General features: G+C 39.8%; 2 protein-coding genes across 2 annotated transcripts; one reads left to right on the top strand and one right to left on the bottom strand.

The window, feature by feature from the left end:
* Positions 1 to 6,098: 6,098 nt before the first annotated feature.
* On the top strand, positions 6,099 to 8,048 carry LOC104224522 (probable isoaspartyl peptidase/L-asparaginase 2). The gene is made up of 4 exons (XM_009776202.2): positions 6,099 to 6,419; positions 6,841 to 7,074; positions 7,196 to 7,282; positions 7,379 to 8,048. The coding sequence occupies exons 1-4, from the start codon at positions 6,258 to 6,260 to the stop codon at positions 7,874 to 7,876; spliced, it is 981 nt and encodes a 326-aa protein (XP_009774504.1). The 5' UTR covers positions 6,099 to 6,257; the 3' UTR covers positions 7,877 to 8,048.
* Positions 8,049 to 52,570: 44,522 nt separating this feature from the next.
* On the bottom strand, positions 52,571 to 54,132 carry LOC104213948 (probable carbohydrate esterase At4g34215). The gene is made up of 2 exons (XM_009763553.2): positions 53,368 to 54,132; positions 52,571 to 52,914 (listed from the first exon to the last, which is right to left on the bottom strand). The coding sequence occupies exons 1-2, from the start codon at positions 54,022 to 54,024 to the stop codon at positions 52,666 to 52,668; spliced, it is 906 nt and encodes a 301-aa protein (XP_009761855.1). The 5' UTR covers positions 54,025 to 54,132; the 3' UTR covers positions 52,571 to 52,665.
* Between the last annotated feature and the right edge of the window lie 17,957 nt (positions 54,133 to 72,089).

Below are 72,089 nucleotides of genomic sequence, written 5' to 3'. Positions count from 1 at the left end.
ATTGAAAAGCGCAACAATCAAATGAGAAGATTCTTCCCTATTTATAGGGACATAAATGTCCCAAGCGGGAAAACCAAGAGCCGCCAATCAGAAAATGGGAAGGGCACAGGAAACGATACGGTGCCTGGAAAACGTGTGCCATAATGACACATAATAAGCATTCATGATATCGTGAATTGATGTGACGATCCAATTCTGAACTAACGTAATGGTCTAATAAAACTCTTGAAGCGTCACGTCGCTACCTCGCCATAAGGACCTCGTTCCTCGCATAACATGTTCGAATTTCTCCTAATTTTTGAATCAACAGAATCCGTCCATCGAGCTCACCAAGAGGCGACCCCAACGGGCGGAGGGATTAACTGTATGGGTCAAAATCTGACGACAAGTGGATTATCGTTAAAAGGAATGGTAAGGGGTCGACCAAGCCATAGTCGTACCCACTAGGCGTAATAGTAACGAGTATCTCAGCCACTACCGAGATCGAGCCATCAAAAGGCTTGCACGGCAGAACATATATCATAATACTTGAGCGAGTAAGGAAAAGTATAGTCAAGAGAGGGTATGTTGGTTAAAGACCGTTGGATAAAGGGAAAGATCGGTAATATATATATATATATATATATATATATATATATATATATATATATATATATATATATGAGGGAAGAAGGCAAGAAAAGGGAGGTGGCCAAAAGAGAAAAAGGAACAAAAGAATGGGAGGAGACCTCGAACAACAAAGCAAAAACCTAGATTTTGGTTACAAACCTTTGTAATCGTCATTGTTGAATCAATAATGATAGATCTCATAGTTATCAACGATATTCCTTCCTTTCCTTCTTTGCTCTTACAAGTATGGAACAATGTATCAAAGATGTAAGCTTATAATTTACATTTGGTGTCTTTTAACCATCCTAAGAAATGTTATATAAGCTCAGCCTCATTCGATTCTCATATTCAATCAATTTAGATCTAGAGTTAATTCTGCTTGGCTAAGATTTATCCTCCATTTTCTTTATTAATTAGTTTAACCAAGAGCTCAATACTTTTTGGTCAAACAACTACGTTTTGGATGCTACTGAATGAGAAGGAAGTATCCTCAATCTATAGTCCAAAAACCTTTCACTACAAGAAAAGGGACTAGTCAAATATAAAATATTCATAATTTTCTTTTATAAGAAGGAAAACTCATTTATGGTAAATATGTTGCATTTTCCAGCTTCAAGAGATAGGAAAACTAAATATGGTAAAAATAATCAGGATAAACACCTAACAAAAAGTACAAAATATATAATTTAATTTTATTTTGAATTTTTAGAAAGAGAAAATTATGGAGTGCCATATACAAAGAAAGTTCAATTTTTTAGTTTAATCAAAAGAAATGAATGTGGAGCTTGCTGTAAGTAATTAATCAAGAGTTGTTAGGTGAATAATGTAGAACAACAACAATAACATACCTAGTATTATTCTAGATTGTGAGATTTGAAAAGGATAGTGTGTACACAGACTTTACCACTATCTTATGAGGATAGAGAGACCATTTCCAATAGGCCCTCGGCTCAAGGCGACATGACACTATGGTTATAAGAAGAAGAAAAAAGGCTGACTAGGAATTCCGCCTGAGTAGTAGTATATGGAATTTCTCAGATTCCTTACACAATTAAACAGCTGCATGAAGTTATATTTCTTCAAGCAGAAAACTCTATGACTCTAGAAAGCAACAAGACTTGGAAAGCTAACACCAGGTTAATCATCAAATTACAAAGAGAATAATTATGAGTCCACACATGCAAACCTTGGAAGGCCGGGCGAAATGGGAATAGTGAAACATTTATGATGATAAGAGAAAGTATCTGTTTGGTTCTATTACTTCCTCCGTTCTAATTTATGTGAACTTATTTCCTTTTTGTTTCGTTTCAAAAAGAATGAACCATTTCTAAATTTGGAAACAATTTAGCTAAAACTTCCAATTCTACCTTTAATGAGAAGTTTTTATAACCACACAAATACTCTAGGTCCCTTTTTGACTTGTTTAGGACCACAAATTCCAAAAGTCTTTATTTTTTCTTAAACTTCGTGCCTAGTCAAACATATTCACATAAATTGGAATGGAGGAAGTACATAGTTTGTCCTTTTTTTACTAACAAATTGTGACTGTAACAGTAAGTAAGAGTATATATTAATCGAGGTCTTCAGCTTGACACACTCACAGACGCGCAAACACACTCACTCACAAATACAAAAATAACTATGTGTCAATCCCAAACAAGTTAGGCCGACTCTATGAATTCTTACTTTTTCATTTAAAATCAACTCATACTAATCCAGTTCTTCAAGCAAATAAGATGCACTTCCCTTTGAGTGGAGTTGCTTTACTTATTTCTCCATCTAAATAAGAGAAGGGGAGTTGAAATTTATAAACTAATAAATGCTTCCGTTTGTTTCGTTGTTATTACTTATTAGCAACCTAGTTGGCAATATTATTGTGGGTCTTTACGATTGAAATTTGATAAGATTGCTAACTATTGTCAAGATTAATTTCTATTTTCTTTTCCTGAAATTTTTTGAGGACATCCACGAATACCTAATAACAAATTTTCAATTGGAGTGATAAACTTTTCAAAGGATAACGATCAAAACGCCTATAAACAAGATACAAGATATTACATTGTCACTTTGATATAGATGAACAAGTTCACGTAAGATTAGGGATAGATGTGTCGCTGACGTACCACTTATGTCGAATTTTAATTGGATCTCGTAACTGAAATAGTAAAAGACTAATTCTAAGCTCATCCCATTGCCTTCTGATTTGCAGCTTAGTCATCAAGCCTAGCAAATTCAGCCAATTATCATCCTTATCAAATGGTGTATTAGATTTAATGAATTCAACTAGGTACACCCCTTCGCTATTAAATACTAACGGTTACGTATTAAATAATAATTATAATCTTACTCTTTTCATATCTACTGTTCCAATTAATGGCGTATCAAATACACTGATTTTTCTAATAAATAGTAGTAATTTCTATTTGTAATTGATAAATACTTTTATGGTTAAGGTTATTCCATACATTTTTAAATGAGGTTAAAAATCTTAAGACAAATAATAGGTTCGCAAAGAATTTTTTTTTTTTCCAAATGAGTTCTTTAATTAACTATTAATAGATCTTTGGAATCCAGCTTTTACGTGAGGCGCCGCCTATCCTTTATATTTTCCCGGCTGCAAGAAGGAAATCCTACTTTGAATTTGCAAAAAGTGGCCAACTACATACTAATATGCCATTGACCAAGATTAGCACCTTCACTAGTTGCACTTTTGTTTTAAATTATTTTAATCATTTGAGGGAGGGTAATTTAGTGTAAGAGAAAGGGGAAGGAAAGAGGCTAATTGTTTTGCTTCTCATTAATTTTTAACTACACTTTTATGCTAGCGGAACCAAAATTTTCACCGAGGAGAGTTAAATATAAATAAATATTAAAAAATAAAAGAATAAAGAGTGGCTAGGCCCTATTTTCCATCTCCTCCTTTTGTTGGGAGTAGGGATGTACATGGACCGGGTTGGTTCAGTTCTTATCAAAATCAAACCAAATCAACTATATCGGCTTGGATTGGTTCAATTTTGTCGGATTTTTCGGGTTTTGGGTTTCTTGTTACTTACATATTATTTCAATCTTACTTTGTTAAATATTTAATAAGCAAATATCTATTTAGTAAAAATATAAAAAATTGACCAATATTATCGATTAAAATATTTTACGGAAGAATTCTATTAGTAACACATAATAGTTATTTTTTTAGTCGTCTGACAATAATTTTTCGTTGATATACACTTTCAGGTTAACCGAATTTAGTAATTAAACATAAAAATTAATATGATACCTAAATATTATTAACCACTTCACATTCGAAAAAGATATAACAATTTAATAGATCTTAACTTACAATATGAATATAGAAGAACAAAGAGATAGATGCATTTCAGTAACACTTGATAAGAAAGCGATCATACAACCCATTATTTAAGGTTAATTAATATGGAGCACTTCATAGTCTATTAAAATTTATATCCTTCAAGAAAAACCCAAATATTTCTAGATATTTTTTAAAGAAAATTCTATTTAAAATCTTAAAAGTATGTATAAAAATTATATATTTATATGTCGGGTTGGTTCGATTTTTTTACTCAATATCAAACCAAATCAAATCAAACCAAATTGAATTTTTTAATCGATTTGATTTGACTTTTCGGTTTGGTACGATTTTTCGGTTGAGTTTGTACACCCCTGGTTGGGAGCATAGTTGGGAGAGGACGGAATGGAAATCTCAAAATTGCTTTATTGTAATTAAACTTGTAATTCTCATCACAGTTCAAATTTTTTTTTCTTCATATATTTAAATTGAATAAAAAGTAAGAATATAATCAGAGTGATTGTGAGACTACTTAAATCTGAATTTTTGATACATCTGTTTGAACTTAGTCCTTTTGGCCATTAAACAATCCTAATGGGGAAAATTCAAGTGCTCACCAAACAAGATAAATATTATTTTCATCCTAATCTTTTGTACCAATAGAAGTAATTAAGTATCTAAGCATTACAGTTTTATATAGTGTTTCATTTTAAACCGTACTTGGACAGGATATAAAATACTTTATGTTTTCATATCTCGAGATTCAAAAAAAGATTCAATACTTCTTTTAACCCAATCAATATTAGGAATCCAACTGCAAACTGTTGATAGCTTTTTTTAGCAATATCTTACTTAGCGAATCTGCTGGGAGTAGCAGAATGAATACAACCAGATTCTCCGTTTCCAATAAAGATTCTTCATAAAGTAGATACCTTTTTAGGTCATGGCATTTCTATAATGAGGTAAAAATAGAGAATTTCTTAAGTAGAAAATCTTTAATCAATTTCCAGAAAAGCTGTAAAATAGTAAGAACCATTTCTTGATATTCGCTTAGTCCTAGTCACTGAATACAATGTACGCAGAACTCTAACAATAAGAAACACATTTTATAGAAGTATTGAATCTTTTAAAGAAAATTGCAATTGTTCTTGGGTCACACACAACTCCTACCCCCCCCCCCCCCCACCACTTCACAAAAAAAAATCGCATGGAGAGAAAAAATCTAGGTTCCAATTTCCCAGTTCAGAATATTTATCCATTTTATTAAACGTAAAGCTTAATGTTACTTCTGTTGTATTTAAATGAAAGTTGAATTAATTCGTAAATAAGATAAACTTTTTCAAAATTTTGAACCTTTCATTTTTGTAGAATAGGCGAATTCCACAACACTTATGTTCACAATAAATTATTAATTTTTTTAAATTTAGAGTGAGTAATCCTATTTGGTAAAAGTTGGAATGATTATAATTGCATGAGTAATTAATTATAATATGATATTCAACGTAATTGTACTTGTTGATACATAAAACAAGTACTCCCTCCGTTTCATATTAAATGATATAGTTTGACTCGGCACGAAATTTAAGAAAAAAGAAGAAGACTTTTGAAACTTGTGGTCTTAAAAGCGTAAGGGGTAAAAAGTTTGTGGGACCATAACATTTGTGTGTTTATAAAAGCTTCTCATTAAGGGTAAATGGGTAAAATAAAAGAGCTTAAAGTTGAATTATTTTCAAATTTAGAAATGTATCATTTATTTTGGAACAGACTAAAAAGAAAAGTACCTCATTTAATATGAAACGGAGGGAGTATATGTCTACTTTCGTTACATAGAGTTCCTAACTCCTAGTTTTTCAACTGTGCAAGAAACATTCTGGCAAAGACATTCAGGTAATTTACGATTAAAATTGGAACAAAATGAGTCGTAGTCAAAATACCTACACTAGTTTTCCCGGTTTACTTTGAAAAAAAAATATAAAACCCTGCATGTTTTCTCAAGATTTTGTATGTCACGTGAGGTAACGCCCTGGTAATAGGAAATGCACGTGAGGAAAGAAAAAGTAAAAATCGGAATTTGTTGAAACACGCCTTAAGAATCTCGTGAGAAAATACACGTGCGTGACAGCGAGACAAGTGGGGAGCTGTCGGAACCCAAGATAAATTCAACAAAATATGGTTCATTGTAGCATTTCAATTCCGCAAAGGTTAAAAAAAAAAAAAAAAAAAACACAAGAAGAGCCCAACTAGGATTTAGGTGTTATATATAGAAGCGAAGGGAAAGCACCATTTCATAATCACAAAAGCAAAGAGAGAGAGAGATTTTAAGAAAGAAGAGAGGAGTGAAAAAATGGGTGGTTGGGCTATAGCGGTGCACGGCGGCGCTGGTGTGGACCCAAATCTCCCAGCGGAGCGTCAAGAAAAAGCCAAACAACTCCTTACTCGTTGCCTTAACATTGGCATCTCTGCTCTTCGCTCTTCTCTTCCTGCTATTGATGTCGTTGAACTCGTCGTACGTTTTTCTCATTTCTTTTTAAACTTTTCCTAGGGTGAAAAATTGATTTACATTATTACCAGAACAAAAACAATTGATTTACATTTGATTTGATGGCTTCCTTGATTATCGGAGATGAAAATGAAAGAAGATGGGGGGATTGATTTCATGCTTTTCCCCAGAAACAAAGTTTATTAAAGTTGTTACATTTAAGAAAATGGATCTTAGAAAAAGCCCAAAAGCCTTTATTTTTTTGCATGGCATCTTCAGGTTTCTGTGCTGTCTTCTTCTCTTATTGCATGCACCTGATTTATAACTTTGAGGCAGTTATGAATATTAAATTCTCCTTTTGTCTTTTCTCTTTTTCTCTGTTTTTTTTTTCTTTTTGCCTTTTGTTTGTTTAAATAAATTGGCATTTCTGATTCCGGTTATTTCACAGGTGAGAGAACTGGAAACCGATCCGATATTCAACTCAGGCCGTGGATCTGCATTAACCGCGAATGGAACAGTGGAAATGGAGGCGAGCATCATGGACGGCGATGGGAGACGATGCGGCGCCGTCTCGGGTATCACCACCGTGAAAAACCCAATCTCTCTTGCTCGCCTCGTCATGGAAAAGTCACCTCATTCCTACCTGGCTTTCTCCGGCGCTGAAGAATTCGCCAAACAACAGGTAAACTGAAAATAAAACACATTGGCCTAAAAACATTAATCAATCCCAAACCCAATATATGTTTTATCCACGAAACTTTAATATTTAATCTAATTATGAAGTTATAAAAACTCTTTTATAGGGTGTGGAGATGGCGGACAATGATTATTTCATCACCGAAGACAACGTCGGAATGCTGAAACTAGCGAAAGAGGCCAACACCATTCTGGTACGTCACACATTTATACGTTGTTACCTAAAAAATTGTAACGTAAAATGAAAGTTTAACAACCATTTTGATGTTCTATTTATTTTTGTGAAACAGTACGATTACAGAATTCCAGCAGTGGGATTGGAATCCTGCGCGGCGGCTGTGGAGAGCCCAATTCACATGAATGGGCTACCAATAAGCGTATACGCGCCGGAGACAGTTGGATGTGTGGTGGTGGACAGCCAAGGTAGGTGCGCCGCCGCCACATCAACCGGTGGTCTGATGAACAAAATGACCGGTCGTATCGGTGACTCGCCGCTGATTGGTGCTGGGACCTACGCTGGTGAGCGTTGTGGGGTCTCTTGTACTGGTGAAGGAGAGGCCATCATACGTGGAACCCTAGCACGTGACGTGGCAGCTGTTATGGAATACAAGGAATTGGGCCTACAAGATGCAGTGGACTATGTGATTAAGAAAAGACTGGACAAAGGTTTTGCTGGGCTTATTGCTGTGTCGAATAAAGGAGAAGTGGCCTATGGGTTTAATTGTAATGGAATGTTTAGAGGTTGTGCTACTGAAGATGGATTTATGGAAGTTGGTATTTGGGAATAGAGAGATCTTTAATTTAGGGTGGTATTACTTTTATCAAGTAATGAATGAATGAACTTCGATTTGGTTGTTTATGTAGTGATGCTTAATACATCATTTTGCTAATTAGACTAATAATTTTATTTAATTGTATCGGGCATCTTGATTATGGAATGCTTATGTTTTTTCCTCAAAATGTTGTACTTCAGCTTTGAAATGATGGATGCACTGGAGTTATTATGTTATATATGTAAATGGAGCTTTTGTCTAAGGAACTTCATAGTGCTGAAATATTGTTACTCCCTTCTGTCCATAATAAGTGACCAATTTACCTTGAGCACATCCATTAAGGAAATACTAAATTCTAAACAAAAATAATTAGTGTGAAAACTACCTTTAATTAAATGTTGTAGCATAATTTAATGTGAGGAAAAAGACTTTTTAGGGATACGTACATAAGAGTAATTTTAGAAAAACAAATTTAATTTTTTCTTGATTATATAAGCGGCCACTTATTTTGGACCAAAATAAAAAGGCAAATTAATCACTTATTATGTACCGGAGGAAGCATTGTATGGTAGTATAATTTTAGATTAACGGAAAATTAGAAAATAGTTCAACCAACTTAAAGATTTTTATAGTTGAATTTCTTTTTTTTTCAAGAATTTTATCAAACAGGTGGCTGATGTGAAGACTGCCTCATAACCATTTTAATTAGTCCTTTTCTCTAAACTTAAAATTCAATAATGATCTGCGATCTTTCTTTAAAGTACACATTAATTAGGCTTCTTTCGCCCCCCCCCCCCCGGGCCCCGGCCCCCCAACTCAATAGCATTTCTGAATTTCCCACCTTGGTCGTAGTACAACGCAAAGTTAATATAATTCACTTCATGTCAAAATTGAATCTCGGTCCCACATCACCATAACATCACAAAATGAAAAATCCTCTCCTTGTTTATTGGTTAGCTAAAGGTCTCTACTGATCGACAGAAAAAAAATGAAACTCATTGTACAAACAGTTATCATGATAAGTTAATGCGTTTATGGTTTTGATGATTTGTCAAACTTTAGGGACGAATCAGATAGGAACTTGACACAATCAGTTTTTTTTGCGCTTATTGTGACATGCCTAGTTTTGGTCTAACTCTCAAGGAAACCAGTTAAGAGAATTGCAACGGGAATAGATAGGATCAGTTCCTCAGGTCGTCGTACAAGTCAACTCTACAATTGTAAAATCTATTGCACTGTATCAACTGGCAGCAATATAACAACACAGTTGCAACCAAAAATGGCCTTGAATTTTCTCTCATGCTCTCACATATATAAACAATATGATACAAGATTTTGACCTAATACTATTATGATCCGGATTTTCACTCTCGGGAATCGTGATGGCGCCTACTCGTGAAAGCTTGGCAAGCCGCGCATTATAGATTCACTAACTCTTTCATTTAACCCTTTTTAACAATTTAATCAACATGCGTTCAACAATGAAATACTAACAATAATTAGAGACACACAGAAGACATAATTGTGATAACTTAGCCAAAAACCAGTACGACAATACCAACATACATCACAACCCGGAATTCGGTGTCATAATATCACGAACCATCTACGAATACTACATACAAATATATGGAAAGAAAGGTACAATCTGTCTCTGAAGTAAATGGAAATAGAATACATATAAAGATAGAAGAGAACGTCGGGCCTGCGGACGCTTGCAGGACTATCTCGGGATCTCTGACTGGACTGAAGGCAGCCACCCAAAGCTACGGTCCAAAAGCTGTCGCTCCGTGATCTGCACATAGTGCAGAGTGTAGTATCAGCACAACCGATCCCATGTGCTGGTAGTGTCTGGCCTAACCCCGGCGAAGTAGTGACGAGGCTAAGACCAGACTACCAAATAAACCTGTGCAGTTATATAATATACATCGGGAAAATAAAACAGAAATAAACAAGTAAAGATGGGATGAAGAACATGTTGCGGGGGAATATCATTACCAGCAGTAATTTATGAGAAAGGCATAAGGGCAATCTAGAATTTACAGCGAAACAATAAGGAACTCGTAACCAATCCATAAACACTTTGTATTCTCAATTATTGCGGCACGCAACCCGATCCCAAAACATAATAACACTGTTGCGGCATGTAACCCGATCCATATTGTTTATTACTGTTGCGGCGTGCAACCCGATCCAATTATATTATTGTTGCGGAACCCGATCCAATTATATCATTATTGTGGCGTGCAACCCGATCTAAGCATAATATTATTGCGGTGTGCAACCTGATCCCAAAACACAATATTGTTGCGGCGTGCAACCCGATTCCAAAACATAATATTGTTGCAGCGTGCAACCCGATCCAAATATAATATTGTTGCAGCGTGCAACCCGATCCAAAAATATAATACTGTTGCGGCGTGCAGCCCAATCCAAATATAATATTGTTGCGGCGTACAATCCGATCCAAATATAATATTGTTGCGGCGCGCAACCTGATCCACATATACAGTTCAACACCAATCATAACAAGAGTCCCGACAAGGGATCAATAAAGAAACAACACTATCCCGACAATAGAATCGATAGTATAAGTAAATATGTCCCGACAAGGGAAAATCAGCTATAACCAAACTTGTTCCAACATCTAACTACCTCATCTAGCACCAATACTCAATCATAAGAAATTTCCACGAGAATAATCATAATCCTTGCTCAACACAGAGAATTAACAACTTAGGTATTTGTAGTATTTATTAAGAACAAAACAATTTCACTTTAAGACTCACGGTCATGCTTAACACCAACATATAGATACTCGTCACCATGCCTATACGTCGTACTCAACAAGTGATGTGTAGCAAATAGGACACAACTCCTAATCCATCAAGCTAAGGTTAGACCAAAAACTTACCTCGATGCCACGTACATAATTCAAGTCTCAACTATCGCTTTACCTCTTGATTCCACCACCAATTCGCTCGTATCTAGCCATAAGTTGCTTAATTACATCAGTAAATGCTCATTGAATCAATTCTAATGTATGAAAATAAGTTTTCCAAAGTTTTGCCCAAAATGTCAAAAATCGCCCTCGGGCCCACATGGTCAAAACCCGATTACCCATTCCCCCACGAACCCAAATATATAATTTATTTTGAAATCGGACCTCAAATTGAGGTTCAAATCCCCAAAATTTGAAAAACCTAGGTTTTACCCAAAACACCCAATTTTCCCCATGAAAATCATTGATTTTGAGTTGAAATTATGTGAAAAGATGTTAAAGATTGAAGAAACTAGTTAGAAATCACTTACAATCGATTTGGAGAAGAAGTTGTCTTTGAAAATTCGCCCTAGAGTGTTTTGGTTTTGAAAGAGTGTGAAAAATGGTTGAAATGCGTCTAAGTTATGAATTTACAGGTTACAGGTGTCGCAATTGCAACCAACTGCGAACCCAAACTTCTGCTAAGCTCGCATTTGCAAGCCATGCTTCGCAAATGCGAGGCCTGCAGGCCTGCAATATAGCAGCTGGAGCCTGCAATCTCTCAAGTCCAAAATCCACTACGTGGCCTATCCAAAACTCACTCGAGTCGTCGGGGCTCCAAACCAAACGTGCATACCAACCTAGAAATATCATACGGACTCGCTCGTGTATTCAAATCACTAAAATAACATCAACAACTATGAATTTAGCATCAAAATCATGAAATCACTTAAGAACTTTAAATTTTTTCCAATTTTCTCAAATATGGTCCGATTCATGTCATTTTAAGTCCGCTTCTTACCAAATTTCACAGGTTCGACTCAAATCATATATAAGAACTGTACCAGGCTTCAAAACCAAAATACGGGCCAAATACCATCAAACTTTAAGTACATTTCACTTTCAAAAACTCATAAATATTCCAGACAACAATTTTCTTTAAAAATTCATTTCTCGGGCTTGGGACTTCGGAATTCGATTCCGGGCATACGCCCAAGTCCCATATTTTCCTACGGACCCTCTGGGACTGTCAATTCATAGGTCCGGGTCCGAGTTCGTGTCTGTTTATCCAAAATATTGAATGAAGTCAATTTAAATTCATTTTAAAGTCAAAATTCATCAATTTTCACACAATAGCTTTCTGGCTACGCGCCCGGACTACGCACGTAAATTGAGGTGATGTTGAAAGAGGTTTTTAAGGCCTCGGAATTCAGAATTTATTTCTAAAACAAGTGATGACACATTCTCCACCTATAAAACAACCGTTCATCTTCGAACGAACATAAGAAGGAAGTACCTGAGTCGGAAAAAAGATGGGGATAACGGCTCCACATTGCAGACTCGGACTCCCAGGTCGATGCCTCAATAGGCTGACCTCTCCACTGAAGACGAGCAGAAGGAAAGCTCTTCGATCTCAACTGCCAAACCTGCCGGTCTAGAATAACTACCAGCTCCTCCTCATAAGATAAGTCCTTGTCCAAGTGGACAGTGCTGAAATCTAAGATGTAGGATGGATCGCCGTGATATTTCCGAAGCATGGACACATGAAACACTGGATGCACGGCTGATAAGCTCGGCGGCAACGCAAGTCTGTAAGCCTCCTCTCCTACTCGATCAAGAATCTAAAATGGGCCAATGAACCTAGGGCTACACTTGCCCTTCTTTCCAAATCTCATCACGCCCTTCATAGGCGACACTCGAAGCAATACCCGTTCACCGACCATGAATGCCAAATCACGAACCTTGCGGTCGGCATAACCCTTTTGCCTAGACTGAGCTATACGAAGCCTATCCTGAATGATCCTGACCTTGTCCAAGGCATCCTGTACTAGATCCGTACCCAACAACTGAGCCTCTCCCGGCTCAAAGCATCTAACCGGCGACCGACACCGCCTACCATACAAAGACTTATAAGGAGCCATATGGATAATCGACTGGTAATTGTTGCTGTAGGCAAACTATGTTAAAGGCAAAAACTGATCCCACGAGCCTCTAAAGTCAATGACACAAACTCAGAGCATATCCTCCAAAATCTGAATAGTCCGCTCGGACTACCCTTCCGTCTGAGGATGAAACGCTGTGCTCAACTCAACCTATGTGCCCAACTCTCGCTGAACAGTCCTCCAAAAACGTAAGGTAAACTGCGTACCTCAGTCCGAAATGATAGACACAGGCACACCGTGAAGACGAACAATCTCCCGGATATAGATCTCAGCTAACCTCTCGGATGAATAGGAGACTGCCACAGGAATGAAATGCGCTGACTTGGTCAGCCTATCAACAATGACCCACACTGCATCGAACTTCCTCCAAGTCTGTGGGAGTCCAACAACGAAATCCATAGTGATCCGCTCCCACTTCCACTCGGGTAAACAAACCACCAGGGGATGCTCGTACTTAACCTGCTGACAATTCAAATATCGAGCCACATATGCAACGATATCCTTCTTTATCCTCCTCCACCAATAATGCTGCTGCAAATCCTGGTACATCTTCGCGGCGCCCGGATGAATAGAGTACCGGGAACTAAGGGCCTCCTCTAAAATCAACTCTCAGAGTCCATCCACATTAGGCACACCAACTCGACCCTGCAATCTCAAAACTCCATCATCTCCTAAGGTAACCTACTTGGCATCCGTGTTGCACGATCTCTCTAAGGACACCCAAATGAGGATCATCATACTGCTGACCTCGAATACACTCCAGTAAAGAAGAACGAGCGACTGTGCAAGCTAACACACATCTGGGCTCAGAAACATCTAATCTCACGAACTGATTGGCCAAAGCCTGAACATCCAAAGCAAGCGGTCTCTCACCGACCGGAATATAAGCAAGATTGCCCATACTGGCTGACTTCCTACTCAAAGCATCAGCCACCACACTGGCCTTTCTGGATGATATAAGATGGAGATAACATAGTCTTTTTAATAGCTCCAACCACCTTCTATGCCTCAAATTTAGCTCCTTCTGCTTGAACAAATACTGCAGACTCTTGTGATCCGTGAACACCTCACATGCCACGCCATATAGATAATGCCTCCAAATCTTCAATGCGTGAACAATGGCTGCTAACTCCAAATCATGAACCGGATAGTTCTTCTCATGAATCTTCAACTACTACGAAGCATAGTCAATGACCTTGCCATCCTGCATCAACATCGCACCAAGCCCAATACGAGATGCATCACAAAAAAATTGTATAAGGCCCTGAACCTGTGGGCAAAACTAACACCGGTGCCGTAGTCAAAGCTATCTTGAGCTTCTGAAAGCTCGCCTCACACTCGTCTGACCATCTGAACTCGGCACCCTTCTAGGTCAACCTGGTCATCGGGGCTGCAATATATGAAAACCCCTCCATAAACCAACGATAATTGCCTGCCAACCCCAAGAAACTCTAGATCTCTGTAGCTAATGCTGGTCTAGGCTAGTTCTTGACTACCTCAATCTTCTTCGGATCAACTCGAATACCCTCTGCGGATACAACATGACTTAGGAATGCAACCGAACTCAACCAAAACTCACACTTTGAAAACTTAGCATACAACTGAATATCCCTCAAAGTCTGAAGGACCACTCTAAGATGCGGCTCATGCTCCTCCCAGCTATGGGAATAGATCAAAATATCATCAATGAAGACTATCACGAACGAATCCAAGTAAGGCCTGAACACTCGGTTCATCAAATCCATAAAAGTTGCTGGGGCATTTGTCAACCCGAATGACATCACCAAGAACTCATAATGCCCGTACTGAGTGCGGAAAGCTGTCTTAGGGACATCGGATGCCCTAATCCTCAACTAATGGTAGCCAAATCTCAAGTCAATCTTCGAAAACACCTTGGCACCCTGAAGCTGATCAAACAAATCGTCAATCCTTGGCAATGGATACTTATTCTTGATTGTAACCTTGTTCAACTGTCGGTAATCAATACGCATTCTCATCGATCCTTCTTCTTAACAAACAACACCGGCGCACCCCAAGGCGAGACACTAGGTCTAATAAAGCCTTTTCAAATAAGTCTTGCAACTGCTCCATCAACTCTTTCAACTCAGGCGGGGCCATACAATACGGCAAGATGGAAATGGGATGAGTGCCCGGAGCCAAATCAATGCAAAAGTCAATATCCCTGTCAGGTGGCATACCCGGCAGGTCTGAAGGAAATACCTAAGAAACTCATGAACAGCGACACATAATTAATAGAAGGAACCTCAACACTTGAATCACGAATATAGGCCAAACACCCCTTCTCGACCATACGCCGAGCCTTCATATATGAGATGACACTACGGGTAGAATGACCAGGACTCCCTCTCCACTCTAAACGAGGTAAACCCGACAAGGCTAAGGTCACACTCTTAGCATGACAGTCTAAGATAGCATAGTAAGGTGATAACCAATCCATCCCCAGTATGACCTCAAATCAACCATGTCCAGAAGTAACAAATCTACACGAGTCTTAAGACCCCCAATCACAACTATATAAGAACGATGGACTCGATCTACCACAATAGAATCACCCATTGGTGTAGACACATATACAGGGGCACTCAAGGAGTCACTAGGCATGACCAAATACGGTGCAAAATAAGATGACACATAGGAGTATGTAGACCCTGGATCAAATAGGACTGAAGCATCTCTACTACAAACCAGAACAGTACCTGTGATGACTGCATTGGAAGACTCAGCCTCGGGCCTGGCTGGAAGAGCATAACATCAGGGTTGGGCCCCACCACCCTGAACTACATCTCTGGGACGGCCTGCTGCTGGCTGGCATCCACCTCTAGCTTCCTGACCTCCACCTCTAATACCTCTACCTCCACCTCTATCACCTCTACCCCTACCCCTAGCTGGCGGAGCGGGTTGTGGAACACCTGGTGCCTGAACCATATCACGTAAACCCTGCTGCTGTGACTAAGTACCCACCAATCTCGGACAAGCCCTCCGGATATGACCATACTCACCACACTCAAAGCATCCACTTGAGTGTTGCGGCTGAGGAAACTGAGACTGACCCTGGCGACCTAAATGACCAACCCAAAAACTCTAGAGTGGTGGTGCACTGATAGGAGCTAGTGGTGCACTATAGGGCTACTAATCCGAATACTGCATATGAGAAGCACGACCACCTAAAGCGTCGTGAGAAGCAAGGAGTGCTGACTGAAAGGTCCTAAGATGATGGCCTCTACCATACAAATCCCTGCCTCCAGACGAGGCACCACTGAATCTTCCCGAATGACAAGGCCTCTTGTCAGACCCCTGACCACCTCCATGTGACAGAACCATCTCCAATCTCCTGGCCATATTGGCCGTCTCCTGGAAAGAAATCTCACTCCCAGACTCCTTAGCCATATGAAGTCGAATCGATTGAATAAGCCCCTCAATAAACCTCCTTACCCTCTCCCTATCTCGGTGGGAAGTATGATAAGAGCATAACGGTCCAAGTCGATGAATCTGGTCTCGTACTGAGTAACAGTCATAGAACCCTGCTGGAGACGCTCAAACTGCCTCCGATAGGCCTCTCTCTGAGTGATGGGGAGAAACTTCTCCAGAAATAGCTGAGTAAACTGCTCCCAAGTCAAAGCTGGCGATCCGGCCGGTCTAGCCAAACAATAGTCTCTCCACCAAGTCTTGGCGGATCCAGATAATTGAAAAGTAGCAAAATCGACCCTATTGGTCTCCACTATCCCCATGTTCCTAAGAACCTCATGACAACTGTCTAGATAATCCTGGGGATCCTCAGAAGATGCACCGCTGAAGGTAGTAGTGAAGAGCTTGGTAAAACTTATCCAACCTCCACAAAGCCTCCGAAGACGTAGCTGATCTATCACTGGTCTGTGCTGCTGTTCAGCTGAAGAAGCGGTATGTGAACTCGCCATTCACAAAGGACAAGAGTAGAGGTTTTAATTTAGCATTGAGAGAAAAAAATCGCACGACAAAAAAGAATAGATGTGAAGTTTTTCCTAACTCTGTAGTCTCTGGGGGATAAATACAGATGTCTCCGTACCGATCCCTCAGACTCTACTAAGCTTGTCCGTGAATTGTGAGACCTATGTAACCTAGAGCTCTGATACCAACTTGTCACGACCCGGATTTCCCTCCCTCAGGAGTCGTGATGGCGCCTACTCGTGAAAGCTAGGCAAGTCACACAATATAGATTCACTAACTCTTTTATTTAGCCCTTTTTAACAATTTAATCAACATGCGATCAAGAGTGAAATATTAACAATAATTAGAGACATGCGTAAGACGTAATTCTGATAACTTAGCAAAAAACCAGTACGACAATACAACATACATAACTACCCATAATCCGGTGTCACAATTTCATAGATCATCTATGAATACTACATACAAATGTCTGGAAAGAAAGGTACAATCTGTCTCTGAAGTAAATAGAAACAAAATACATATAAGGATAGAAGAGAACGCTGGGCCTACGGACGCCTGCAGGACTACCTCGAGATCTCTGATTGGACTAAAGGCAACCACCCAGAGCTACGATCCAAAAGCTGCCACTTCGTGATCTGCACATAGTGCAGAGTGTAGTATCAGCACAACCGACCCCATGTGCTAGTAAGTGCCTGGCCTAACCCCAACGAAGTAGTGATGAGGCTACGACCAGACTACAAAATAAACTTGTGCAGTTATATAATATACAATGGGAAAATAAAACAGAAATAAACAAGTAAAGATGGGAGGGGGAACATGCTGCGGGGAATATCATTACCAGCAGTAATTTAAGAGAAAGACATAAGGGCAATCTAGAATTTACAGCGAAATAATAAGGAACTCGTAACCAATCCATAAACACTTTGTATTCTTAATTGTTGCGGGGCGCAACCCCATCCCAAAACATAATAACACTATTGCGCATGTGCAACCCGATCCATATTGTTTATCACTGTTGCGGCATACAACCCGATCCAATTATATTATTGTTGCGGTGTGCAACCCGATCCAATTATATCATTGTTGCGGCGTGCAACCCGATTCAAGCATAATATTGTTATGGTGTGCAACCCGATCCAAATATAATATTGTTGCGGTGTGCAATCCGATCCTAAAACATAATATTGTTGCGGTGTGCAACCCGATCCAAATATAATATTATTGCAGCGCGCAACCTGATCCAAATATAATATTGTTGCGGCACGCAACCCGATCCACATATACAGTTCAAAACCAATCACAACAAGAGTCCCGACAAGGGATCAATCAAGAAACAACACTATCCCGGCAAGGGAATCGATAGTATAAGTAAATACGTCTCAGCAAGGGAAAATCAGCTATAACCAAACTTGTTTCAACATCTAACTACCTCATCTAGCACCAATACTCAATCATAAGTAATTTCCACGAGAATAATCATAATCCTTTCTCAACACAAAGAATCAACAACTTAGGTATTTGTAGTATTTATCAAGAACACAACAATTTGACTTTAAGACTTACGGTCATGCTTAACACTAATATATAGATACTCGTCACCATGCCTATACGTCATACTCAACAAGTAACATGTAGTAAATAGGACACAACTCCTAATCCCTCGAGCAAAGGTTAGACCAAACACTTACCTCGATGCCACAAACACAATTCAAGTCTCAGCTATCTCTTTACCTCTTGATTCCACCACTAATTAGCTCGTATCTAGCCACAAGTTACTTAATTACAACAATAAATGCTCATTGAATCAATTCTAATGCATGAAAATAGGTTTTTCAAAGTTTTGCCCAAAAAGTCAAAAATCTCCCCCGGGCTCACATGGTCAAAACTTGAGGTTCGAACCAAAACCCGATTACCCATTCCACCACGAACCCAAATATATAATTTATTTTGAAATCGGACCTCAAATCGAGGTCCAAATCCCCAAAATTTGAAAAACCTAGGTTCTACTCAAAACACCCAATTTCCCCCATAAAAATCATTGATTTTGAGTTGAAATTATGTAAAAAGATGTTAAAGATTGAAGAAAACTAGTTAGAAATCACTTACAATCGATTTGGAGAAGAAGTTGTCTTTGAAAATTCGCCCTAGAGTGTTTTAGTTTTGAAAGAGTGTGAAAAATGGTTGAAATGCATCTAAGTTATGAATTTACAGGTTGCAGGTGTCGCAATTGCGACCAGGATTCGCAATTGCAAACCCAGACTTCTGCTAAGCTCGCATTTGCAACGCGACCTTCGCATTTGTGAACAATGTGTCGCATTTGCGACGACTGGCTCAAAAGGGGAAACATCGCATTTGCGATAAATTCCTCGCATTTGCAAGGTAGGCTGGCCTGGGCTATTTTAGTATTTGCGACATAGCCTTCATATTTGCGAACTCGCATTTGCGAACCAGGCTTGCAATAGAGCAGCTGGAACCTGCAATCTCTCAAGTCCAAAATCCACCCCGTGGCCTATCCAAAACTCACCCGAGCCCTCGGGGCTCCAAACCAAATGTGCATACCAACCTAAAAACATTATACAGACTCGCTCGTGCATTCAAATCACTAAAATAACATCAACAACTATGAATTTAGCATCAAAATCATGAAATCACTTAATAACTTTAAATTTTTTCAATTTTCTCAAATACGGTCCGATTCATGTCATTTCAAGTCCGTTTCTTACCAAATTTCACAGGTTTGACTCAAATCATATATAAGATCTATACCAGGCTCCGAAACCAAAATACGGGCCCGATACCATCAAACTTTAAACACATTTCACTTTCAAAAACTCATAAATATTCCAGGCAACAATTTTATTTAAAAATTCATTTCTCGGGCTTTGGACTTCGGAATTCGATTCCGGGCATATGCCCAAGTCCCATATTTTCCTACGGACCCTCCAGGACTGTCAAATCAAGGGTTCGGGTCCGTTTACCTAAAATGTTGACCAAAGTCAACTTAAATTTATTTTAAAGTCAAAATTCATCATTTTTCACGGATTTTCACATAATGACTTTCTAGCTATGCGTCCGAACTGTGCACGCAAATCGAGGTGATGCTGAAAGAGGTTTTTAATACCTCGTAACGCAGAATTTATTTCTAAAATAAGTGATGACCTTTTGGGTCATTACAAATACATGCAAACCTAAACATATATTCTCTCAAGTGTCTCAGTTGCCAGTGTTTCTTCCAGGTGCATTTTGTTGAGATAGGCTGAAATTAGTGTGGCCGAGGCCTAAATATTATTTATTTATGTACATCAAATTAGGCCCATTTAGTTAGTCTCTAGTTAGCCTTTTATTTCTCTACATATATTGGGCCATGTATATATACAGAAGGACCCGATTTTGTAATAGTCTGAGTCAATAAGAAATATCTCAAACTTTCTCTCTATCTCTCTTTAACCCTAAGTTCTTCTTCATTGAATCTATGAGAATGATGAACATTAACATGGTATCAGAGCACAGATCCGTGCTCATCTAGTGTTACGCTTCCGGCCGATTCTACCCTCACTAGTTTTTGAAGTCCAATAGTGTTCGTCGATTCAATGATATTTTCGATGGTTTTTTTCACGTGATGGAGTTTTTCGGTGTTAAATCTAAAGGTTTGGTTGATATTCTTCAGGATTTGACCGTTTTTCGAGCTTGGGTTTTGAGTTAGGGTTTTCTCCTTCATTTTTCCTTATCTTTGAAGGCCGGTTTCTTTTCGGTTGCAAAAGAGGCTGGTATACCTATTATATTTTTCCCTTATTCTGGTGATATAGTTGTTGGTATTCTCATTACTTTAGCTTATTTTTTTTAAATTTGTTGCCATTATGACAAAATGGTAATTCTGATCCCACTCAAACCTGCATCTTCTACTGGTTCGCGTACTGTGTTTCATGAGGACGATTATACCCATCCTTGCCGCCCCTTATACGTTCACCCTTCCGATGTGCTTGGGACTTCTCTGGTCTCCACTCTTTTTGATAGAACATATTATGGTAGCTAGATATGCACTATGTTAGTTGCTTTGTCTATTAGAAATAAAACTGATTTTATAACTGGTGCTACTCGAAGACCTCCTGATGGGTCACACTTAGCTAGAAAATGGCAAAGATGCAATGATCTTGTAATATCTTGGCTAGTAAACTCTTTGTCTAAAGATATTGCTCGAAGTGTAGAGTATTCCGAATTTGCTAAGGATTTATGGAATGAATTAGAAGAGAGATATGGTAAAGCTGATAGTGCTAGGGTCTTTGAGTTAAAAAGGATCTGGCCCATATCTCTCAAGGGCCACCTGATATAGCATCCTATTTCAACAAGATAAAATAGGCGTGGGATGAAATTTCTTCCATCTCAGCTGGTAGGGCGAAAGTTTGTACTTGTAGGGCCAAATTAGATGAGGATGAAGAGCAAATAGCTTATCAATTCCTTATGGGTCTAAATGAAACTTATGTTCAAATCAGGAGTAACATCTTATGATGAAGCTTCTTCCTTCTGTCGGTACAATCTACAGTATTCTTTTGCCTAATGAGAAGCAGAGGAAGGTATCTGCTGGGACTTGGTTTTGCTCTAATTCTGCTTCCTTCACTGCTGGTGTATTGAACCTTACACCAAATCACAATGTTGCTGTGTCAAATCCTAATTTTCCTTCCAAGGTCTCTTTTGAGTTTACTAGGTCTTCTGGGGTATGCAAATATTGCAAAACAATTGGTCACAACATTGATAGGTGCTATAAGCTGCATGGTTTTCCTCCTAATTTCAGACCTACAAAGAATTTTGGCCCCAAAAGATTAGCTGCTCATGTTGATCTTGAATCCAATACAATGCCTGGTATTCCTACTACGGAGTGTGGTGCTGATGTGTCTCAGTCTCAGTGTCAGAGTGCCTCTGCAGTGCCTAGCCTTACCAAGTACCAATATTCCCAACTGATGATATTACTTTAGCAGCAAGCTCAAATCACTGCTTCCCCTCCTGGTTCCAACCTCATAGGGTTTGCCAATTTTGCTAGTATGTTGCCCACCCAGAAGGGAGTGTCTTATGGAGCTTGTATGATGAGTATAGTAGATGGAATAGTTTGGATAATAGATTCAGGAGCATCTGATCATATGACCTCCATTAAAAGTTTGCTTTTCAACATACAAACCTTACCTGTCCCTTACTTAGTCTCTCTTCCCAATGGCTATAAAGTCAAAGTTACTAATATTAGCTTTATAGTCTTATTTCCTGATCTTATTCTTCACAATGTACTTTACATTCCTAGTTTCCAATATAATCTCATTAGTGTTCATAAGCTGTTATGTCATGATGCTGATATTGTACAGTTTACCAAGGCTGCTTGCACTCTACATGGCCCTTCACTAAAGAAGCCAGTGGTGTTTGGTAGGCTGGACAATGGTCTTTACAAACTCTTTCAACAAGCTACTTCTGCCGAACAATAGTGTTCTGTTCCAATTTCTCCTACTATTAATTCTTCTAGTTCTATTTCTTATTCTTTTCGTGCAACTAGTGGTACATCCTCTGTAAATACCATTGATGTACCTAATAAAGTTAACAATTCTGATATTTCTTCGCACTATAGACTTGGACATGTTCCTTTCTCTAAAATGAAACATATGAATAATATTGGCTGTATCTTTTCTTCTAAACAGTCTTTTACTTGTCCTATATGTCCTTTAGCAAGAAAAACAAGATTGCCTTTCCATGACAGTTCTATACAAACTACTAAAGAATTTTAATTGATTCACATGGATACCTGGGGTCCATATTATACACCTACCTATACTAGCTGTAGGTACTTTCTAACCATTGTTGATGACTATACTAAAGCCACTTGGACTCATCTGATAGGTGCCAAGAGCAATGCTTTTGACCTTCCCAAAGCTTTTATTGCCATGGTTGAGACTCAGTTTCAGTCTGTAGTCCAAACAGTTAGAAGTGATAATGCCCTTGAATTGGACTCCAGTATTGCAGGTTCTGCCTATTTCTCCAGTAAAAAAATTATTTATCAAACTTCATGTCCACACACTCCACAATAAAATGGGGTAGTGGAGAGAAAGCATAGACATTTACTTGAGACAGCTAAAGGTCTTCTCTTTCAATCTCATCTCCCTATTCAATTCTGGGGAGATTGTATTCTTACTTCCAAATACTTAGGCAATTAGTTTCCTTATACTTTACTTCTTGGGAAAACTCTTTATGAAATGTTGTTTGGGTCTGTACCTGCATATTCTCATCTTAGAGCTTTTGGTTGTCTTTGTTACTCTGCTGATACCAAACCCCATAAAAATAAATTTCACCCTAGGTCTATTCCATATATCTTTATAGGATATCCTTTTGCTAAGAAGGGATACAAAATATATAATCTCTCTAACAAAGCAGTATTCATCTCAAGGGATGTTATCTTTAGAGAACACATTTCCCTTTCCTTAGTTCATCTGTTAGCTTACCTAATTTCACTTCTCATTTATTTTCAGACACTTTTAATCCTTATCCTTGCCCCTCTCCTTGTCCTGCTTCATCTTCCTCCTCCTTTTCTTTTCCTTCCCTTGATCCTTCCTCCCCTGTTCTTCTTTCTCCTTCTTATTCTAGTTCCCCTTCGCCTTTCTCCAATCCTCCTATTTCTTCCTCTCCTACTTCTGATCTTCCTTTGAGAAGATATTCTAGACCTCATATTCCTCCTACTTATATTAAAGATTTTGTCTTTCATTCCTCTTCTCTAATTCTTCCATGCAGTCATGACGCTCCATCTATTACTCAACTTCATATTCCTGAGCCTCACTCCTACTCTCAGGCAGCAACTGTTCTTGAGTGACAAGATGCTATGAGGAAGGAATTTGAGGCCTTGGAGGCTAACAAAACTTGAGAAATTGTTCAGCTGCCCATGATAAAAAACCTATTGGCTGCAAATGGGTTTACAAGGTAAAGTATAAAGCTGATGGGAATAGGGAGAGGTATAAGGCTAGATTAGTTGTAAGGGGTGACACTCAGGCTAGATTAGTTGTAAGACCCTAATTATTGTGGTTGCCAAACAAGGTTGGCCTATGTTCCAACTTGATGTCAACAATGCATTCTTGCATGATGATTTTGATGAGGAAGTTTTTATGAAACTCCCTCCTGGTCTTTCTATTAGGTCTTCTTCTTATTCTGCTCCTTTAGTTTGCAAGCTTCTAAAATCTTTATATGGGCTGAGGCAGGCTTTCAGGAAGTGGTATTCCAAATTATCTCAACACTTACATTCTAGGGGCTATGCACATTCACTCAATGATTACTCTTTGTTTACTAGGGGTTCTGGGAACTCTATGGTTATTCTGGTTGTCTAAGTGGATGATATTATCTTAACTAGCACCGATGAGTCTGAAATTTCTTCTCTTAAGGCTTTTTTGGATCTTCAATTTAAAATTAAAGATCTTGGCTCTCTTAATTAATTTCTTGGGATTGAAGTTCTTCATACACCTTCTGGGGTTCTTCTGCATCAGAAAAAGTTTATACATGATCTTTTAGCTGCTTTTAACTCTTCTGATTGCTCTCCTGTAACTTGCCCCCTTGAGTTAAATGTGAAGTTAATGGCTAAAGAAGGGATCCTCTCCCTAATCTTGAAAATTATAGAAGCCTCATTGGTAAGCTCAATTTCCTCACCCACACCAGACCTGACCTAAGTTTTGCTGTGCAACATCTCAGTTAGTTCATGCAACAACCCTGCTTTCCTCACATGAAGGCAACTTTGCAACTTTAGAGGCACTTCTGATTTTGGCCTCTTCTTCTCCAATTCTTCTGATCTCCCTTTGTAGGCTTATTGTGATAGTGATTGGGGATCCTACCCTGATAGAAAGAGATTTGTTTCTGGTTTCTGTATATTTCTTGGTGGCAGTCTCATTGGGTAGAAGTCCATGAAACAAGCAGTGATCTCTTTATCATCAGCTGAATCTGAGTATAGATCTATAAGCAAGGCTGTGGCAGCAATTACTTGGGTATCTAGGCTCCTATCTGAACTTGGGGTATCTTCTGATTCTCCTATTCCTCTCTATTGTGACAACATCTCCGCCATTCACATTGCTAGCAATCCTGTCTTCCATGAGCGGACCAAACACATTGATTTGGATTGCCATTTTGTTCATTCCAAGCTTGCTGAAGGTCTCATCAGTTTGTCTCACACTTCTAGTGCTTCTCAACTCGCGGATGTCTTCAACAAACCCCTGTGTAGGCCTTCTCATCATCTTCATATTCGCAAGTTGGGGGTCCTCTCACCCTCCAACTTGAAGAGGGCTGTTAAGATAGGCTGAAATCAATGGGCCCAGGCCCAATTATTATTTATTTATGCACATCAAATTAGGCCCATTTAGTTAGTCTCTAGTTAGCATTTTATATATATATATATATATATATATATATATATATATATTGGGCCATGTATATATATAGAGGGATCCGATTTTGTAACAGTTAGATGATTCATTTTTGTTTTGCGTCAATAAGAAATATCTTGAACTTTCTCTCTATAACCCTAAGTTCTTCATTGAATCGATGAGAATGATGAACATTAACACATTTAAGAACAAAGCTACTACAAATCAAGGACTCTTGAATCCTTAAGTTTGTTGTATCTTAATATTTTGTTCTTTGTTTCCCTTGAATCCTTAAGTTTGTTGTGTCTTAATCTTTTGTTCTTTGTTTGTATTCTTACACGTTTTTTTAAAAGTATTTGGTGGGATATTATTTAACCATTAATATTTTGGTTTGTTTGACAAAAGTTAGTCAAGAATGTTGCTTTGCAATAAGGATGAGAGATTAAGAGTTTAATGCCTAAATTAAAAAAAAGATATAATCTGAAATTTGCTCAATTTAGTGAAGATAATAATTTTTAATCCCGTGAGTAAAAATTTTCTTTGTAAATATTGTTAGTTGTTTACTTTCTAAATATTTATTGTGAGAACTAGAGAGGTTCTCTATCATGTTCATGAGCCTTGGGTTTCTATCACAAATTAAGTTGAAACACAATCAGAGGCGTCTAACTTTTTTCCCCTCCAAATGTTCAGAGTTGTTTTACAAACAGTAGTCAAATTAAGAACTCGGGCCGATGTCACAACCAGAATTTCCCACCTTCAGGAGTCGTAATGGCGCCTACTAATGTGAGCTAGGCAAGACAAACCTTTGATCCTATTACTTCCTTAACCGATTGTTTCTTTACAACAAATATAAGGCGATATCATGAAAACAACGGAACTTTAAATAATTAAGCGGAAGATAATAATTTAAATATCTGAAATCTGTATCTATTACAACTCTTAAAACCTACAGCACCCCAAAACCTGATGTCACAGTATCACAGACTGTCTAAGATTTCTACATAAAAGGTCTGAAGAAATAACAGTATAATGTTTCTGAATAAAAGGAAAATGAAACAGGGAAATAGGGATAGATGGAGACGCCAGGTCCTGCGGATGCCTATAGGTCTACCTTGGATCTCCGCGTGGACTGAAGGTAGCCTCCACACTACGGTCCAAAAGCTGCTCCGGGATCTACACATAGTGGAAAGTGCAGTATCAGCACAACCGACCCCATATGCTGGTAAGTATCTAGCCTAACCTCGGCAAAGTAATGACGAGGCTAGGACCAGACTACCAAATAAACCTGTGTAGTTATATAATATATATCGGAAAGTAAAGTAGAATAAACAGATAAAGATGGGAAGGGGAAATATTCTTCAGGGAAAAGAGGTAAAACAGAATATCAAGAGAACTATAAAGGAATCAAAATCCAACCACTAACAAGAATAAGGAAAACAAATGCAAATTTCACTTTCTTTCCACATCTTGTTGCAGGCGTGCAACCCGATCCCATTTAATTTCTCTCATGGTAGGCGTACCACCCGCTCCCATTTCATTTATCTTGTGGTAGGCGTACCACCCGCTCCCATTTAATTATATCTTGTGGTAGGCGTACCACCCTCTCCCATTTCATTATATCTTGTGGTAGGCGTACCACCCGCTCTCATTTCATTATATCTTATGGTAGGCGTACCACCCGCTCCCATTTCATCATATCTTGTGGTAGGCGTACCACCCGCTCCTATTTTATTATATATTGTGGTAGGCGTACCTCCCGCTCCTAGTTACAAGCCAACAATAATCACAAGAAATCCCGACAAGGGAACAAGAGTAATATAATAACTTTCCGCAAGGGAACAATGATATTTCAACAACATCCCGGCAAGGGAACAATACTATCAAAACAAACATCCCGGCAAGGGGACAATGGTGATAATAACATATGAAGCGCAATAAACCACAATGGAGTCATAACAATTATAACATAAGACTCACGAGCATGTTTGATACCAACTTATAGATACTCGTCACCATGCCTATACGTCGTACTCCACATTTAGCATGTAGAAAATAAGACACAACTCCTAATCCATCAAGTTAAGGTTAGACCAAACACTTACCTTGATGCCACGAACACAAATCACGATTTAACTATAGCTTTACCCCTTGATTCCACCACCAATTCACTCGTATCTAGTCACAAGTTACTTAATTACGTCAATAAACGCTAAATGAATCAACCCTAATGCATGAAATGAATTTTCTGAAGTTTTACCTAAAAAAGTCAACAATCACCCCCGGGCCCACATGGTCAAAACCCGAGGTTCGAACCAAAACCCGATTACCCATTCCCCCACGAACACAAATATATAATTTGTTTGAAATCGGGCCTCAAATCGAGGTCCAAATCTTCAATTTTTGAAAAACCTAGGTTCTACCTAAAACACCCAATTCCCCCATGAAAATCATTGATTTTGAGTTGAAATCATGTTAAAAGATGTTAATGATTGAAGAAAACGAGTTAAAAATCACTTACCAATGCTTTGGAGAAGAAGGGTTATTTGAAAAATCGCCTTTTATGTTTTTGGGGTTTTGAAAAATTACCAAAAATCCCATCTTAATATACCCCTCTCAGACCCCCTGTGCAGACCGCATAACTCCCCTGAACTTGTGCGGACCGCACAAAGTCAACCGCGGTCGCATAGTCTCCAGTGCGGACCGCATAAAAACTAGTGCGGTCGCAAAGCCCCCACCGCGGCCCGCACGAAATCCAGTGCGGCCGCACAGGCCCCTCCGCGGTAGCACTCTATTTTGTGTGGACCGCGCTGGTTTGCTCATAGGCCTCCCACTTCCTGAACCTGCATTAGCTATGATTTTAAGCCTAAGACATCCCGAAACCTACCTGAAACTCACCCGAGCCCTCGGGGCTCCAAACCAAATATACACACAACCTCAAAAACATCATATGGATCTATTTGTGCGATCACATCATTAACATAACATGAAAAATAATGAATTAAACCTCAAAACTGAACATTTTCATCATGAACTCTCAAAGTTCATAACTCTTCAACCGGAAGTCCAACTCACGTCAAATAAACTCCGTTTTTCATCGAATTTCACAATTATCTTTCAAATACTATAACAAGTTTGTACCGGGCTCCGGAACCAAAATACGGGCCCGATAACAATGGTTTCAAACATTAAATCTTTTCTTTATTTCAAAGATAATTCAATAAAACAATTTCTTTCTAAAATTGGTTTCTAAGGCTTGGGACCTTGGAATTCATTTCCGGGCATACGCCCAAGTCTCATATTTTACTACGAACCTCCCGGGATCGTTGGGATAAGGATTCGGGTCCGTTTGCTCAAATTGTTGACCAAAGTCAACCATAATCAAATTTTAACTCTAGAATTTCTATTTCTCTTTTCATGTAAAAAGCTTTCTGAGTATAGGTGCGGACTATGCACGCAAATCAAGATGGGGTAAATGGAAGGTTTCTAGGGCTCGGAACGCTGAATTCACTTGCAACACAAGTGATGACCTATTGGGTCATCACATTCTCCGCCTCTAAAACAACCGTTCGTCCTCGAACGGACATAAGAAGGACGTACCTGAGTCGGGAAAAAGATGGGGATAACAGCTCCGCATATCGGACTCGGACTCCCAGGTCGATGCCTTAGGAGGCTGACCTTGCCACTGAACACGAACAGAAGGAAAACCCTTCGATCACAATTACGAACCTGCCGGTCTAGAATAGCTACCGGCTCCTCCTCATAAGACAAGTCCTTGTCCAAAAAACAATGCTGAAATCTAACACGTGGGAGGGATCGTCGTGATACTTCCGAAGCATGGACACATGAAACACTGAATGCACGATTGATAAGCTCGGAGGCAACGTAAGTCTATAAGCCACCTCTCCCACTCGATCAAGGATCTCAAACGGGCCAATAAACCTAGGGCTAAGTTTGCCCTTCTTCCCAAATCTCATCACGCCCTTCATAGGCGACACTTGAAGCAATACCCGCTCACCGACCATGAATGAAAAATCTCAAACCTTGCGGTCGGCATAACTCTTTTGCCTAGACTAGGCTGCACGAAGCCTATCCTGAATAATCCTGACCTTGTCCACGGCATCCTGAACCATATCCGTACCCAACAACCGAGCCTGTCCCGGCTCAAACCATCCAACCGAAGACCGACACCTCCTACAATATAAAGCCTCATATGGAGCCATCTGAATACTCGACTGGTAGCTATTGTTGTAGGCAAACTCTGCTAAAGGCAAAAACTAATCCCACGAGCCTCCAAAGTCAATGACACAAGCTCAAAGCATATCTTCCAAAATCTGAATGGTCCGCTCGGACTGCCCATCCGTTTGAGGATGAAACATTATACTCAACTCAACCCGTATGCCCAACTCTCGCTGAACTACTCTCCAGAAATGGGAGGTAAATTGCGTACCTTGGTCCGAAATGATAAACTCGGGCATACCATGAAGGCGAACTATCTCCCGGATATAGATCTCAGCTAACCTCTCAAAAGAGTAGGAGACTGCCTCAGGAATGAAATGCGCTAACTTGGTCAGCCTATCAACAATAACCCATACTGCATCGAACTTCCTCTGAGTCCGTGGAAGTCCAACAACGAAGTCCATAGTGATCCGCTCCCACTTCCACTCAGGAATCTCAATCTTCTGTAACAAACCACCAGCCCTCTAATGCTCATACTTGACATGCTGACAATTCAAACACCGAGCCACATATGCAACGATGTCCTTCTTCATTCTTCTCCACCAATAATGTTGCCACAAATCCTGATACATCTTTGTGGCGCCCGGATGAATAGAGTACCAGGAACTATAAGCCTCCTCTAAAATCAACTCTCGGAGCCCATTCACATTAGGCATACAAACTCGACCCTGCAATCTCAAAACTCCATTATCACCTAAGGTAACCTGCTTGGCACCTCCGTGCTGCACCGTGTCTCTAAGGACACACAAATGCGGATCATCATACTGTCGGTCTCGGATACGCTCTAATAAATAAGATCGAGCAACTGTGCAAGCTAACACACGGCTAGTCTCAGAAACATCCAACCTCACGAACAGATTGGCCAAATCCTGAATATCCAAAGCAAGCGATCTCTCACCGACCGGAATATAAGCAAAACTTCCCATACTGGCTGACTTCCTACTCAAAGCATCAGCTACCACATTGTCCTTTACCGGATGATATAGTATGATGATATCATAATCTTTCAATAACTCCAACCACCTCCTCTACCTCAAATTCAACTCCTTTTGCTTGAAAAAATACTGAAGACTCTTGTAATCCATGAACACCTTACATGCCACGCCATATAGATAATGCCTCCAAATCTTCAATGCGTGAACAATGGCTGCAAACTCCAAATCATGAACTGGATAATTCTTCTCATGAATCTTCAACTGCCGCGAAGCATCGGCAATGACCTTGCCATCCTGCATCAACACTGCATCAAATCCAATACGAGATGCATCACAATAAACTGTATAAGGCCCTGAACCTGTGGGCAAAACCAACACAGGTTCTGTAATCAGAACTATCTTGAGCTTCTGAAAGCTCGCCTCACACTTATTCGACCATCTGAACTGGGCACCCTTCTAGGTCAACCTAGTCATCGGGGCTGCGATAGATGAAAACCCCTCTACAAACCGATGATAGTAGCCTGCCAATCCCAAGAAACTCCGAATCTCTGTAGCTGATGCTAGTCTAGGCCAGTTCTTGACTACTTCAATCTTCTTCGGATCAACCTGAATACCCTCTGCCGATACAACATGACCCATGAATGCAACTGAACTCAACTATAACTCACACTTCGAGAACTTAGCATATAACTGACTATCCTTAAGGTCTGAAGAACCACTCTAAGATGCTGCTCGTGCTCCTCCCGGCTACGGGAATATATCAAAATATCATCAATGAAGACTATCACGAACGAATCCAAATAAGTCCTGAACACTTGGTTCATCAAATCCATAAAAGCTGCCGGGGCATTTGTCAACCCGAATGACATAACCTAGGACCTATAATGCACGTACCGAGTGCGAAAAGCTATCTTAGGGAAATCGGATGCCCTAATCCTCAACTGATGGTAGCCAGATCTCAAGTCAATCTTCGAAAATACCTTGGCACCCTGAAGTTGATCAAACAAATCATCAATCCTCGACAATGGATACTTATTCTTGATTGTAATCATGTTCAACTACCAGTAATCAATACACATTCTCATCGATCCGTCCTTCTTCTTAACAAACAACACCGGCGCACCCCAAAGCGAAACACTCGGCCTAATGAAACCCTTCTCAAACAAGTCTTGCAACTGCTCCTTCAACTCTTTCAATTCAGGCGGGGCCATATGATACGGCAAAATAGATATAGGCTGGGTGCTCGGAGCCACATCAATACACAAATTAATATCCCTGTCGAGCGTCATACCCGTCAGGTCTGAAGGGAATACCTTAGGAAACTCATGAACAACGGGAACAGAGTCAATAGAAGGAACCTCAGCACTAGAATCCCTTCTCGACCATACGCCGAGCCTTCACATAAGAGATAACACTACGGGTAGAATGACTAGGAGTTCCTCTCCACTCTAAACGAGGTAAACCCAATAAGGCTAAGGTCACAGTGTTGACATGACAGTCCAAGATAGCATGGTAAGGTGATAACCAGTCCATCCCTAAGATGATATCAAAATCGACCATGTCCAAAAGCAACAAATCTACATGAGTCTCAAGACCCCCAATCACAACTATACATGAACGATGGACTCGATCTACCACAATAGAATCACCCACCAGCGTAGACACATAAACAGGACCACTCAAAGAATCACTAGGCATGACCAGATATGGTGCAAAATAAGAGGACACATACGAGTACGTAGACCCTGAATCAAATAACACTGAAGCATCTCTATCCCCACCTATAGCTGGATAGGCGGCATGTGGAACACCTGATGCCTGAACCATAGCACAAGAACCTTGATGCGGAGAACTGCTCGAAGCTCGAGGGAAATACCTAGCAATGTGCCTCGTGTCGCCACAAGTAAAACAAGCCCTTGGCTACTGGTCCTAATGACCCTGGAAACTCTGAAGCGGGGGTGCATTAATAGGAGCTAGTGATGCACTGTAGGACTGCTGATCAGAATATTGCATCCGAGAACCACGGCCACCTGAAGCACCGTAAAAACCTGAAGTGCTGACTGAAAAGGCCTGGGAGGATGGCCTCTACCATAAGAATCCCTACCTCCAAACAAGGTACCACTGAATCTACTTGAATGAAGGGGCCTCTTGTCCGACCCATGACCACCTCCCTGTGAAAAAACCATCGTCACTCTCCTAGCCACATTGGCCGCCTCCTGGAAAGATATCTCACTGTTAGTCTCCCTAGCCATATGAAGATTAATCGACTGAATAAGACCATCAATAAACCTCCTCACCCTCTCTCTCTCTCGGTGGGAAGTATGATAAGAGCATGACGAGCCAAGTCAATGAATCTGGTCTCATACTGGGTAACAGTTATAGAACCCTGCTGGAGACGCTCAAACTGCCTCTGATAGGCCTCTCTCTGAGTGATGGGGAGAAACTTCTCCAGAAATAGCTGAGTAAATTGCCCCCAAGTCAAATCTGGCGATCCGGCTGGTCTAGCCAAACAGAAATCCCTCCACCAAGTCTTGGCAGATTCAGACAAGCGAAACGTGGCAAAATCAACCCCATTGGTCTCAACTATCCAAAAATTCCTGAGAACCTTGTGGCAGCTGTCTTGATAGTCTTGGGGATCCTCGGTAGACACACCGCTAAAAGTGGTAGTGAAGAGCTTGGTGAACCTATCCAACCTCCATAAAGCATCGGCAGACATAGCTGCTCCATCACCGGTCTGAGCTACCACACCCGGCTGAATTGCTCCAACTGGCTGAACCGCTGGAGTTTGAGTCTAGGGAGCTACCTGCTTCGGAGTGCGAGTAGCAGGAGTCTGGGCTCCTCCTCCAGCCTGAGAGACAGCTGGTGCTACAGGAAGCAAACCTGCCCGGGTGACACTCTCCATAAGGCCCACTAGACGGACCAGAGCATCCTGAAGAACCGGGGTAGCAATAAACCTCTCTGGGACTTGAGCTGGGCCCACCGGATTTGCTGGGGCCGGAACGTTATCATCAAAATCAACCTGAGGCTCCGCCGCTAGTGTTGCTACTCGGGGCTGAGCTCTGCCCCTACCTCGACTTCTAGCACGGCCTCGCCCTCGCCTCTGCCCCTCATGGAAGCTGCTACAGGGGGCTCGAGCTGCTGGTTAGTGAATGAGGAAGCGCGTGTTCTCACCATCTACGAAAGAACAGAGTAGAATTCAATTAGCATTGAGGAACCAAGCAACACGATAGGAAAGAATAAATGTGAAGTTCTTCCTAACTCTGTAGCATTTGAGGGATAAATATAGACATCTCCGTATCGATCCCTCAGACTCTACTAAGCTTGTCTGTGAACTGTAAGACCCATGTAACCTAGAGCTCCAATACCAACTTGTCACAACCGAATTTCCCACCTTCGGGAGTCGTGATGGCGCCTACTAATGTGAGCTAGGCAAGCCAAACCTTTGATCCTATTACTTCCTTAACTGTTTGTTTCTTTACAACAAATATAAGGCGATAACATGAAAACAGCGAAACTTTAAATAATTAAGCGAAAGATAATAATTTAAATATTTGAAATCTTCATCTATTACAACTCTTAAAACCTAACGCACCCCAAAACCTAGTGTCATAGTGTCACAGAATGTCTAAGATTTCTACATATAAGGTCTGAAGAAATAATAGTACACTGTTTCTAAATAAAAGGAAAATGAAACAGGGAAATAGGGATAGAGGGAGACGCCAGGTCCTACGGACACTTGCAAGTCTACCTTGGATTTCCGGGAGGACTGAAGGTAGTCTCCACACTACGGTCCAAAAGCTGCTCCAGGATCTGCACATAGTGCAAAGTGCAGTATCAGCGCAACCGACCCCATGTGCTGGTAAGTGTCTAGCCTAACCTCGACGAAGTAGTGACGAGGCTAGGACCACACTACCAAATAAACATGTGCAGTTATATAATATACAACGGAAAGTAAAGTAGAATAAACAGATAACGATGGGAAGGGGAAACATGCTTCGGGGAAAACAGGTAAAACAGAATATCAAGAGAACTATAAAGGAATCAAAACCACTAACAAGAATAAGGAAAACAAATTCAGATTTCACTTTCTTTTCACATTTTGTTGCAGGCGTGCAACCTATCCCATTACATTTCTATTGTGGTAGGCGTACCTCCCGCTCGCATTTCATTTATCTTGTGGTAGGCGTACCACCCGCTCCCATTTCATTATATCTTATGTTAGGCGTACTACCCGCTACGATTTCATTATATCTTGTGGTAGGCATACCACCCACTCCCATTATATTATATCTTGTGGTAGGCGTACCACCCGCTCCCATTTTATTATATCTTGTGGTAGGAGTACCACCCGCTCCCATTTCATTATATCATGTGGTAGGCGTACCAACTGCTCCCAGTTACAAGCCAACAATAATCACAAGCAATCCCGGCATGGGAACAAGAGTAATATAATAACTTCCCGCCAAAGGAACAATGATATTTTAACAACATCCCAACAAGGGAACAATACTATCAAAACAAACATCCCGGCAAGGGGACAATGGTGATAATAACATATGAAGCGCAATAAACCATAATGGAGTCATAATAATTATAACATAAGACTCACGGGCAAGCTTGACACCAATGTATAGATACTCGTCACCATGCCTATATGTCGTACTCCATATTTAGCATGTAGAAAATAAGATACAACCCCTAATTCCTCAAGCTAAGGTTAGACCAAACACTTACCTCGATGCCACGAACACAATTCACGATTCAACTATAGCTTTACCCCTTGATTCCACCACCAATTCGCTCGTATCTAGTCACAAGTTAGTTACGTCAATAAATGCTAAATGAATCAACCCCAATGCATGAAAATGAATTTTCTAAAAGTTTTACCCAAAAAAGTCAAAAATACCCCCTGGGCCCACATGGTCAAAATCCGAGGTTCGAACCAAAACCCGATTACCCATTCCCTCGCGAGCTCAAATATATAATTTGTTTGAAATCGGACGTTAAATCGAGGTCCAAATCCCCAATTTTTGAAAAACCTAGGTTCTACCCAAAACACCCAATTCCCACATGAAAATCATTGATTTTGAGTTGAAATCATTTTAAAAGATGTTAATGATTGAAGAAAATGAGTTAGAAATCACTTACCAATGCTTTGGAGATGGAGGGTTATTTTAAAAATCGCCTCTTATGTTTTTGGGATTTTGAAAAATAACTAAAAATCCCGTCATAATATACCCCTCTCAGACCCCCTGTGCGGACCGCACAACTCCCTTGAACTTGTGCGGACCGCACAATGTCAACCGCGGTCGCACAGTCTCCAGTGCGGACCACATAAAAACTAGTGCAGCCGCAAATCCCCCACCGCGGCCCGCACGAAATCCAGTGTGGCCGCACAGGCCCCTCCGCGGTAGCACTCCATTTTGTGCGGACCGCGCTGATTTGCTCAGAGGCCTCCCACTTCCTGAACCTGCAACAACTATGATTTTAAGCCTAAGACATCCTGAAACCTACCCGAAACTCTCCCGAGCCCTCGGGGCTCCAAACCAAATATACACACAACCTCAAAAACATCATATGGATCTACTCGTGCGATCACTCTTCAACATAACATGAAAAATCATGAATTAAACCTCAAAACTGAACATTTTCATCATGAACTCTCAAAGTTCATAACTCTTCATCCGGAAGTCTAACTCACGTCAAATAAACTCCGTTTTCATCAAATTTCACAGTTATCTTTCAAATACTATAACAAGTTGTACCGGACTCCAGAACCGAAATACGAGCCCGATAATAATGGTTTCAAACATTAATTCTTTTCTTTATTTCTTAGATAATTTAGTAAAATAATTTCTTTCAAAAATTGGTTTCTAAGGCTTGGGACCTCAGAATTCATTTCCGGGCATACGCCTAGGTCTCATATTTTACTGCAGACCTCCCGCGATCGTCGGAACACGGATCCAGGTTTGTTTGCTCAAAATGTTGACCAAAGTCAACCATAATCAAATTTTAACTCTAGAATTTCTATTTCTCTTATTTTTCATGTTAAAAGCTTTCCGGATATAGGTTCGGACCACGCACACAAATCAAAGTGGGGTAAAAGGAAGGTTTTTATGCCTCGGAACACTGAATTCACTTGCAACACAAGTGATGACCTTTTGGGTCATCACATTCTCCACCTCTAAAACAACCGCTCGTCCTCGAACAGATATAAGAAGGAAGTACCTGAGTCGGGAAAAAGATGGGGATAACAGCTCCGCATATCGGACTCGGACTTTGCTATTTGTTTCTTGTTGAGTACAACGTATAGGCATGGTGTCGAGTATCTATGGGTTGGTGTCAAGCATGACCGTGACTCTTATCTTGTGATTTTCATGATCTCGTTGTATTATTCATGCCTTGGTGAAGATTTATATTTGTTGTGTAAAGTTGTGGAAAGAGTTGTGACCTATGAACATTGATGAGTGTTAGCTCCAGTTATATAACGAAATGTGAAAGTATAAGTGATAATCGAAACTCTAGAGCATTGGCTCGAGTTGTGAAGTGAATTGTAAAGTAAAAGTGAGAAAGAGACGAGATCATTGTGTTGCCCCCTTGTCGGGCTATTGTTGAGTTGAGGTTTCCTTGCATTGTGTTCTTAATTGATACTACGGACACTTAGGTTGATGATTCTTCGTGTTAGGTGTTGTAACAAGTTTGGTTGTTGATGCCTCAGGAGGCTGACCTCTCCATTGAACACGAACAGAAGGAAAACCCTTCGATCTCAATTGATGAACCTGCCGGTCTAGAATAGCTACCGGCTCCTCCTCATAAGACAAGTCCTTGTCCAACTAGACAATGCTAAAATCTAACACGTAGGAGGGATCGCCGTGATACTTCCGAAGCATGGACACATGAAACACTGGATGCACGGCTGATAAGCTCGGCGGCAACGCAAGTCTATAAGCCACCTATCCCACTCGATCAAGGATCTCAAACGGGCCAATGAACCTAGGGCTAAGTTTGCCCTTCTTCCCAAATCTCCTCACGTTCTTCATAGGCGACACTCGAAGCAATACCCGCTCACCGACCATGAATGCCAAATCTCGAACCTTGCGGTCGGCATAACTCTTTTGCCTAGACTAGGCTGCACGAAGCCTATCCTGACCTTGTCCAAGGCATCCTGAACCACATCCGTACCCAACAACCGAGCCTTTCCCGGCTCAAACCATCCAATCGGAGACCGACACCTCCTACCATATAAAGCCTCATATAGAGCCATCTGAATACTTGACTGGTAGCTGTTGTTGTAGGCAAACTCTTCTAAAGGCAAAAACTGATCCCACGAGCCTCTAAAGTCAATGACACAAGCTCGGATCATATCCTCCAAAATCTGAATGGTCCGCTCGGACTGCCCGTCCGTCTGAGGATGAAACATTAAGCTCAACTCAACCCGTATGCCCAACTCTTGCTGAACTACTCTCCAGAAATGGGAGGTAAACTACGTACTTTGGTCCGAAATGATAGACTCGGGCATACCATGAAGGAGAACTATCTCCCGAATATAGATCTCAGCTAACCTCTCAGAAGAGTAGGAGACTGCCTCAGGAATGAAATGCGCTGACTTGGTCAGCCTATCAACAATAACTCATACTACATCGAACTTCCTTTGAGTCCGTGGGAGTCCAACAACAAAGTCCATAGTGATCCACTCCCACTTCCACTCAGGAATCTCAATCTTCTGGAACAAACCACCAGCCCTCTAATGCTCATACTTGACATGCTGACAATTCAAACACCGAGCCACATATGCAATGATGTCCTTCTTCATTCGTCTCCACCAATAATGTTGACACAAATCCTGATACATCTTCGCGGCGCCCGGATGAATAGAGTACCATGAACTATGGGCCTCCTCTAAAATCAACTCTCGGAGCCTATTCACATTAGGCATACAAACTCGACCCTACAATCTCAAAACGCCATCATCACCAAAGGTAACCTGCTTGGCACCTCCGTGTTGCACCGTGTCTCTAAGGACACACAAATGGGGATCATCATACTGTCGGTCTCGGATACACTCTAATAAAGAAGAGCGAGCAACTGTGCAAGCTAACACACGGCTGGGCTCAGAAACATCTAACCTCACGAACAGATTGGCCAAATCCTGAACATCCAAAGCAATCGATCTCTCACCGACCGGAATATAAGCAAGACTTCCTACTCAAAGCATCGGCTACCACATTGTACTTTCCCGGATGATATAATATGATGATTTCATAATCTTTCAACAACTCCAACCACCTCCTCTACCTCAAATTTAGCTCCTTTTGCTTGAAAAAATACTGAAGACTCTTGTAATCCATGAACACCTCACATGCCACGCTATATAGATAATGCCTCCAAATCTTCAATGCGTGAACAATAGCTGCCAACTCCAAATCATGAACCGGATAATTCTTCTCATGAATCTTCAACTGCCGCAAAGCATCGGCAATGACCTTGCCATCCTGCATCAACACTGCACCAAATCCAATACGATATGCATCACAATAAACTGTATAAGGCCCTGAACTTGTGGGCAAAACCAACACAGGTGTTGTAGTCAGAGCTGTCTTGAGCTTCTGAAAGCTCGCCTCACAATCATCCGACCATTTGAACTGGGCACCCTTCTGGGTCAACCTGGTCATCAGGGCTGCGATAGATAAAAACCCCTCCACAAACCGACGATAGTAGCCAGCCAATCCCAAGAAACTCCGAATCTCTGTAGCTGATGCTAGTCTATACCAGTTCTTGACTGCCTCAATCTTCTTCGGATCAACCTGAATACCCTCGCTGATACAACATGACCCATGAATGCAACTGAACTCAACTATAACTCACACTTTGAGAACTTAGCTTATAACTGACTATCCTTAAGGTTTGAAGAACCACTCTAAGATGCTTCTCGTGCTCCTCCCGGCTGCGGGAATATATCAAAATATCATAAATGAAGACTATCACGAACGAATCCAAATAAGTCCTGAACACTTGGTTCATCAAATCCATAAAAGTTGTCGGGGCATTTGTCAACCCGAATGACATAACCAAGGACTTATAATGCCCGTACCGAGTGCAAAAAGCTATCTTAGGGAAATCAGATGCCCTAATCCTCAACTGATGGTAGCCAGATCTCAAGTCAATCTTCGAAAATACCTTGGCACCCTGAAGTTGATCAAACAAATCATCAATCCCCGGTAATGGATACTTATTCTTGATTGTAACCTTGTTCAACTACCAGTATTAAATACACATTCTCATCGATCCGTCCTTCTTCTTAAAAAACAACATCGGTGCGCCCCAAAGCGAAACACTCGGCCTAATGAAACCCTTCTCAAACAAGTCTTGCAACTGCTCCTTCAACTCTTTCAATTCAGGCGGGGCCATATGATACGGTGGAATAGATATAGGCTGGGTGCTCGGAGCCAAATCAATGCAAAAATCAATATCCCTGTCGGGCAGCATACCCGGCAGGTCTGAAGGGAATACCTCAGGAAACTCACGAACAACGGGCACAAAATCAATAGAAGGAACCTCAGCAATAGAATCACGAACATATGCCAAATAGGCCAAACACCCCTTCTTGACCATACACCGAGCCTTCACATAAGAGATAACACTACGGGTAGAATGACTAGGAGTCCCTCTCCACTCTAAATGAGGTAAACCCAATATGTCTAAGGTCATAGTCTTGGCATGATAGTCCAAGATAGCGTGGTAAGGTGATAACCAGTCCATCCCTAAGATGATATCAAAATCGACCATGTCCAAAAGCAACAAATCTACACGAGTCTCAAGACCCCCAATCACAACTATACATGAATGATGGACTCGATCTACCACAATAGAATCACCCACCGGCGTAGACACATAAACAGGACCACTCAAAGAATCACTAGGCATGACTAGATATGGTGCAAAATAAGAAGACACATACGAGTATGTAAACCCTGGATCAAATAACACTAAAGCATATCTATCACAAACTAGAATCGTACCTGTAATAACTGCATCGGAAACCTCAGCCTCGGGCCTGGCTGGAAGAGTATAACATTGGGGCTAGGCCCCACCACCCTGAACTACATCTCTGGGATGGCCTGCTGTTGGCTGGCCTCCACCTCTGGCGGTCTGAGCTCCACCTCTAGCACCTCTACCACCACCTCTAACAGCTCTACCCCCACCTCTGGTTGGCTGGATGGCATGTGGAACACCTGGTGCTTGAACCATAGCACAGGAACCCTGATGCGGAGAACTGCTCGAAGCTCGAGGGCAATACCTAGCAATGTGCCTCGTGTCACCACAAGTAAAACAAGCCCTCGGCTGTTGGGCCTGACGACCTTAGAAACTCTAAAGCGGCGGCGCATCGATAGGAGCTAGTGATGCACTGTAGGACTGCTGATTAGAATACTGCATCTGAGAACCACGGCCACCTGAAGCACCGTGAGAAACCTGAAGTGCTGACTGAAAAGGCCTGGGAGGATGGCCTCTACCATACGAATCCCTACCTCCAGACGAAGTACCACTAAATCTACTTGAATGACAGGGCCTCTTGTCCGACCCATGATCACCTCCCTGTGACAAAACCATCTCCACTTTCCTGACCACATTGGCCGCCTCCTAGAAAGATATCTCACTCCCAGTCTCCCTAGCCATCTGAAGACGAATCGGCTGAATAAGACCATCAATAAACCTCCTCACCCTCTCTCTCTCGGTGGGAAGTATGACAAGAGCATGACGATCCAAGTCGATGAATATGGTCTCATACTTGGTAACAATCATAGAACCCTGCTGGAGACGCTCAAACTGCCTCCGATAGGCCTCTCTCTGAGTGATGGGGAGAAACTTCTCCAGAAATAGCTGAGTAAACTGCCCCCAAATCAAAGCTGGTAATCTGGCTGGTCTAGCCAAACAAAAATCCCTCCACCAAGTCTTGGCGGATCCAGACAAGCGAAAAGTAGCAAAATCGACCCCATTGGTCTCAACTATCCCCATATTCTTGAGAACCTCGTGGCAGCTGTCTAAATAGTCTTGGGGATCCTCGGTAGACGCACCGCTGAAAGTGGTAGTGAAGAGCTTGGTGAACCTATCCAACCTCCATAAAGCATCGGCAGACATAGCTGCTCCATCACCGGTCTGAGCTACCACACCCGGCTGAATTGCTCCAACTGGCTGAACCGCTGGAGTTTGAGTCTAGGGAGCTACCTGCTTCGGAGTGCGAGTAGCAGGAGTCTGGGCTCCTTCTCCAGCCTGAGAGACAGCTGGTGCTACAGGAAGCAAACCTGCCCGGGTGACACTCTACATAAGGCCCACTAGACGGACCAGAGCATCCTAGAGAACTGGGGTAGCAGTAAACCCCTCTAGGACCTGAGCTGGGCCCACCGAAACTGCTGGGGCCGGAACCTTTTCATCAAAATCAACCTAAGGCTCCACCGCTAGTGCTGCTGCTCGGGGCTGAGCTCTGCCCCTACCTCGGCCTCGGCCTCGCCCTCTGCCCCTCATGGAAGCTGTTACTAGGGGCTCGAGCTGCTGGTTAGTGGATGAGGAAGCGCATGTTCTCTCCATCTGCGAAAGAACAAAGTAGAAATTCAATTAGCATTGAGGAACCAAACCGCACGATAGGAAAGAATAAATGTGAAGTTCTTCCTAACTTTGTAGCATCTGGGGGATAAATAAAGACGTCTCCGTATCGATCCCTCAGACTCTACTAAGCTTGTCTGTGAATTGTGAGACCCATGTAACCTAGATCTCTGATACCAACCTGTCACGACTCGGATTTCCCACCTTCGGGAGTCGTGATGACGCCTACTAATGTGAGCTAGGCAAGCCAAACCTTTGATCCTATTACTTCCTTAACCGATTGTTTCTTTACAACAAATATAAGACGATAACATGAAAACAACAGAACTTTAAATAATTAAGCGGAAGATAACAATTTAAATATTTGAAATCTGTAACTATTACAACTATTAAAACCTAAAGCACCCCAAAACCTGGTGTCACAGACTGTCTAAGATTTCTACATACAAGGTCTGAAGAAATAACAGTACACTGTTTCTGAATAAAAGGAAAATGAAACAGAGAAATAGGGATAGAGGGAGACGCCAGGCCCTGCGGACGCCTGCAGGTCTACCTTGGATCTCCGGGTGGACTGAAGGTAGTCTCCACAATACGGTCCAAAAGCTACTCCTGGATCTGCACATAGTGCAAAGTGCAGTATCTGCACAACCGACCCCATATGCTGGTAATTGTCTAGCCTAACCTCGGCGAAGTAGTGACGAGGTTAGGACCAGACTACCAAATAAACATGTGCAGTTATATAATATACAGCGGAAAGTAAAGCAGAATAAATAGATAAAGATGGGAAGGGGAAACATGCTTCGGGGAAAACAGGTAAAACAGAATATCAAGAGAACTATAAAGGAATCAAAATCCAACCACTAACAAGAATAAGGAAAACAAATGCAGATTTCACTTTCTTTTCATACCTTGCTGCAGGCGTGCAACCCGATCCCATTTCATTTCTCTCGTGGTAAGCGTACCATTCGCTCCTATTTCATTTATCTTGTGGTAGGCGTACCATCCGCTCCCATTTCATTATATCTTGTGGTAGGCGTACCACCCGCTCCCATTTCATTATATCTTGTGGTAGGCGTACCACTCTCTCCCATTTCATTATATCATATGGTAGGCGTACCACCCGTTCCCAGTTACAAACCAACAATAATCACAAAAAATCCCGGCAAGGGAACAAGAGTAATATAACAACTTTCCGGCAAGAGAATAATGATATTTTAACAACATCCCGGCAAGGGAACAATACTATCAAAACAAACATCCCGGCAAGGGGACAATGGTGATAATAACATATGAAGCGCAATAAACCACAACAGAGTCATAACAATTATAACATAAGATTCACGGGCATGCTTGATACCAACGTATAGATACTCGTCACCATGCCTATACGTCGTACTCCATATTTAGCATGTAGTAAATAAGACACAACTCCGAATCCCTCAAGCTAAGATTAGACCAAACACTTACCTCGATGCCACGAATACAATTCACGATTCAACTATAGCTTTACCCCTTTATTCCATCACCAATTCGCTCGTATCTAGTCACAAATTACTTAATTACGTCAATAAACGCTAAATGAATCAACCCCAATGCATGAAAATAAATTTTCTAAAGTTTTACCCAAAAAAGTCAAAAATCACCCCCGGGCCCACATGGTCAAAACCCGATTACCCATTCCCCCACGAACTCAAATATATAATTTGTTTGAAATCGGACCTCAAATCGAGGTCTAAATTCCCAATTTTTGAAAAACTTAGGTACTGCCTAAAACACCCAATTTCCCCATGAAAATCATTGATTTTGAGTTGAAATCATGTTAAAAGATGTCAATGATTGAAAAAAACGAGTTAGAAATCACTTACCAATGCTTTGGAGAAGAAGTATAATTTGAAAAATCGCCTCTTATGTTTTTGGGGTTTGGAAAATGAAAAATAATTGAAAATCCCGTCTTAATATACCCCTCTCAAACCCCCGTGCGGACCGCACAGAATCAACTACGGCCGCACAGCTCCCCTGAACTTGTGCGGACTGTACAAAGTCAACTGCGGTTGCACAGTCTCTAGTGCGGACCGCATAAAAACTAGTGCGGCCGCAAAGCCCTCACCGCGGCCCGCACGAAATCCAGTTCGGCCGCACAGGCCCCTCCGCGGTAGCAATCCATTTTGTGCGGACCACGCTAGTTTGCTCAGAGGCCTCCCACTTCCTGAACCTGCAACAACTATGATTTTAAGCCTAAGACATCCCGAAACTCACCCGAGCCATCGGGGCTCCAAACCAAATATACACACAACCTTAAAAACATCTTATGGATCTACTCGTGCGTTCACATCATCAACATAACATGAAAAATCATGAATTAAACCTCAAAACTCAATATTTTCATCAAGAACTCTCAAAGTTCATAACTCTTCAACGGTGAGTTGGTCCGTTTTTTTACCAAATTTCATAGTTATCTTTTAAATACTATAACAAGTTTGTACCAGGCTCCGGAACCAAAATACGAGCCCGATAACAATAATTTCAAACATTATTTCTTTTTTTTTATTTCTTAAATAATTCAGTAAAACAATTTCTTTCAAAAATTGATTTCTAAGGCTTGGGACCTCGGAATTCATTTCTGGACATACACCCAAGCCATATTTTACTGCGAACCTCCGTGGATCGTCGGAACACGAATCCGGATCCGTTTGCTCAAAATGTTGTCCAAAGTTAACCATAATCAAATTTTAACTCTAGAATTTTTATTTCTCTTATTTTTAAGTAAAAAGCTTTCTAGATATAAGTCCGGACCACACACGTAAATCAAGATGACGTAAAAAGGAGATTTTTAGGCGTCAGAACACTGAATTCACTTGCAACACAAGTGATGACCTTTTGGGTAAATCACATTCGATGATCAGCGTACCACAATCTAAACCAGAAACCTTTTATTTGTGCTGTAATACAGTATAAATACATACTACAAGAAAAGAGAGGAAAAGTAATTTGGTTCAATCTGTTTTGTTATGGTTGGTGGTGCCAGTGTCCGTGCCAGCAACTGCTTCCGTAGCAGACTCAAGTTTTTCAGCAACTTTAGCGGCCACGGAATCAGCAGTGCCGCGCTTCTCATATGTGAGAGGAACATGTGTTATCTTCACATCCTCTTTCTTTGGCTCTTTTTCCTCATGTCCTACTGATGTCTTGTAATTTGTGGCGTCCACCGCCCATTCTTCGTTTATTCTCTCCGTTCCCTGTAACAACATCAAATTAAATTACAACAATAGAAAATCTGATTATTAACATCCGAAATCGAGTTAATTAATTACAGAAGCATAGTTGTTTGTGGGTATTCTGTAACGTACCTTTGAGGTGTCCATGTTTTCAATTTTTCAATACAAACTTCGGTTGGATGAGAATTTCACGACTGTATAAATATGATGTAGGTATGAGGGTGACGAAATCAATTAGATAACGAGAAAGGGCCGACAATGCTGTGAGGCTGGAACACGTCGTATAATTTTAAGTCGTGTAATGGCTATGTACAATTGGTCATCTGCTAACATATTCTAGAAACCTGACACGTACCATTGAACCTGGCACATTGTCATCCCTTTTTACAACACAAATTGCACAGGCAAACCAACATGGGTTGGTTCAAGGTGTTGAAGTTGGTAAAATGTTTGTCCCACATCGGTGGGAAAATAAAAGTTGGTGGATTTTCCCCCTATAAAAGAAGGCTTAATGTTTAGGATTTAAACACACCTCTTATTTGTCTTCTCATCTGTTTAAGGCATTTGTATCTTCTCTCTTTAGTATTATTTCACTTGTATTTTTGGAGTGAAATAAAATATTGGTTGTGTCCGAGGAGTAGGCAAAATTAGCCGAACCTCGTAAATTCTGGTGTTCCCTTTATTGTTGTTTTATTGTCTTATTTATTATTTGGTGGCTGTCATAATTTTTGGTATAGTAGTTGTGACTTATTCACACTATATACATTTGGCTTCCGCAACAATTGGTATCAGAGCCAAGGTACTGTCTAAGTATGCTCTGTGGTTGCAGCATAGTCTGATCTTCCACATCAGAAAAGATTTATCTTGGTAACTGAGTCAAGGTTCTGTCTGAGTATGCTCTGTGGTTGCAGCTTAGTCTGATCTTCCACACCAGAAAGGAAATAATCTTGATTTGTATCGTCAGCTATTAAATAATATTTGTGTCAAAGATGGGAGACAATAAACAAGAAGAATCTACATCAAGTGTCAACAATACGTCATCATTGACATCTTCGCTTATGACAAGAATTGTGTCAAATGCGAAATTTGCGGTAGAAATATTTGACGGGTCCGGACATTTTGGGATGTGGCAAGGCGAGGTTCTAGATGTCCTTTTTCAACAAGGGCTAGATCTGGCCATTGAAGAAAAGAAACCAGATGTTATTGGAGAAGAAGATTGGAGAATTATCAACCGTGTTGCTTGCGGTACCATTCGATCCTACCTTGCTAGAGAGCAGAAATATCCATACACAAAGGAAACTTCTGCAAGTAAATTATGGAAAGCACTGGAGGATAAATTTTTGAAGAAAAACAGTCAAAATAAATTGTACATGAAGAAGAGACTGTTTCACTTCACCTATGTTCCTGGTACCACGATGAATGAACATATCACCAGTTTCAATAAGTTGGTCACAGATTTGCAAAATATGGATACAACTTATGATGATGGTGACTTGGCCTTAATGTTGTTGGCGTCACTTCCTGATGAATACGAGCACCTTGAAACTACTCTACTCCATGGAAATGACGAAGTTTCTCTCAGAGAAGTTTGTTCGGCTTTGTACAAGCTATGAACAAAGAAAGCGAGAAAAACAGAAGGGCGGAGAAGGAGAAGCACTATTTGTGAGGGGTCGTCCTCAAAATCAAATGAGGACAAAGAAGGGAAGATCCAAGTCAAGATCCAGACCCAGCAAAGATGAATGTGCTTTTTGTCGAGAAAAAGGGCACTGGAAGAAAGACTGTCCGAAGTTGAAGAATAAGGCCAAACATAACAATGGAAAGGCCATTATGGATTCAAATGTAGCTGATTGTGATGATTCAGACTTCTCATTAGTTACAACAGAGTCATCAACATCATCAGACATATGGTTGATGGACTCGGCTTGTAGCTATCATATGTGTCCCAACAGGGACTGGTTCGTGGAATTTCAAGAAGGAGAATATGGAGTCGTCCACACAGCGGATAACAGCCCTCTTACCTCATATGGCATTGGTTCAATACGATTAAGGAACCATGATGGAATGATCAGAACATTAACAGATGTTCGATATGTACCGGATTTGAAGAAGAATCTCATCTCTGTGGGAGCCCTAGAATCAAAAGGGTTCAAAATCATTGCAGAAAATGGAGTGATGAGAGTATGCTCCGGTGCACTAGTGGTAATGAAGGCTAATCGGAAGAATAATAATATGTACCGCTATCGTGGCAGTACAGTTATTGGGACAGTGACAGTGACATCCAGTGACGACAAAGAGGCAGAAGCAACCAAGCTATGGCACATGCGCTTGGGACATGCTGGAGGAAAATCCTTGAAAACTCTATCAGATCAAGGATTGTTAAAAGGAGTCAAGGCTTGCAACTTGGAGTTTTGTGAGCATTGTGTCAAAGGGAAACAGACAAGGGTTAAATTTGGTACAGCGATCCATAATACTAAAGGCATTTTGGATTATGTACACTCTGATGTTTGGGGTCCTTCCAAAACACCTTCATTGGGTGGGAAGCACTATTTTGTAACCTTTGTTGATGATTTTTCTCGAAGAGTGTGGGTGTATACAATGAAAAACAAAGATGAAGTGCTAGGAATTTTTCTCAAATGGAAGACGATGGTGGAAAATCAAACAGGCAGGAGGATCAAGTGTATTCGCACAGACAATGGAGGTGAATACAAAAATGATCATTTCAATAAGGTCTGTGAAAATGATGGCATCGTCCGACACTTCACTGTTAGACATACACCACAACAGAATGGAGTGGCAGAACGTATGAACCGGACCTTGCTGGAGAAGGTACGGTGTATGTTGTCCAATGCTGGCTTGGGCAAAGAATTTTGGGCTGAGGCAATTACATATGCATGCCACCTCATTAATCGTCTACCATCTGCTGCTATTGATGGCAAGACACCATTTGAAAAATGGTATGGAAAACCTGCTGTAGATTATAACTCTTTGCACGTGTTTGACTCAACTGCATATTATTATGTGACGGAGTCAAAATTGGATCCAAGGGCAAAGAAGGCTATTTTTATGGGAATTACTTCTAGAGTCAAAGGATATCGCTTATGGTGTCCTATGACAAAGAAAGTAATATTAAGCAGGGATGTTATCTTTGATGAATCTGCTATGGTAAATAAGGTAACAGAAGATACCAAACAAAATAAAGGTGCTTCTAAGCAGGTGGAGTTTGAGGGAAAATTTATTTTTCCTACACAAGAAGCAGAGGAGGAAACAAATGAAGATTACCCTCTGGAAGGAGAGCCAGTAGAGGAGATTCCAACTCAGGAACCTCAACAACAACTTGAATCAATAGCAACCAGCAGGCCAAAAAGAACAATAACGAAACCTGTTCGTCTCATAGAGACAGTTGCTTGTGCAACCTCAATTGTAGCTGATGATGTTCCTACCACTTATAAAGACGCAGTCCAAAGTTCAGAAGAAGATAAGTGGAGGATTGCCATGAATGATGAAATACAGTCCCTTCATCAGAATCATACATGGAGATTGGCCAATCTCCCGAAGGGAAAGAAAGCAATTGGGTGCAAATGGGTATTTGCAAAGAAGGAAGGATTTCCTAACCAAGTAGATGTTCGCTACAAAGCAAGATTGGTGGCCAAAGGATATGCTCAAAAGGAGGGAATTGATTACAATGAAGTATTTTCTCCAGTTGTAAAACATTCCTCCATTAGAATTATGTTGGCTTTGGTAGCACAATTGGATTTGGAACTAGTTCAGATGGATGTAAAAACTGCGTTTTTACATGGAAACTTGGAGGAGGAAATCTACATGACTCAGCCAGAAGGATTCAAAGTTGCTGGAAAAGAAAATGTGGTGTGCAAACTTGAAAAATCGTTGTACGGATTGAAACAATCTTCTAGACAATGGTACAAGCGATTTGACGAGTTTATGTTGCGGCAAGGGTACAAGAGAAGCAAATACGATCATTGTGTGTATTTGCACAAGCTTAAAGATGGTTCCTTTGTATATCTTCTCCTATATGTTGATGATATGTTGATAGCTTCCAAGAATTCGGAAGAAATTGATAAGTTGAAAATTCAACTGAAGAAGGAGTTCGAGATGAAGGATTTGGGTGAGGCAAAGAAAATTCTTGGCATGGAGATAATAAGAGATAGACGTTCAAAGAAACTCTGTTTATCTCAGAAAGAATATTTGAAAAGAGTACTACAACGTTTTGGCATAGATGACAAGACTAAGCCAGTTAGTACTCCACTTGCTCCCCATTTTAAGCTAAGTACTAATATGTCGCCAATGGATGAAGCTGAACGAGAGTATATGTCAAAGGTACCATACGCAAATGTTGTTGGTAGCTTGATGTATGCAATGGTTTGCACAAGGCCTGACATTTCACAAGCTGTTGGAGTTATTAGCAGATATATGCACAATCCAGGGAAGGAGCATTGGCAAGCTGTGAAGTGGATTCTACGGTATATTCATAATACTGTAGATGTCGGGTTAGTTTTTGAGCAGGAAGACAATCAGTCTGTAGTTGGATATTGTGACTCAGATTTTGCGGGTGATCTGGACAAACGACGATCAACTACTGGTTATGTGTTTACTTTTGCAAAGGCACCAGTTAGTTGGAAGTCTACTTTGCAGTCAACAGTTGCTTTGTCTACAACAGAGGCAGAGTACATGGCTATTACAGAGGCTGTGAAAGAGGCAATTTGGCTTCAAGGATTGCTAAAGGAGCTTGGTGTTGAACAAAAAGGTATCACAATTTTTTGTGATAGTCAAAGTGCTATTCAATTAGCGAAAAACCAAGTGTATCATGCAAGGACGAAGCACATTGATGTTCGGTATCATTTCGTACGAGAAATCATAGAAGAAGGTGGAGTCACAGTGAAGAAAATTCATACTACGGAGAATCCTGCTGATATGCTGACAAAGGTGGTGACTGCGATCAAGTTTCAACATTGTTTGGATTTGATCAACATTGTTGAACACTGAAGATTGAAGATGAAGACACAACCAAAATTTGTTATTGAGAGAAAATTGAAGATGTGGAATTTTGCCAAGGTGGAGATTTGTTGAATTTGACAAAATGTTTGTCCCACATCGGTGGGAAAACAAAAGTTGGGGGGATTTTCCCCCTATAAAAGAAGGCTTAATGTTTAGGATTTAAACACACCTCTCATTTGCCTTCTCATCTGTTTAAGGCATTTGTATCTTCTCTCTTTAGTATTATTTCACTTGTATTTTTGGAGTGAAATAAAATATTGGTTGTGTCCGAGGAGTAGGCAAAATTAGCCGAACCTCGTAAATTCTGGTGTTCCCTTTATTGTTGTTTTATTGTCTTATTTATTATTTGGTGGTTGTCATAATTTTTGGTATAGTTAAGGACGAAAATTGAGGGCTAGTAAAGTTTACACTAATTATAGGACCTTTGACGTCTTCGATACGGAACGAGTTTGGGCTGTTCAATGTGTGAGTTTCCTTAATTCTGCCACGTCACTTTCTTGACTAAATAATGATACTAACGATATAGGTTTATGATTAAATGTGAGGATTAGTTTAATCGTATGTATAAACCTTCCTTCTATTACTAGCTATAGAGCAGTGCACATTATGCTCATGTATTCACTTAGTTCTATTACTAGCTATAGAGCAGTGCACATTATGCTCATGTATTCACTTAGACATTAAAGCTTTCTGTAAGAGTATAAATGATATTAAAAAAGAGGATCTTGTTGGTCCCTTCTCTAATAATTGCACAGGCGTTTCTTTTGGAAAATTTTATTTTGTGTCTCGTACAACTGACATTAGTTGTATGAGACAACTTTTTGTCTCACAGTTTTGTGGACCCAGAAGTGTAAGATTGGGGTCCACAAATTTGTGAGACAAAAAGAAGCCTCATACAACTAGTATAAGTTGTATGAGACAACTAGTATAAATTGTATGAGACACAAAATAAAACTCCTCGTTTCTGTGCATCATTTCATACTTTTTGCATCTCATATTTGCAAATTGCCTAGAGGAGAAATAAAATGCTTAACTTAATTGGCACCCCAGAGATATCCAGTTTCTCCCAAGTAGAACAACTACTGATGAAAACACTAAATTCTCTTTTAGAACTACTAGAGTTTGAATATAATTATTAAAAAGGAAAAAACCCCCGCTGAATATCAATTACTAGACAGAGCAATCTGTATGATTTCTCAGAGCCATTGAAACTGAAGTTATTTATGTGGTATTAGAAGCTTATGGAGTATACATGTTGTGATCATCAGCTGAAAAAAGATGGTGGATAATATAATCTTAGATGGTAGATAATATAATCTTTTTCTCACGGGTTCGAACCGTAAAATCAGTTATCACATCTCTTTGGGTACGAAATCTTTCCCCGAACCTTGCATGAGTGCGAAATCTTTCCCCTGAATGTGGGATATCTTGCGCGGGACTGTCCTTTTTCTTTTTTGTTTAATTAAAGCAAAAATCTAAGCTTGGCAAATATTGATTCTTGCATATACTCTGTGGAATCAGTGAGAAAAACTTTCCAGTCATGCAAGATCTAGACAAGGAAGACAATGTTTAATTCGTCCAAGTGAAGCTTTTAGTTTTATTATTACTACTGGCAATTGCATTATTGTCATGATTAATTTGTTGGGAATAAACCCCGTAAAATAATATTTACGGTATTAGTGATAAACGTAGAACACTAAGTTATGGTTAAATCGACAAGAATAGAAATGCAGTAATAATGACACCAAGATTTTACGTGGAAACCCTTTTGAATAAGGGAAAAAACCACGGCCAAGAAGAACAACTGATATCACTATAGCGAAGAATTTTACACTGTGTAGTAACTAGTAAAAATACTCTTAAGACCACTACACCTTCAAAAGAAATAAACTCTTTTATTTTTTCTACCTCACTACAATATCTCTCACACCCTATTTTTCTTCACAAACTATTTTCTTATAGTTTATGGAATATCGTGCTCTCTATCTTTCACTTTTTGTTAGTGTGATGATATGAGAGTTGAAGCTCTCCTTTTATAACCAAAAACTCACTCTCTAAAGCCTACAATATTTGACAATTTATACACCTTTTTCACAATTTCAACAAGGTTGGCTACTAAACCAAACCAAGTCAATAAAATTGGCTACCAAATTATACTAATTCAACAAGGTTGACTACCAAACCAAACCAAATTAACAAAATTAACTACCAAATCATTTGAACGAGATAGACACCATATCATAATTAACTATATTCTAACAAAAACAGAAGGTGTTGAAAGTTGTGATTCACCTTTCGCGCTTTCAGCTCCTAATTAAGAGCAACTGTACTCATCATAGCAGCTTTTTTATTTCTATGATTAACCAGAAAATAGTCCTCTGTAATTTTAGCGGACTTGGAATACATTAAGAAGTAATTGATACGAAAAATTAATCCATAAATAAGAAATAAATGAATTAAAAGCACACGCAGTATACATATTTTGATGCACTCAGCAGACTGATGTGTATGAACGTGGTAGAAAACTTCATTTTTAAGACCTAGTTATTCAAAAGATACAACAAGCTGATCTAAGAGAATATATTAGAAGGGAAAAACTTGAAGAAACTAGAGAAATATTTTAGGCTAAGAAAAGCATGAGCAAACATATGACCAAGTTGAACTTGTGCTGGGGTAGTGAGATGAATACCATCTGGACCCAGTTCTAGTCCCTTAGCATCTATTTTGACCACATTTGGGACATTGATCGCCAACTGAGCTGCTCTCACTTCTTCTATATATGGCCCTTTAAATGGCTCCTTTGGATATGGAAGGATAACCTGTCAATATATAAAAATTAAATCCTAACATATATAATCAAGAATATGTGAAAGAATTAATGGAAGTTACATATTTGGTCGGCCGGCCAAAAATAATAATATCTTCCAGGCAACTATATAAAAAATACCTTAAAAAATATATATTAGCCCGTAAGGGTTGACTGAGCTGGTTGGATGAGTGATTTCCCACATGGGAGACCTAGGATTGATTCCCCTCACCACCAGCCTCCTCAACCAGAGCTCGTCGCATCGAACTTGTCTAGTGTGGTTTAATCTCCTATGTGATTTACGAGCTATTGCCTAGTGCGCACGGGCTGTGGGTTTCCCCGGGAATTTTCCAAAAAAAATTATGTATATTATACCCTAATTTACAAAAAAAAAATATATTCTATCGGCTATTATTTTTTGGAGCAACAATAATGTGTAATTTTCGCAAGAATAATTATTATGTACCTGCAAAATGGGGAGGTTAGGAGAATTCAAATCAGTGCGCAAGTCATGAATGAATTTCTCCAAGTTGGTTTTATATACTTTTGATCCATTTCCACCCTTTACATCACTCTCCCCATGATACCACAATAACCCCCTAATTGTTCCTCCATCTTTCTCAGCAGATTTGGCTCTTTTAACCAAATCATCATAAGGTAAAGACCCACGTTGCCATTTAGACAGAGGAGTCCCTCCTCTAGCACAAGGTACTAAACCTATGACACCAAATTCTGAATCTTTTTTAAGGATCTCATTAGCGAAAGCCATACCAGGGCCAAGTCCACAACTTGCTAAGCAATCAATCCCATAATTCATAGGCTCATGTGCTTCTTCCCATTTTAAAGCAGCATTAAATCGTAAAATTTTTTGGTTTGGTTTGCATTCTTTAGGCACAAAACCATTCCAAACTTTGGTAATAGTTCCTTCTGTTGAAACTTCTTTAGTAACTCCACCACGTCCAGCCATGTTGCTTTGCCCTGCTAATAAAAATATTTGTACATTTTTTTTGCTCGTATTTTCACATTCCTTCACTCTCTTTGGACTCATCAACCAACATAAGTTTGAGACCAGTAAAAGAAATGTTAAGATCAGAATAATTTCATCAGTTTTATGCTTCACCATATTGTACTAACTCTTTTTGGAGGTGAACTTGAAATCCCCCCAAACAAATATTCTTCTGGTTTTAAATATTTTAGGACAACAGAAGTAGTTGAATGCAGAGGAATAAAGTTTTTGTTTTGGAATCTATTTTTCTTTGTTTAGGAGGATTGATATGCCCACGTTCTACATATGATGCTAGTTTCTAACATTATTATACTTCCTTTTTTAGTGTATGCACTTAATTTCGTCACTTCCTTTCGGTAATGGCTGAATGAAATGCATAGCTTAAACGCTTTCTTTAAAAAGCAATGAGAAGGACCAAAATTGTGAATTGCTCTTAAATAATTTATAATACAATGTTAGCAAAAGGTTGATTATATTTTTTACTTGAAAATGTGGGAAAAGCTAAATATAGAAAAGACATATTGATGAAAATCATTCCAATCATATAGTGGGAGATATTTAAGCATAATGCTAGGCTGTATTCACTGCATTTATCTTCTAGTATGTAGATTATTGAACATGAGCAGGTTATCTCAAGTATATTATCTGCATAATCCTGGCATTTATATATGCTCTGTATAAAAGTGTTACTGTATGATTCTTCTCTTTCTTTTACTATTTCTCTTTTTCTTGTGAAGAGTAAAGTATCCATATCATTTTTAATTTACTTACTTCTACTGAATATAGGATGATATAGAAGGGGAGCATTTGAATAATGATAAAGTTATTTCGGTGCATCAAGTTGCAATTTTTTTAAAATATAGGGTGATATAAATGATTCCATAAATAAGAAAAAAATGATGAGAAACAGTTCTAATAATCATATGAGGACAACGTTATCATATACTTTCCAATTCGGAGTCCAAAATTATCGTTACTAGGAGAAAAATGTTTGGGTGAATTAATAATCGTTCACAAAACTATTTCTCATATATTCCTTTTTTTTAATAGTATAAGCAGAGGCGGATCAAATATTTTAATATTCTATGGGTTCAATATTTAAAGTTTTTAACATTGAACACATTATATTTTAAAGTTATGAGTTCATATCTACTATATATTATAAATTTAGTGATTTTTACATATATATTTATGCTCTGTGTCGAAAGTACTGGATTCAGTTGAACGTGGTAGTTGTATGTTGCATTCGCCCTGGGTATAAGGATGGTTATTCGGCATCCGGTTAGTCCAACTAATCTGGATTCACACGGCATAGAAACCATTAAGTATTCGAAACCATATATCTTTAATTAAGGGTGAAAGGATCTCATTCAATTAATCTGTTTGACCAAAAAGTACCAAGCTTTTTGCTAAATTAATTAATGATAAAATTGAGGATGAATCTTAGTTAAATATAATAATTTCTAGATCTAATATTGAAGGTTACCACCGGCACGGATGATGTTCGAGAATAGTGAATATCAGATGTGAGCTTAATGATTGCCCATGAATGTTACAATAATAAGAACATGCAATAAATGTAGATAATGATAATAAATGTAATAAGAGGGAGTTTGTCACCCAAATATTAGGTGACTTAGATGATTCTTCCACCTGATAGCAACGTGGAAGGATGGGAAGTGAGGATGGATAAAGAATCTTTGGATCTAGCAAGCAAACAATGAATAACATGTCTTTTGCCAAGTAGTGAGTGAGCAAGACAATATTTATATATTCTCCTTGGTCAACTCTTTATAAAGCGTTCTTATCAAGAAAAGTGAAATTTCTCCTTTTTGTTCTCTATCTTTTCCTATTTACAAGGGAGGTTTCCAAGAAACTCTAAAAAGTACAAAAATAAGGAATATCCAAAGGAATATTCCTTGTGTCCATTTCTAACCTATCTTGCCGTTATTTCTGTACTTCAGTTGCTCGTCCTTGACAACAGTTCTCTCGAAGATGGCTTCCCGCTATTACGCCGTGGTCAACCCCATCCTTGATCCTGTTTATCTAACGTTACCAAGTCGCTAAATTTAGACCAATACAATTAGTCCCTCTGTTTGTCGAGGTCATGGTCTTGCACGCTCTCGATAAGCGAACCTGGTTTGCGTCCGGTTAGAAGAAATTTGGTCGTGTTAAATAAGTCGAATCAGTCGAGGTCAAAAAAATGGCATAGCCAGTGAGGCTGTGGTTGGTGTGGCTGACGTGAGGTAACGTCATGGCCGTGCGCGTCATTATTACGCGTCTTTCCGATGCAGCATCTGTGCGTGTGCCGCTTCGATTTTGGTTCCATTGGCGGTCCTTTGCTTTAATTCTCGCACCACCAACCCTATAAATAGGTGGGAGGTTTCATTTTTCGGAAGTTTTCACCATTTCTCACTTTGCATGAGTACTATTCTTCTCTGATCTTCTTCTCCAATTTCTGTTTTCGATTTCTCGCCGCTTCTTCAGTTCTAAGCCCTTCTTTCTTACCCAGTTGTTATCTCCTTCTTCAGACTTTGTTGTATACGTTTTGCTATTGAAATATGTCACAATCTTCTTACACTCACGATGAGGTTTCCGATGCCACTCCATTGTCGGTGGTCCTTTCTCCCGGTGGTGAGGAATTCATGACTGAAGATGATGAAAGCTTCCCTACCGCAGAAGAGATAGTCCCCAAAAACCCTTTGGTTAGGAATGATTTTCCAAAGGAGCCTACTCCTGCCCCTTCTCAGAGGCTTTCTGAGACGGGACCACCTCACATTGCCAACCTCCGATCCAAATATCACATTCCTCCCCACATTGAAATTGTTCCGGCTAGAAGCGACATTGTGGAGGTTCATCGACCCGGATACTGTGCCTTCCATGTCTATCCATTCTTGATTGGTTATACTCCTCCCCTCCTTCCGCTAGCGGAGGCGTTTTGCTGATTTTACAATATCTGCCTGGCGCAACTCTCCCCCTATTTGTATAAAGTTTTCTTAATACTGATGAAGTTGCAGAGTTGGCTGGCTGTGAGGTCGACGTTCGCCACCTGCTGCATCTATTTTCTCCAAGTTTTATAGAGGTACTTTGATACACCTACAGAATCGTAGGACCAGAGGGTAGGTGGTCTAAATGGATGACAAAACGAATCAAAAGTCCTGGCATAAGTACTTCTTCATCAAGACCGAACACCTAGTAGCAGACCCAACTGGGTTTTCCGAGCAGTGGAACTATAATCGTAAGTGTCTTACCATATGCTTGTTATCTTCTTTCGTCCTTTCATTTCGGCTCACTTGCAGCTTTTTTGTTTTTCAGCTGAGAGGCGTGCACCTTCACCTATCTTTGATATTGAGGATTGGGTGGCTCGTGTATTACCTCACATCATAGGAATTCGTGATTAGGCGTCCTTTCACAAGCGTTTTGGACCCAAGATCCAGTCTAGTAAGTGTCACTTTTGCTTCAGCTTATTGTTGTTTACCATTGCTCTTTGGTGCGACCTCCCTTTGGTACTAGGTCAGCAAATTTCCATGAAGAAGGCTCCAGTGCCAGCATTCCGCCAAGCTATCGCGTCGGCTAAGATGCAATTTGCTCTAGCCGAGTCTGCTCGAGGAGGCCGCTCCACCAATGAGACTCCGCCCCTCAGACAGTTGCCGTGCGGGATGAGATCTCTTCCCAGCCTATCTATCATCTTATGGACTAGTCGTATGGTGAGGAATCGCTATTGAGGAAAAGGCGAAGAGTGGAGATCGAGAAGGCCGTCATCACTGACATCAAACTGAAAAAAGTCATTGATTTGGAAGCGACGTCTGCACTTGCACCAGACGTAAAGACCATTTTTATGGCGAGTGCCATTATGGAGAGGAGGCCCTCTAGGGTGAAGGGGGTTCGTGATGGGAGAGAGCTTGTACGGGTCGCAGAAAGTGGCGCGTCATTGTCGGCTGGGGGAAATAAAGTGGTCCCTATGGGGGACAACAGTTTTGGCTTGGACGTCGACCCTGAGAAGGTACGGGCCTTCCTGGAGAGGAATACTCGTGTGGAGATAATGACGGAGGGTCCTAATCGGCACGTAATCATTCCAGTGGGTTACGACCTTTTGGCCAACTCAGAACGGGCGGTGCCATCCTTTGCTCCCCTGTGCGTAGCTTCTGAAAACATTGTACTACAGGCGATGAGCGATGCGGAGTTGTCATTGAGTATTTCTAGCATGGCCCGGTGAGTAAGTGCTTTTTAATTTTAGGATTTGTTTCGCATGTGTAATTTGCTCATACTGACTCCTTTCTTTGCATGTCAGACTCTTATCATGGGGATTGAGCGTGACCGGCAGAAGGAGCGGAGGACGACCATCTTTAAGAAAATGACCTCCAAGTACAAGGAGAACCGTACTAAGCACCAATGCTGGCTGACGTCTTTAACCAGGATGGTGAATTTCAGTTGCTTCATGAAAAGCTTAAACAAAAAGATGATGAGTTAACGAAGAAAGATAAAGATCTAAGGGAGAGGGATGATGCGCTAATGAGAGCCATCGGTAGGTGCAGTGAGCTTGAGGCAGCTCTAAAGGTCAAGGAAGATGAGCTCGAGGTGAGCAAGGGGGTGATGGCTGAGAATGCTGACTTTCAAACACAGGTGGCATCCTTAATGGTCGAACTCGAGCGGAAGGAGGCAAGGGCTGTCGATCTAAGGGGTGAGCTGAGCACCAAGGTCAAAGAATTGAGTCCTGCAGTGAAAGGCAAAATGGCCGCTATGGCTGAAGCGACGGCCTTAGAAGATGCCCTCCGCGTTTGTAGGTCTGAATGGGATAATTTGGTAGAGACATTGGCGCTTAAGGTAGCGAGGTTAGAATAACGAAATCAGGGTTTGGAGGCAGAGCTGTCTGGATTGAACAAACAGGTCATTGTCTTGAAGGCTGAGGAGGTATGACAACAGTCACAACCATCTACATCTCATACTTCTGCTGATCCCGGTGTGCCACGGGAGTTGTGTTAGATGTGGGTTCATGCCGAGGCTCAATTTGACGTGTATAAGTCTTTAAAGACCGTCGGGAGAGTTTCAAAACAGAGCTTAAGGGCGTCCGCATCAAGGCGCATGCGGCCCATAAAGCTTGTAGTTACGCCCCTGGTACGCCTGGTGGGGATGAGGATGACGACGATGCGGATAGGCTCGCCTCTGATCCTTGGTATGATGATAAGTATGCCGATGGGGATGATGTGGCCTAAAGCTGTTGTACTTAGTTTTTGTTTTGCTTTGCTATTTTTATGATGGCGTCTTTGAGACCTTTGTAAAATATATTGTAATTCGTTAGTTGAAATGGAACATTTCCCTTTTTGCTATGTATTTCTTGATTTTTGTTCCTTTGTCTTTTTGCTCTGTGGGGAAGTTCCTAAATTTTTGATGTGATCGATGTTTGAAGCGGTCGAACATTGAATAATTTGAGTGAGGTTGAATGTTGGGTAATTCGAGCTAGGTCGGATGTCAAAATATCCGAGCGAGGGCGAATACGATATAATTCGAGCAAGTCGAATGTTTAAAATTCGAGCGAGATCAAATGTAAATGTCAAAAAATTCGAGCGAGGTTTGTTTCTCAAACTGGGTTCCCCGACCTCGACTGGTATCATGGCGTCAGTCTCACAGACTAGTGGATATGACATTTCTCCTAGGCTTGTTTTTGGCGTGGTGCAGTATACCCACAGTATTTCTGGTAGTAATTCCGGCCATAGTCCCTTGGCGTCCTCAAGCTTTTTCTTCAAGATATTCAGTATTTTTTTGTTTGAGGTTTCGGCCTGGCCGTTTCTGGCAGGGTGATATGGCGTAGAGAGTATTCTCTTGATGTGCCATTTTTTGAAAAATTTGACGATCCTTCTTCCTGTGAATTGGGGTCCGTTGTCACAGATGATTTCTTTGGGGATACCGAAGCGGCATATGATGTTTCTCTATATGAATGTGATAACTTCATGTTCGCGTATTTAGGTGAACGCACCTGCTTCTACCCACTTGGAAAAATAGTTAGTTAAAACTAAAAGAAATCATATATTACCTTGCATATTGGAAGGGAACCGACAATGTCCATTCCCCATTTGATGAACAGCCATGGCGATGTAACCGAGTGGAGGTGCTCGCCTGCTTGGTGTATCATAGGAGCGTATTTCTGGCACTACTTGCACTTTTTGACGTAGTCAGCGACTTCTTTTTTCATTGTGGGCCAATATTACCCCGCTCGAAGGAGGCCTCTAAAGAGGGCTCTGTTACCGGTATGGGCGCCATAGTGGCCTTCGTTACCTCCTCGAGGACCCGTCTTGTTTGGTTCATCCCTAGGCACTTTGCCAAGGGGCCTCCAAATGTTCTTTTGTATAGGTCATGGTTTATGATGCTGTACCTGGCCGCCTGCATTCGAAGCTTTTTGGCTTCCTTTTTGTTTGATGTGAGTACTCCCTCCTGCAAATATGTTATAATACGGTTGCGCCAGTCCCAAGTTAAATTTACAGAGTGTACCTCAAGTTGGTCTATTGACGAGTGGAGAAGGGTGACCGCGTTTTCCTTTGTAATGTTTTTGGTGGCCGCTGCTAACTTGGCGAGGCCATCTGCCTCGATGCTTTGTGCTCGAGGTATCTCGTCGAGTCGACATCTGACTTTCGAAGACAGCTTCTCGCTATTACGCCGTGGTCAACCCCGTCCATGATCCTGTTTATCTACTGTTACCAAGTCGCCAAATTTAGACCAATACATCATCCCATCGAGTCCATTAGTGATTTCTCATGTGTTTTGCTTGAAAAAGAGTTTACACGATCTTGTGTCACCAACTCTAGGGAAGAGAGTTACTCGCATGTCGCATGCGCTATTTATATAAAATTAACAAATAAAAAAAATGCGCTCTACATATACTTCTGTCACTTAATCATATTTAATTAGTATATATTATTACCTAATTGCATTACCATAAATTAAATGTTTGGCTTCACCGTACGTTCTTTTGCTATGATTGCTTTCCATATATAATTCTGCCTATTCACTATGTTGGATGGATATGTAGGTCATTTTGGTTACACAATTCGTTCTTAATTATAATTTGTATATCTATCTGTATTATATTAAAAGAATGAATTCCCTAACTTAAAAGTTGAATTACCTAAATACACTTCTAAATAATTTAATTATCATTTTTAGTTAAAAAAAGGAAAAAGAAAATAAAATGCCGTGCAAAACACCCCAAACCGAATGGATATGTCCTTTGATATTTATTAACTGGTTCATTATTAATCTTTTAATATTTACTTTTATACCCCTCTTATCTTAAAGACCTATTTTTACTGTAAAAAAAAAAAAAAGGAAACGCCTACGAAGAATCCTAAGCCAAAATCACCAAATGTCACGAAGAGTCCAAGCGAACCTTCACCAAACGATACATTCCCTTCTCTGTGTTTTCCAGTTCATTTGTTCATATATCTTATGTTAAATAAAGACACTCCTTTATATCCTTCAACAAAGTCAAAATGTCATTAAACCTTAAATTTTCATTTCTCTTGAATCAAGCAATTTGTCTTCTTAAAAATCTAATTATCCTATTTAATAGTATAAAAAAAATCTAATGCATACCAAAAAAAGCCACCGTTTCATACACCTGTTTTAAAATTGCTAACATCTACAAACAGCCCAAGCATCACCTATTTTTCATACGGTGTATGCTTGAATTTCTCTGTTCATGTCTCTATTACCATGGAAAGATTATCATTGACCTTTTCGGTTATTTCTTATTTAAGGTGCGTTCATTCATTCAATTATTGTTTCTGCAATTCTTTGTGGCTCAAAATAATGGATATGTTTTGATTTGTTCAATTTGTTTATGCTATTTGTATATAATTTTATTTTTATAGTCCGAATATTGCTCTGTGCTTTAGTTACTTAGTTTACCATTGGCACTCTGACCAATATAATAAACTTTAGCACATTGATTCAAAGCCCTATAGTTATTGTTGAGCATTTAAACAAAACATTTAAGAATATAATAACAGTTGTTGAACACCTTTATAGATACATTTTGATACATTCATATTTTTGTTCTAAGAGAAATAAATTTTTATTGATAAATCCCTCTTCAGATAAGTTAATCTTTTCTAATATCAGAATAATGTTCAAAAATATTTTCTCATGTTATCTTTTACTCTTTAGTTTTAATCATGATGTATGAAATAATACAAAGATATTATTTAATTTAACTTTATCGAGTTAAATCATCTCAAGTTTTTTTCATAACAAAAGACTGATAAACAAAAACAGTTTAGGAGTGTTGAAGTTTGGCAAAATGCCAAAGTCCCACATTGGTTGGGAGTTAAGTTTGGGGGGAATTTTTCCCCTATAAAAGAAGGCCTAATGTTTAGGATTGAAACACACCTCTCATTTGCCTTCTCATCTGTTTAAGGCATTTGTATCTTCTCTCTTTAGTATTATTTCACTTGTATTTTTGGAGTGGAATAAAATATTGGTTGTGTCCGAGGAGTAGGCAAAATTAGCCGAACCTCGTAAATTCTGGTGTTTCCTTTATTGTTGTTTTATTGTCTTATTTATTATTTGGTGGCTGTCATAATTTTTGGTATAGTAGTTGTGACTTATTCACACTATATACATTTGGCTTCCGCAACAATTGGTATCAGAGCCAAGGTACTGTCTAAGTATGCTCTGTGGTTGCAGCATAGTCTGATCTTCCACATCAGAAAAGATTTATCTTGGTAACTGAGTCAAGGTTCTGTCTGAGTATGCTCTGTAGTTGCAGCTTAGTCTGATCTTCTACATCAGAAAGGAAATAATCTTGATTTGTGTCGTCAGCTATTAAATAATATTTGTGTCAAATATGGGAGACAATAAACAAGAAGAATCTACATCAAGTGTCAACAATACGTCATCATTGGCATCTTCGCTTATGACAAGAATTGTGTCAAATGCGAAATTTGCGGTAGAAATTTTTGACGGGTCCGGACATTTTGGGATGTGGCAAGGCGAGGTTCTAGATGTCCTTTTTCAACAAGGGCTAGATCTGGCCATTGAAGAAAAGAAACCAGATGTTATTGGAGAAGAAGATTGGAGAATTATCAACCGTGTTGCTTGCGGTACCATTCGATCCTACCTTGCTAGAGAGCAGAAATATCCATACACAAAGGAAACTTCTGCAAGTAAATTATGGAAAGCACTGGAGGATAAATTTTTGAAGAAAAACAGTCAAAATAAATTGTACATGAAGAAGAGACTGTTTCACTTCACCTATGTTCCTGGTACCACGATGAATGAACATATCACCAGTTTCAATAAGTTGGTCACAGATTTGCAAAATATGGATACAACTTATGATGATGGTGACTTGGCCTTAATGTTGTTGGCGTCACTTCCTGATGAGTACGAGCACCTTGAAACTACTCTACTCCATGGAAATGACGAAATTTCTCTCAGAGAAGTTTGTTCAGCTTTGTACAGCTATGAACAAAGAAAGCGAGAAAAACAGAAGGGCGGAGAAGGAGAAGCACTGTTTGTGAGGGGTCGTCCTCAAAATCAAACGAGGACAAAGAAGGGAAGATCCAAGTCAAGATCCAGACCCAGCAAAGATGAATGTGCCTTTTGTCGAGAAAAAGGGCACTGGAAGAAAGACTGTCCGAAGTTGAAGAATAAGGCCAAACATAACAATGGAAAGGCCATTATGGATTCAAATGTAGCTGATTGTGATGATTCAGACTTCTCATTAGTTACAACAGAGTCATCAACATCTTCAGACATATGGTTGATGGACTCGGCTTGTAGCTATCATATGTGTCCCAACAGGGACTGGTTCGTGGAATTTCAAGAAGGAGAATATGGAGTCGTCCACACAGCGGATAACAGCCCTCTTACCTCATATGGCATTGGTTCAATACGATTAAGGAACCATGATGGAATGATCAGAACATTGATAGATGTTCGATATGTACCGGATTTGAAGAAGAATCTCATCTCTGTGGGAGCCCTAGAATCAAAAGGGTTCAAAATCATTGCAGAAAATGGAGTGATGAGAGTATGCTCCGGTGCACTAGTGGTAATGAAGGCTAATCGGAAGAATAATAATATGTACCGCTATCGTGGCAGTACAGTTATTGGGACAGCGACAGTGACATCCAGTGACGACAAAGAGGCAGAAGCAACCAAGCTATGGCACATGCGCTTGGGACATGCTGGAGGAAAATCCTTGAAAACTCTATCAGATCAAGGATTGTTAAAAGGAGTAAAGGCTTGCAACTTGGAGTTTTGTGAGCATTGTGTCAAAGGGAAACAGACAAGGGTTAAATTTGGTACATCGATCCATAATACTAAAGGCATTTTGGATTATGTACACTCTGATGTTTGGGGTCCTTCCAAAACACCTTCATTGGGTGGGAAGCACTATTTTGTAACCTTTGTTGATGATTTTTCTCGAAGAGTGTGGGTGTATACAATGAAAAACAAAGATGAAGTGCTGGGAATTTTTCTCAAATGGAAGACGATGGTGGAGAATCAAACAGGCAGGAGGATCAAGTGTATTCGCACAGACAATGGAGGTGAATACAAAAATGATCATTTCAATAAGGTCTGTGAAAATGATGGCATCGTCCGACACTTCACTGTTAGACATACACCACAACAGAATGGAGTGGCAGAACGTATGAACCGGACCTTGCTGGAGAAGGTACGGTGTATGTTGTCCAATGCTGGCTTGGGCAAAGAATTTTGGGCTGAGGCAATTACATATGCATGCCACCTCATTAATCGTCTACCATCTGCTGCTATTGATGGCAAAACACCATTTGAAAAATGGTACGGAAAACCTGCTGTAGATTATAACTCTTTGCACGTGTTTGGCTCAACTGCATATTATCATGTGACGGAGTCAAAATTGGATCCAAGGGCAAAGAAGGCTATTTTTATGGGAATTACTTCTGGAGTCAAAGGATATCGCTTATGGTGCCCTATGACAAAGAAAGTAATATTCAGCAGAGATGTTACCTTTGATGAATTTGCTATGGTAAATAAGGTAACAGAAGATACCAAACAAAATGAAGGTGCTTCTAAGCAGGTGGAGTTTGAGGGAAAATTTATTTTTCCTACACAAGAAGCAGAGGAGGAAACAAATGAAGATTACCCTCTGGAAGGAGAGCCAGTAGAGGAGATTCCAACTCAGGAATCTCAACAACAACTTGAATCAATAGCAACCAGCAGGCCAAAAAGAACAATAACGAAACCTGTTCGTCTCATAGAGACGGTTGCTTGTGCAACCTCAATTGTAGCTGATGATGTTCCTACTACTTATAAAGACGCTGTTCAAAGTTCAGAAGAAGATAAGTGGAGGATTGCCATGAATGATGAGATACAGTCCCTTCATCAGAATCATACATGGAGATTGGCCAATCTCCCGAAGGGAAAGAAAGCAATTGGGTGCAAATGGGTATTTGCAAAGAAGGAAGGATTTCCTAACCAAGTAGATGTTCGCTACAAAGCAAGATTGGTGGCCAAAGGATATGCTCAAAAGGAGGGAATTGATTACAATGAAGTGTTTTCTCCAGTTGTAAAACATTCCTCCATTAGAATTATGTTGGCTTTGGTAGCACAATTGGATTTGGAACTAGTTCAGATGGATGTAAAAACTGCGTTTTTACATGGAAACTTGGAGGAGGAAATCTACATGACTCAGCCAGAAGGATTCAAAGTTGCTGGAAAAGAAAATATGGTGTGCAAACTTGAAAAATCGTTGTACGGATTGAAACAATCTTCTAGACAATGGTACAAGCGATTTGACGAGTTTATGTTGCGGCAAGGGTACAAGAGAAGCAAATACGATCATTGTGTGTATTTGCACAAGCTTAAAGATGGTTCCTTTGTATATCTTCTCCTATATGTTGATGATATGTTGATAGCTTCCAAGAATTTGGAAGAAATTGATAAGTTGAAGATTCAACTGAAGAAGGAGTTCGAGATGAAGGATTTGGGTGAGGCAAAGAAAATTCTTGGCATGGAGATAATTAGAGATAGACGTTCAAAGAAACTCTGTTTATCTCAAAAGGAATATTTGAAGAGAGTACTTCAACGTTTTGGCATAGATGACAAGACTAAGCCAGTTAGTACTCCACTTGCTTCCCATTTTAAGCTAAGTACTACTATGTCGCCAATGGATGAAGCTGAACGAGAGTATATGTCAAAGGTACCATACGCAAATGTTGTTGGTAGCTTGATGTATGCAATGGTTTGCACAAGGCCTGACATTTCACAAGCTGTTGGAGTTATTAGCAGATATATGCACAATCCAGGGAAGGAGCATTGGCAAGCTGTGAAGTGGATTCTACGGTATATTCATAATACTGTAGATGTCGGGTTAGTTTTTGAGCAGGAAGACAATCAGTCTGTAGTTGGATATTGTGACTCAGATTTTGCGGGTGATATGGACAAACGAAGATCAACTACTGGTTATGTGTTTACTTTTGCAAAGGCACCAGTTAGTTGGAAGTCTACTTTGCAGTCAACAGTTGCTTTGTCTACAACAGAGGCAGAATACATGGCTATTACAGATGCTGTGAAAGAGGCAATTTGGCTTCAAGGATTGCTAAAGGAGCTTGGTGTTGAACAAAAAGGTATCACAATTTTTTGTGATAGTCAAAGTGCTATTCAATTAGCGAAGAACCAAGTTTATCATGCAAGGACGAAGCACATTGATGTTCGGTATCATTTCGTACGCGAAATCATAGAAGAAGGTGGAGTCACGGTGAAGAAAATTCATACTACAGAGAATCCTGCTGATATGCTGACAAAGGTGGTGACTGCGGTCAAGTTTCAACATTGTTTGGATTTGATCAACATTGTTGAACACTGAAGATTGAAGATGAAGACACAACCAAAATTTGTTATTGAGAGAGAATTGAAAATGTGGAATTTTGCCAAGGTGGAGATTTGTTGAAGTTTGGCAAAATGCCAAAGTCCCACATTGGTTGGGAGTTAAGTTTGGGGGGGATTTTCCCCCTATAAAAGAAGGCCTAATGTTTAGGATTGAAACACACCTCTCATTTGCCTTCTCATCTGTTTAAGGCATTTGTATCTTCTCTCTTTAGTATTATTTCACTTGTATTTTTGGAGTGGAATAAAATATTGGTTGTGTCCGAGGAGTAGGCAAAATTAGCCGAACCTCGTAAATTCTGGTGTTTCCTTTATTGTTGTTTTATTGTCTTATTTATTATTTGGTGGCTGTCATAATTTTTGGTATAGTAGTTGTGACTTATTCACACTATATACATTTGGCTTCCGCAACAAGGAGATCATATAAAAAATATAGCATTTTAATTATAAAATTTATAATAGTCTTTTTGTGTTTAGTTGACTAGGGTTCCAAAATAGAAGAAATAGGATTTTTCCATATGTATAATTGATCGCACTATAATATATATATATATATATATATATATATATATATATATTCAATGATGGACATGTGATAGAGCATGTGATAGAGCAGATTTTGTTATTATACCTAAGAAAAAAAAGGGTCTACCAATTTACTTATTGAAGAGATTTGAGTTGGATTTCAGATTAAATTTTTTGATATTGCCAATTTTCATAGGCAAAGTTCCTAAAATTATTGAATTTTTTAAGAACTGAGAAATTAGTTAGTAACTTGTGTATTTGATTTTATCATGAGTTTGATAATGGTAAGAATTATCTTCCTCAATCAAAGATTTCGAGATCGAGCTCAAGCTCGAGAATAAAAATTATATCGGCAGAAAATAATTTAATTGGAGGACTGCAATTAAATGGTTTTAGCTTTAAGTCCTGATCTAAATGATTTTCTTTCTGTTTCTTCTTTTAGTTCTAGGATTGGATTATAAGACCGCATAAGATCCTCATTTTATATTTCACTATGTCTACATTTGATGACATGACATTCTTCTATTTCCTTTTTTTCCTTTTTTTTTTGTTGAGTAATTTGATTTCTCATTAGCTTGGAATATTTATCTTATAGGAGAAATATGTATTTCAGAAAACATGCTAAGACTATGAGGTCATTCTCTTTAAGTTCAAAATTGATTTCTCTTTAATAAGCAAACTGAACATTGCTTTTTAATATTGTTGATGTTGTGGCACTTAAATTTACAATGCTGAACGCCATAAGCAAGTAGAGCTAGAAGATTTGTATGGGACTAATCACAAACAGTAAAGCCAAAGTAATAAATTAGGGAGAAAGTGATAACAATATCGGGTTCTACTCTTTAAATCTACTTATTTTAATTATTTATGAGCTTTAATCCTTTATGATTTTTCTAAAACTTGATTTCATAAATAATGTTAGGGTAGATCTCTTATGTGAATTGTGATGAGCTTCTACACGTAAGCGAGAGTTTTTGTTAAATCCCTAAATTCCTGGACATGGGGATAATCTGAAAAAAGAAAATATTATTTTTGCACGAGCCTTCTTTGTCTCAATGTTTCTTACGCATCTGAAATCTTCCTTCTTTTCTTAGATATCAAACAAACATATATAGAGTATAGTTTAGTGGATTAAAGAAAAGAAGCAGATAGAAGTGAAAAATATGGGGACTATTAATTGGTGCAAAGAGAAGAATTATAGTTAGATATATGATAAAGAAATTATAGTTAAATCTTTCTTTTATTCTCCAAAAGAAGAATAGTTACAGGGTTGTTAAAGTAAATTTTGTATTTCCTTTTGGTGTTTTTATCTCTTGCTCCATTTGGTACTGATTCGAACTTTGTCAATTACCAAATCTCTCTCTCATATATTAAGTTGGAAAATTAGAAATTCTTATAGGGTAGTTCAATTCGCTAGAAGAAAGAGCACTTGCTTCTAAGACAATGCTGAAAATGTGGCTTTATGGTTTCTTTTGTAACTGAAATCATAGTTTCGTTCACTCTGAGCATACTTACTATTGCTAGGAATGATGTTAAATAGTTTCAAGTTTAATGATTTTAAAATAAAGTATGATTAATTGACAGCCGTGCCTTGATCAAATTTCACAAAAAATAGCTTTAGTATATTGAACTGCATTTGATTTGTACTTTTATTTGTATGTGTTGTTTACATTCACATATGATACTTCTATTTGAGGATGTTAGATACATCATACAAGGTAACAAGCCGAGTAGCTTTATTTGGTTTACACGTGCAGCGAAACTAGTTTAATAAAAGTGTAAACTCTACTTCAAGAGAAACATATGAGACATAATATTTGAAACTGAAATGAACATGTAAACTGAAGTTCCTTGCATGGTACTACAGATAGCTGGGAGTATAAAATAGTTTATACTATAAACTATTTTTGTCACGATCCGAATTGCCCACTGTCGCTTAACGTTGAACCCTCTAGGCAAGCCAACATTACTGATTATTCACCCTTTTTAACTTTATATTTAACGATTTACCGAATTAATGCAAGTATACAGCGGAACTAAAAGTGTGTAAGAATAGAATTTAACATTTAAGCTAATACCAATACGAATCCATAGTAATAATCCACTCAGAACTGGTGTTACAATCTCACGGACTATCCAAGAAAACGATAAATAGGGTTTGAACAAAGAAAATACATGTCTATTTCTGAAATAGAAAAGAACATAAAGAAACAAGATAGGAAGGGGACGCGAAGGCCTGCGGACGCCTACAGGTCTACCTCGGGTCTCCGATGGACTGAAGGCAGCAACCCCTAGCTAAGGTCTGTATGCTCCAGTATCGGGATCTGCACAAAAGAGTGCAGATTGTAGTATCAGTACAAACGACCCCGTGTACTGAGTAAGTGTCGAGCCTAACCTCGGCGAAGTAGTGACGAGGCTAGGTCAAGACTACCAAATAAACTTGTGCAGTTAAATCATATATGACAAATAATGATAACAGAAACTAGTAGTTAAAGATGGGAAGAGGGAACATGCTGCAGGAAATATCAAGTACTAACCGAATTTCAGTAGAGAAGCATAAAGAACACTATAATTTCATATAAGCAAGAGTTAGGAAAACAGTAACAAGTACACGACATCACCCTTCGTGCTTTTACTCTCGTTCTTACTATAAGAATAAATATTCACTTTTATTCTTTCTTGTTGCGGCTTGCAACCCGATCCCAATCATATAATACTATTGCGACGTACAACCCAATCCCAATCATATAACGATGTTGCGGCATGAAATCCGACCCCATCTTTCCACCCTTATTACTCGTTGTTGCGGCGTGCAACCCGATCCCATATAATATTGTAGCGGCATGCAACCCAATCCCAATATACAAATCAATATCAATCACAAAAGAATCATGGCAAGGGAACAATAGTATAACAAAAATATCCCGGTAAGGGAAATAATATCATAAGCAATAACATCCCGGCAAGGGAAACAATATCTTAACAATAATATCTCGGTAAGGGAATCAATAATATATCTCTTCTCGTTCCACAATCACTTCACAACATAAGTGTCAACTTGAGCCTATGCCCAACAATGGTCAATTACCAAGAATACTTTCATAAGCCTTGTTCAACATTTATAATCATCATATTAAGCATGGACAATACACAACGGAGTCACGACAACCACAGTATAAGACTCACGGGCATGCTTGACACCAACGTATAGATACTCTTCACCACACCTATACGTCGTACTCAACACTTAACACATATAAAATAAGACCACAACTCCTATTCCCTCAAGCTAAGGTTAGACCAAACACTTATCTCAAATTCCATGGCCAAACTCAAGCCTCAAGAACCGCTTTCTCTTTATATTTTTGCCTCAAATTTACTTGTATCTAACCCAAATTAATTTAACAACATCAATAAATTCTAAAGAATTCAACTCCAATGCTAAATTATAGGTTTTCAATCATTTTTCTCAAAAAGTCAAAAATCGACCCGGGCTCGCTTGGTCAAAACTCGAGGTTTGGACCAAAACCCGATCACCCATTCACCCATGAGACCGAATATGCAATTAGTTTTGAAATCCAACGCCGAAACGAGGTCTAAATTCCAATTATTCAAAAAGCCCTAACTTTACCCAAATTTCCAATTTATACCATGAAAATTCTTGATTTAAAAGTGATGAAAAACATTGGGTAATTGAAAGAGTAGAGTTTAGAATTGATTACCAACACTTTGGGAGATAAACTTTGGTAAAGCAAATCGTCTCTAGGGCTTGGTAGTTCGAAAAATAGGAAGAAAAGGGTTTTGCCCATTTTAAAAATTGACTTTATAAAGCTGGGTAGGCCTTCATGTGCTGAAGGGCCCGCATAGATTTAGCTCCTCAGGCCTTCGTGTTTGCGGTTGCAAAGCCGGGTTCGCATAGAGTAATGGGCTCCCCTCCCCCCAAGCCCAGTTACACTTTGCATTCGCGGAGGGGAGGGTGCGTTCGCGAAGCACAAAACGACCCACAACTATTTTATTCTACGCATTCGCGACTGGGGTAACGCGAACGCGATGAGCAAATTATCTGAGCACCAGTAACAGTTATGATAGCAGAAATTCTATGTCTCAAACATCCCGAACCCCATCGGAAACTCACCCGAGCCCTCGGGGATCCAAACCAAACATGTATACTAACCTAAAAATATCATACAGACTTACTCGTGCGATCCAATCACCAAAATAACACCTAGAACTATAGGTTTAGCGTCAAAATCAAAGAAAAATCTCAAGTACTCTTAAATTTCCATTTACACAACTGAGGGTCTGATTCACGTCATATGAATTCTGTTTCTTACCAAATTTTACAGGCAAAACTTAAATACCATATCAGACATGTACCGGGCTCCGGAATCAAAATACGGGCCCGATACCATCAAATTCAAACATCTTTAAATTTCCAAAAACTCTTATAATTTCAGTTAAATTATTTTCTTCAAAAATTAATTTCTCAGGCTTGAGACCTCGGAATTCAATTCCGGGCATAGGCCCGAGTCCCATATTTTCCTACGGATCCTCCGGGACCGTGGAATCACTGGTCCGGATCCATTTTTTCAAAATATTTACCGAAGTCAATTTAAATTCAAAGTTTAAAGGCAAAATTAGCATTTTCCTCAAAGTTTCACATAAAAGCTTTCCGGATATACGCCTGGACTGTGCACGCTAATCAAGGTGAGATAAAAGAATATTTTTAAGGCCCCGAAATACAGAATTGACTTTTAAAACAAGTGATGAGCCAAGGTCATCACAAT

The sequence above is a fragment of the Nicotiana sylvestris genome, chromosome 4 (assembly GCF_000393655.2).
Source record: "Nicotiana sylvestris chromosome 4, ASM39365v2, whole genome shotgun sequence".
Taxonomy (NCBI): domain Eukaryota; kingdom Viridiplantae; phylum Streptophyta; class Magnoliopsida; order Solanales; family Solanaceae; genus Nicotiana; species Nicotiana sylvestris.
Note: the sequence above shows the minus strand (reverse complement) of the source record. Positions and strands in the feature narration are given on the sequence as shown.

Bases quoted from the DNA above. Each gene is read 5' to 3' on its own strand.
- LOC104224522 (XM_009776202.2), top strand. From the start codon at position 6,258: ATGGGTGGTTGGGCTATAGCGGTGCACGGCGGCGCTGGTGTGGACCCA. The intron at 7,075-7,195 runs GTAAACTGAAAA...ACTCTTTTATAG, and splicing joins AAGAATTCGCCAAACAACAG to GGTGTGGAGATGGCGGACAA. The intron at 7,283-7,378 runs GTACGTCACACA...TTTGTGAAACAG, and splicing joins AAGAGGCCAACACCATTCTG to TACGATTACAGAATTCCAGC.
- LOC104213948 (XM_009763553.2), bottom strand. From the start codon at position 54,024: ATGGTGAAGCATAAAACTGATGAAATTATTCTGATCTTAACATTTCTT. The intron at 52,915-53,367 runs GTACATAATAAT...ATATATTGACAG, and splicing joins CTAACCTCCCCATTTTGCAG to GTTATCCTTCCATATCCAAA.